This window comes from Erythrolamprus reginae, chromosome 1 (genome assembly GCF_031021105.1).
Source record: "Erythrolamprus reginae isolate rEryReg1 chromosome 1, rEryReg1.hap1, whole genome shotgun sequence".
Classification (NCBI taxonomy): Eukaryota; Metazoa; Chordata; class Lepidosauria; order Squamata; family Dipsadidae; genus Erythrolamprus; species Erythrolamprus reginae.
This window is the reverse complement of record NC_091950.1, coordinates 1,118,086-1,190,174: the sequence shown is the minus strand read 5'-3', so window position 1 is coordinate 1,190,174 and position 72,089 is coordinate 1,118,086. Positions and strand designations below refer to the sequence as shown.

Here is a 72,089-nt window from a genome sequence, read left to right as displayed (position 1 = left end):
TAAAGACTTTTGTGCAGGTACCAGACATCCCCTTCTCGGTCCTGGAACCCGGGTGCACTCTTGACATAGATCTCTTCATTTACATCAGCGTTCAGGTGTGCAGTCTCAACATCGAACTGAAAAACCTCTAAGTTCAAATCAATAGCGGTAGTTAGGGCAATTTTGACACTTTCATTTCTGACAGTGGGTGAAAAAGTATCAGTGTAGTCATCCAGATAAATCTGTGAAAATCCTTGAGCTACGAGTCTTGCTTTGTATAGCTTTCCATTATTTGGTTTTTGTTTGACTCTATACACCCAATGTATGCCAATAACTTTCTCGTCTGCTGGAGGCTCTACTTGTTGGAACACCTTAAGTTTCTTTAAACAGTCCCATTCATGTTCCATAGCCTCATACCACTTTTCTTGTTCAGATCCAGGTAAGTCTTATTTGATGAAAATTTTCAGGAGGAAGTGTAAGATTGTTACATAAGAAAGAAAAAGGAGTGTGAGATACTTGCTGTGCATATCTCTTTGGAGGAGTTCCTTTGGTGGTTCTCTTTGAACGCCTTGGAACCTTGGTCCATTCTTCATCATCATCATCTCCGTCTCCAAGTTCATCGTCAGGGATATCATCTGCAACTGTTGAAGACTGTTCATCATCTGGAACATCAGGATCATCTGGAACAGCTGCCTGAGAGTCAGGTTTCGCCACACCTTCAACATCACCCTTAGGAAAATAAACTGAAGTATCATTACTATGTATACTGGACCAATTAGTATTGGCTGAATTAGAAATAACAGCTCTATGGTAAGTGTCAGCAAATTTGTAGTACTTAGAGCTTTCATCAAAGCCGATGAATCTCATTCTTTGTGACACTGGACCTCCTTTTCTTCTTTGGTCAAGTGGAATGTTAACAGTGGCATAACAGCCAAAAATGTGGATGTTTTGAACATCAGGCTTCTTTGCATGAAGCAAGTAATAAGGAGTCTCTTGTATAATGCTACTCCAAGTTCTGTTAACAATATAATTAGCATACCTTAATGCTTCACCCCAGTAAGAAAAGTCCATGTCAGCATCCTCTAGGAGACAATGAAACATAGTCTGTAAAACTCCATTCCTTCTCTCTGAAATACCGTTAAGGGCAAGAGATGAAGGTGCTGATGTTTGTTGATGGATTCCATTTCTTTTCATCCATCCTTGGAACTGCTGGGACATGAATTCTCCACCACGATCACTTTGAATTCGTTTGATCCAGACATCGTATTGCATAAGTACCTCTGCAGCAAAGTCTTTAAAGACCTGAAAAGCCTCCGATTTTTGTTTCATTAGAAACACAAAACCATATCTTGAGTAACTATCAACAATAGTCAAGAAATACTTACTGTTACCTTTAGTAGGCCAAAATGGACCAACAATGTCGGTGTGGACCAATTCAAAAATGCGTGTGGACAATCTTAGGGCATGCTTTGCAACCGGAGTTGCCTTTGATTTCGCTGCATTGCAAACCTTACAATCAAGATGAACTTTGCAATCACCATCAATTTTAAAACCATTCACAAACTCAGGCATCTGTGCTAAAACTGGATAAGATGCATGGCCCAAGCGACGGTTCCATCTATGAATACACCTGGAATGAAAAGATTTGTTTGTTAATATAGGTTTAACATTAGAAATAGCATTAGGAACCTCTTGGACTTCATTGGCTTTATGAGCCTTTGGAGCTATAGTGGCACTAGGTTTTCTCTCTGGACCTGTGCCTTCGCCCTTTGGAACTTTTATACTTACATCACCTTTTGGGGGAGGTTTAGGTTTTAAGTAATAAACACCTCTGATAGGGATACCAGTAGCAAGGATTTTGCCATCCCTCATGATGTAAGCTTCTGACAGTTCTTGGGTCACTGTAGTCCCTAAGTCTTCATTCAGGCAGTACACACTGAGTATGTTGTTCTGGGCACTTGGAACGTAGAAAACATGTGAGATGTGTCTGTCCAGTTCTTTCACGTAGACAGTTCCTTCTCCTTCCACTTTGCAGAGATATGCTGCTACTCCAATCACCTCTTTGACGTCAGTCTTGTGGAGCTCGGTGAAAAATTCCTTCTGGTATGCGATGTGCACGGCTGCTCCGCTGTCCAATGTCCATAAGTGACGAATGTCATACTGTGGACTCTTGTCAGGAACAGTGTTGAGGAGGAGAGTGTTAACATAAACACGTTTCTCACCTTTTGAGTCTTGTGGAGTTGACTTGGAACCCCCGGAGCCTCGTCCTCTGGATCCTTTTCCACGCACTCCTTTGGGTTGAGTGGGGTATGAAGGAGATTCAGACTCGCCAGATTGAACACTTTGTAAATCACTGGATTGAGATTTTTGAGTGTCATTTTTCTTGGATTGTTTCTGGCATGTGTATCTCGAAGTGTAACCTTTTTGTTGATGGCTCTTGGCCAAGGTAGGTTTGTATGCAGCTGACATTGGTCTGAGTCTAGTGTGCAGAAAACCTTCTTCTTCAACTAACATGTTACAGAGTCTCTGTGTAGTTCTTTGGGCCAATGGCAAGCTGTTGAATTTAAAAACAGCCTCCTTCCATTCAGGGCCAAGGGAATTTATGATGGCTGCATTGACTTGCAAAAAGTCCAGATTATAGCCACGCTCAGTTAAGTCTTTGTGCATTGCTAACAGCTTAGACAAGTGTGGAGCAATTTCATCCCCAGACTTTAATTTGGCACCATGGAATTGAGATATCAGAAGGAAATTGCCTTCTTCTGAAATAGGCCTGAACAATCCATTAAGGGACTCTAAAAGTTCTCCTGCAGTAATGTCAGGTGAGTACCTCACTGATAAGTCAGAATCCAATGACATAAGAATGAGGAGAGTTGCTCTTATGTCTGCCTCTCTTTCTTCTTCAGTCCACTGCCTTACTGGTGGATCAAATGCCATATGGTCTATTTGATGAGTATGTAAAAGCAGCCTCATCTGATGAAGCCAAACCTTATAGTTATGCCCGTTGCTTTTCAACTTTGACTCACCTTTCAGAGTTCCTGAGGTGATAGCTTGCCTTGTAGATGCAGCTGGCAGTGCTGCTGATTGCTGTACTTGCGGTACAATAACCGGTGGCAAGTATGGAGGTTGAGCGGGTTGGGCAGGTTGTGGCTGATGAGGTGTCAGGACGGGTAGTCTCTGTTGCTGTACAGAGCTTGCTGGAACTTGTGGAGGTCTGTTCCGTTGCATCTGGGCAGCCTGGGATGCCTGTGAGATTTTGGGCTTAACAGCAGATTGATTAAGAACATGTTCAGTTAATCTCTCTCTTTCTCTTTTAAAAGGCTGTTCAAAATCTTTAATTTCAGGTGTTGGCTTAGGTTTGTAGCCATGCCATCCACTAGAGGCCGCTGCTGCTGCACTGTAAGTTTCTGCAGCTGCGTGGGCAACAGTAGCCCCCCTTTGCATTCCTTGAGAGGAGTAATCTGATTGAGATGCAGTGGGGGAAAATGGTGGATCTCTTGGGCATGCGTGGATTGCACTACAGGAGACAAAGGAATTCCAATGCCAGTGTACGTGGCAATGTTATCAGACTGTGCATGCTCGGACTTAGTAATGGAAACAAGCCCTATTTGATCCATTAAAAGCTTATATTGCAATTGTCTCAATCCCCGCAATTCCTTTCTAGAAGCAGTTAGATCTTCTAAATAACATTCATATGAAGCTTTTTGCTGCAAAGTTTTTGTTTCGTCTAAACTATCAATATGAACACAGAAAGACTGCAAATCTTGAATTTCATTCTCCAGCTTAGATATTGTGCTCTCAACTCTATCTAGATCTGAGAGGGATTGTCTGCTTTTGTTAGAAGCTTGTGACACATTATCATCAATATGCTTTGTTTTAGCAGTTGCCTTTAAAGGAAGGTTTGATGATTGAACGCTCGGAGATTGGGAACGGACAAGGGTGTCTTCTTCCTCTAATTCCTCAGTTAATTGCCCAGAAAAACTTTCAATGGGGTGTCCCATGATAGTTTTATCCCCCTTCTCAACCATGTAAGAAAGCGAACTTACGGTTTGTTGAGAGGCAGCCGGTTCAAGAGCCTGAAGCAGTTGATGCTCAGTCATGATGAGATTTTTTTTTCTCTTCTGAAGCTTGGATGAGGGATTTTAGACCATCTAATTGATCTTGAGAAATTTCATATATGAAGCTCTGGGAAAAAAGTTTCTTCTTCCTTTTAGCTGGCATTAGGATGGGCACAGCAGCTCAGGTTAGTAGATAACCACCCTCTGCTACCATGTCGCAGAATAGACTCAATTAGGATCAGCCCGCGTGAACTGAAATAAGACTAACCACGGAGGCGATGGAAATAAGCTGCGAGGAGGTCTTCTAAACGAAGTTATTTTTATTTAGAAAAGTATAAAAAGTAAAAATGCCTGGAGCAGGCATAAAGCATGTCTTCACATTGTAAAGACTTCTAAAGGAAGATGGAGTCTGCCTTCTCTTCCTGTACAGAAAAGGAAGTGAGGAAAGGAGGTATACATCATAGAAAGGGAGGAGCTACATTAACAAACAAGAGTTAACTATTTAACTACTGAATGTTTCTAGATGTCTTTGAAGGCTGTCAATACACAGCATGACAAACCAACCCTATGAATTTCATTCAGAGACCAATGGGTAGCCAATGCAGCATGCAGAGTGTTGACGGGTCATGGACATATAAGAGTTTTAGATTTAGGTGGGAAATATAAATCTGAAGAAGGTATTTTTTAGCATCTTGGAAATACTGTAAGAGCAGAGGAGCAAAAGAGATTGTAGACCCAGAGAAAGACCTGAGCATGCCAGCCAGGGGCAGTAGCTGGCACCAAAGACCCTGAAGAACAATATGCTAGGACTTCTCCCTGAACATTGAACCTTTTCCCCATAACTCACCTTTTAGAACTGGTGCTGACTTAATGGACAATTGATTTTAATTAGTTCCTATATTTTAGCACTTTATAATTTTTTTAGCACTTTATAATTTTACCAATTTTTAATAATTAATATGTTATTCTATTAATGTCTTAAGATAGTGTAATTTGGTATTTTAATATTAGAGTAATTGATGTTTATATTAATTACTAATAGGATTTTATATGGAGTTTTTAGTTATTAACATTTTAGCTAATTTATTGGAGGGGGGATTTAAATTTGATGGATTATTGGGGTGGTTGTGATAACATGTATGAAATGAGTGATTGTTATGGGTGAGCTGGGTTGGATTTTGGTATGGATGAAACAAATGAAAATGGTATGAATGAGTTAATTAGCCTGCCTGACACTGAAGAGGCAGGCGGGGAGGGGACACTGATGTCTGGGGTGGTGGAGGATCGGAATATCCCAGTCTTGCTGGGGAGAGGCAGATATGGCAGGGACCACAGAGCTAGCCATTCCAGGGGAACGAGGGATTGCTGCTTAATAACGATCCCTTGTTCCGCCTCTGTGAACCCAAACCTGGGCTCAAGCTGCTGCTACTCAATGCCAGGTCGGTGGTAAATAAAGCTCTCCTCATTCAGGATCTGATCCTGGATGAGGAGGCCGACCGGGCATGTGTAACTGAAACCTGGCTGGGCCCAGAGGGAGGAGTTCCTCTCTCTGAAATTTGCCCAGCCGGGTTTCAGATATGGCATCAGCCTCGACCCCAGGGAAGGGGGAGTGGCTATTATAGCCAGGGAGAGCCTTGGCTTACGTAGACTCGTTGCTCCAGAGATTGCGGGTTGCGAGTCCCTCCTGGTGAAGTTGGACTTAGGTGTTCAGGTGGGCTTGTTTCTCATTACCTGCCTCCCAGCTGCATGTCACAAGCCCTGCCTGTGTTACTCGAGGAGGTAGCCAGCTTGGCGGTAGGGTTCCCCAGACCTATTGTCTTGGAGGACTTTAACCTGCCGTCACTCGGTGAAACCTCTGGACTGGCACATGAGTTCATGGCCACCATGACAGCCATGGACCTGACCCAAGTAGTACAGGGTCTGACTCATGAAGGGGGGGCACGCACCCGACATGGTATTCCTCTCTGAGCAACTGAGTAATGGTCTGAGACTAAGGGGCTTAGAAGTGTTGTCTTTGTCATGGTCGGACCATTTTCTACTGCAGCTTGACTTCCTGGCTCCAATCCTTCCCTGCAGGGAGGTGGAACCGATTAACCTGTTCCGCCCCAGACGCCTGATGGATCCAGAGGGCTTTCAGAAGACGCTTGGGGTTATTCCAGATACACTCGTACACAGTTCGGCAGAGTCTCTGGCTGAGGCCTGGAACAAGGGTGCAGCAGAGGCTCTTGACTGGATTGCGCCGTTGCGACCTCTCTGTGGCACTAGACCCAGTAGAGTTCCATGATTCAATGAGGAGCTCCGGCAGTTGAAACACCAGAAGAGATGTCTAGAGAAGCAATGGAAGAAGAGTACGTCCAAATCCGATTGAAGACTTGTAAGAGCTCACATTAAGACTTACAAAGTGGCGCTCAAGGTGGCAAGATGCGCGTATCATGCCGCCTTGATTGCATCAGTGGTATCCTGCCTGGCCACCCTGTTTAGGGTGAACCACTCCCTTGTTAACCAGGGGGGAATTGGGGAGCACTTGCAGGGTAGTGCCGCGGATTTTAACATGTTTTTCACTGATAAAATCGCTCGGATCCCAGTGGACCTCGACTCCAATTAGAAAACAGAGTCGACTGACAATGAGTCAGTCGAGGTGACTGGGGCCCGTCCTTGTCCATTTGTCTGGGAAGAATTTGATCTGGTGACACCTGATGAAGTGGACAAGGCCATTGGAGCTGTGAGTTCCGCCACCTGTTTGCTGGATCTGTGTCCCTCCTGGCTGGTCTTGGGCAGCAGCGAGGTGACACACAGCTGGGTCCAGGAGATTGTCAATGATTCTCTGGGGAGGTGGTCCTTCCCGGATCCCTACAAGCTAGCACTTTTGTGCCCTCTCCTCAAAAAGCCTTCCCTGGACCCAGCCATTCTCAACAACTATTGCCCAGTCTCCAACCTTCCCTTTATAGGGAAGGTTGTTGAGAAGGTGGTTGTGCTCCAGTGGTCCTTGGAAGAAGCCGATTATCTATGTCCTCAACAGTCAGGATTCAGGCCCGGCTACAGCATGGAAATTGCTTTGGTCTCGCTGATGGATTATCTCTGGCGGGCAAGGGTCAGGGGTTTATCCTCTGTCCTGGTGTTTCTTGATCTCTCAGCAGCTTTCGATACCATCGACCATGATATCCTTCTGCGCCGGCTGGAGGGGTTGGGAGTGGAAGGCACTGTTCTTCAGTGGTTGTCCACCTACCTCTCTGGTCAGTTGCAGTTGGTGTTAGTGGGGGGGGTCAGAGGTCGACCTCTAGGTTGCTTCCTTGTGGGGTTCGTCGGGGTCGGTCCTCTCCCCCCTGCTATTTAATATCTACATGAAACCACTGGGTGAGATCATCCAAGGGCATGGGGTGAGGTATCATCAGTATGCAGATGATACCCAGTTTTACATCTGCACCCCATGGCCAGTCAGTGAAGTAGTGGAAGTGATGTGCCGGTGCCTGGAGGCTGTAGGGGTCTGGATGGGTGTCAACAGACTCAAACTCAAGCCGGATAAGATGGAGTGGCTGTGGGTTTTCCCTCCCAAGGACAATCCCAGCTGTCCGTCCATTACCCTGGGGGGAATCACTAACCCCCTTAGAGAGGGTCCGCAACTTGGGTGTCCTCCTTGATCCACAGCTCACATTAGAGAAACATCTTTCAGCTGTGGCAAGGGAGGCGTTTGCCCAGGTTCGCCTGGTGCACCAGTTGCGGCCCTATTTGGATCGGGAATCACTGCTCACAGTCACTCATGCCCTCATCACCTCGAGGCTCGACTACTGTAATGCTCTCTACATGGGGCTACCTTTGAAAAGTGTTCGGAAACTTCAGATCGTGAAGAATGCAGCTGTGAGAGCTATCATGGGCTTTCCTAAATACACCCATGTCACACCAACACTCCGCAGTCTGCATTGGTTGCCGATCAGTTTCCGGTCACAATTCAAAGTGTTGGTTATGACCTATAAAGTCCTTCATGGCACCGGGCCAGAATATCTCCGGGACCACCTTCTGCCGCACTAATCCATGCGATCAGTTAGGTCCCACAAAGTTGGCCTTCTCTGGGTCCCGTCAATTAAACAATGTTGTTTGGCGGGACCCAGGGGAAGAGCCTTCTCTGTGGCGGCCCTGACCCTTTGGAACCAACTCCCCCCAGATATCAGAGTTGCCCCCACCCTCCTTGCCTTTTGTAAGCTCCTTAAAACCCACCTCTGGTCGTCAGGCATGGGGAAATTGAGAGTTTCCCTCCCGCTAGCGTTATAAAATTTATGTATGGTATGTTAGTATGTATGATTGGTTTCTAAATTGGGGTTTTAAATTAACTTAAATATTCGATTTGTTTACATTGTATTACTGTTGCTGTGAGCTGCCCCGAGTCTGCAGAGAGGGGCGGCATACAAATCTGATAAATAAATAAATAAATAAATAAATAAATAAATAAATAAATAAATAAATAAATACATACATACATACATACATACATACATACATACATACATGTATGCATGCATACAATATAAATATATATCAAACACCAAGATAATCATATTTGACAGAGAAATGTAGCTCCTGGTTAATATTAGGGGTACTTGGAGCTCTCAGAGTTTGGATGATTCAATGGAGGCAATTCTTTATCCAAAATTGGTCTTCTCATTAATGCTAGAGCTGATGACCTAGCACTGATGATGTTATCTGGTTCAGTTAATGAAATGTCTGCAAGAAAATGACAAAGTTCTGTTCTGCCGGGCTCCATGGCACAAGCCCCCAATTAAATGAAAAGGTATGAATTCAGACACACACACTTGAAAAGTCAAGAACAGAGTTTTTATTGAAAATAAAGTAGAAATAAAACATCCTTTTTGCAGTCAAAGGGCACACTTTCAAAACAACAGACTTGAATGCAGTGAAAAGCAATAAACAAACACAAAGCAATTAGCAAGCAGCTGTAAAAACGTCACAGCTACCCTTCTTCAAACATTGGCAACTCACACACTTGACTATGGCTTAGTTTCAAAGTCCTGGAATCGATGCAAAGAGTCCTTGAGATGAAAGTCACTTCCTCTTTCTCCGAACAGATAATCTTCCACACTCAGAGGCCAGCACACTGCCCATTTAACAGCAGCCCTAATTAGTTGAACCACACCCAACCACAGGTGAACTCTCTTATCTCTTGTAATACCTACGTAGCTGGTCTTTTCTAGTCATTGCCCTGTGCCTGCGTACATCAATAAATGTTTCTTCATCCGAACTCAGTGAGGATAATGATGATGAACTACTCCCTAATAGGCCTTCTGCCAAGCCCCCCTCTGAGGATCCCAGTTCACATTCCCTACCTGTTTATTTTTATGTGAAAGGACCGCCCTTTGCTTGCAGTGCCACTGCGGTGTCCTTTTTCGTAAAAATAACAATGTTTATTTTTATGTGAAGACCTCCCTTTGAAGGAGCTGGGGAATCCCTCCCATGAAGATATTCCAGGGGCAGAGCTTTGACGTCACCGGCAGGTTGCTAAGGACGCCAAAGTGATCACTTCCTGGATTCCATAGAATCCAGGAAGTGATCTCCTTGGCGTCCTTAGCAACCTGCCGGTGACATCAAAGCTCCAAACGCCAAACATGACCCTGAACTTTGCCCAAACTTTGGAAAAATTTCGGGTTCGTGTTTGGCATACCGAACACCGCAAAATTCGGTACGGACCCAAATTGTGCAAGTTCAGTTCGCCCATCACTACCTAGGACCCCTTCAATGGAATGAGGCATTTAAAAGTTTCCTTTGTCAGAGAGAGCTGCAGAAGAGCCATTCCCAAAGTCTGCCTATAAAAATTCAGTCTAAGAGTAGGTGGAGGAATTTGTGTATCATGACAGTGGCATAAAGATTGAAAAATGGCTGAAAGAGTTATCATTTATTTTTATGTATTTGTTTTGTCAAATATGTATTAGTGGTACACTAAGGCAGTGTTTCCCAACCGTTTTTGAGCCGCGGCACATTATTCACATTTTCAAAATCCTGGGGAACATTGAGGGGGGGGGGGCGCAAAAAAGTTTGGACAAAAAAAATCTCTCTTTCTCCCTTTCGCTCTATTTCTCTCTCCCTCCCTCTTTCTCTCCCTCCCTCTTTCTCTCTCTCTCCATCCCTTTCTTTCTCCCTTCCTTCCTCTCTCTTTTGCTCTTTCTCTCTCCCTCCTTCCCCCCTCTTGCTGTCTTTCTTTCTTTCTTTCCTTTCTTTCTCTCTCTCATTCTGTCTCTCTTGCTATCTCTTTCTTTCTCTCTTCCTTCCTCTCTTTTTTGCTCTTTCTCTCTCCCTCCTTCCCCCCTCTTGCTGTCTCTTTCTTTCTTTCTTTCTTTCTCTTTCTCTCTCTCTCTCATTCTGTCTCTCTTGCTATCTCTTTCTTTCTCTCTTCCTTCCTCTCTCTTTGGCTCTCTTTCTCTCTCCCTCCTTCCCCCCTCTTGCTGTCTCTTTCTTTCTCTTTCTCTCTCTCTCTCTCATTCTGTCTCTCTTGCTATCTCTTTCTCTCTCTTCCTTTCTTTCTCTCTCTTGTTCTCTCTCTTCCTTCTCTGCAGAGGCCGGCAAAGCTTTTCCGGGTAGGCTGGCTGGGGGATAGGGCGCGCGTGCACACGCACCCCCGACGTTCCAAAGAACCTTCTCCGACCTCCGCTGTGAGAAGGTTTTCTCTGAGCGCTCGCCAGAGAAGCTGGAGAAAGGGGCAGATCGAGCGGGAGGGCGGGCGGGCAGGCGTCAGCGGCAAGAAGCCAGGGGCGCGAGGGGAACAGAGGCACTGGGGGGTGGGGGCAGCCGCGGCGCCGGCCTCCGCACTTTCATCGCTCCCCACCCCAAACTCCAACGCCAAGCTCCTTGCGCGGCACTGGAAAAGGGTGCTGCATTGCCGGCTTCAACCTGGTGCTGCCAGGGAATCTCCAGCTGGGCAGGGCTCTCCTTAAGCTCTCCTTTTTCCCTAGGAGCTTGGCGGCACACCTGGCTGTGTCTCGCGGCACACTAGTGTGCCGCGGCACACCGGTTGGGAAATGCTGCACTAAGGTATAATATTTATATACATGATTTTAGTAAAAGAGAAACATTAGGACATTAGCCCCTTACTGACCTCTTAGGAATCAGGAGAGATCAAAATTGTATAGTCTAAGGGTAATGTTTTTGGGCTTAGTTGATGATACTATAGAGTCTGGTAGTGAGTTACTAAAGTTGTATTTCCTGCAGTTGAATTTAGAGCGATTTACTTTAATTTTGTATCTGTTGAGTGCTTCCATGTTGTTTTGGTTGAAGCTGAACTTCATTGACAGGAAGGACATCATAGCAGGTCTTAAAAACTAATCTCTGCTGGCAGGCTTGGGGCAATTGAGTGTTAGCTCTGGCCAATGCATATGGAATGAATGTGGATAACTGCTTTTAAAGTATTGGGTTTTAGAATTGTTTTAAATTAGATTTCCTCCATATTGTATTTTTGCATTCATTTGCTCGGAGCTGCCCTGAGTCTGCGGAGAAGGGCAGCATAGAAATAGAAGGAGAAGGAGAAAGAGAAAGGGAAAGGGAAAGAGAAATAAGAGAAATAAGAGAAATAAGAGAAATAAGAGAAATAAGAGAAATAAGAGAAATAAGAGAAATAAGAGAAATAAGAGAAATAAGAGAAATAAGAGAAATAAGAGAAATAAGAGAAATAAGAGAAATAAGAGAAATAAGAGAAATAAGAGAAATAAGAGAAATAAGAGAAATAAGAGAAATAAGAGAAATAAGAGAAATAAGAGAAATAAGAGAAATAAGAGAAATAAGAGAAATAAGAGAAATAAGAGAAATAAGAGAAATAAGAGAAATAAGAGAAATAAGAGAAATAAGAGAAATAAGAGAAATAAGAGAAATAAGAGAAATAAGAGAAAGATAAAGATACATAGACATAGAAATAAAGTTGAAGGTCATTTCATTTTAAACATGATGTTTTCACCAAAATTTCATAATATTGAGCAGTCAAATTTTTAAGCAACATTTTTTTTGTTTATTTATTTGAAAACTCTCTAAGTCCCAATACTGGAAAGGCCAAGCATCCATAGTTCATTTGGTTTTTGCTAGGTTTACATATCCATAGTTCATTTGGTTTTTGCTAGGTTTACATATCCATAGTTCATTTGGTTTTTGCTAGGTTTATATATGAGAGTTTCTTTATATGCAAACCCCTTCATGCAGTAGGACAAAACTGTGGGATCATTGCTTGATCAACAAAATATAGCAGAACACTGGGTCCAAACATTGGGTCCAAACAACAACAAGAGAGACAAACTTGTTTTTCTCATTCTGGTGTGTGTTGTGGTTCAGCCTGGGACCCCTCCGGGAATGGCTGACTTGCTGTCGGCTTCCAGCTCAGAGGGAGAGGCTGAGGACCAGGAGGTGCAGACTGACGAGGAAGCGGAATCCCAGGCTGAAGAAGAAGGACAGCCAGAGTTCCACCAGGGGGAGCTCTCCCCAGCAAGCAGCCTGGATTCCCTGGGGGAAGATGCTCACGACATCATAGATATGCGACAAAGGAGAGCTAATCAGAGACGAACTCAATTGGCTAGGTATTTCCAGCATTAGAGGTCACAGCTGGGTTTGGGTGTGGTGCTCTTGGGAAAGGATAAAAGGCGGCCCCACCCTTCCTGGCTTGTGGAGTTTTATCTTGGAGATTCGTGAGACCTGTCTGTGAACTTTGGTGGCTACAATCCTGGTTTGTGCCTTGGACTATTGAAACCTTGGGGGGGGGGGTGCCAGCAAGAAGCTTGTGGAATTGACTGGACATCAGGACCCTGTTGTAACGTATTGTAACCTGTCTGCTGTGAAGACAGGTTTTCCTTTGTGCTTATTTTTTCCTGCTATAAAATACTTTTGGATTTTACCAGAGTGTCTGGCTGTTTTTTCAGTGGGTGTGGAGGTCTGGGAAAACCCAGACAGAACAGTGTGTAAATAAAATATATTGCTGAGTGTATAGGAGGATTCTTTTCCTTTGCAATTATCAGAAGTGTAATTCTTAATAAATCCCTCTGGATTTCTGTTCCCCAAATTATTCCAGGATAAAACCTACTTTGAAAACATGTTCCAACGTCATCCATTAGGGGCAGAATCTGTCAAATTACCTTGACTTGTGTTGAAAAGAATGTTTCCTGTTGTCCTTACTATTTGCTTTGTTCATGCATGTAATTCAGCTTCTGCATGAACCTTGGTTTATAATTTAGAAGGGATAAGAATGACTGGGCTGCCTCTCCTGCTGCTGCTCTTCTGCCTTTTTTCTCCAACTACTGCTAAGAGGAGGCGAGCAGTATGTGTGTGGAGGACTGTGTTCAAGCCTCAAGGATCAATGCACTATTACAGACCCGGTGATCTCATTATTGGTGGGAATTTACCACTGCAAACTCGTATGTTCTCCAGAGTCCCTGGTTTTCAGAAGGAGCCATTCAGGCCTCGTTATAATGCTTTGTAAGTTTCACCTGGCAGGGAAAAAAATTCATTAATTATTTTCTTTGTTCAGGATTCCGGGTCTCCTTTCAGAAATCTTTGGTCTACTGTTCTAATGTCCTGGTTTAGTTCTTGCCTTTGATCTTAAAGCAGGCTCAAATTCTCAATCATTCCAGAATTCTATATCAGGAAGATGAGAGCCCCCATAAAAAGTGAGGAACAACAAAACGAAAATTGTGCTGGCTTAAACATAGAAACATAGAAGACTGACGGCAGAAAAAGACCTCATGATCCATCTAGCTTGCCCTTATACTATTTTCTGTATTTTATCTTAGGATGGATCTATGTTTATTCCAGGCATGTTTCAATTCAGTTACTGTGGATTTATCAACCACGTCTGCTGGAAGTTTGTTCCAAGGATCTACTACTCTTTCAGTAAAACAATATTTTCTCATGTTGCTTTTGATCTTTCCCCCTACTAACTTCAGATTGTGTCCCCTTGTTCTTGTGTTCACTTTCCTATTAAAAACACTTCCCTCCTGGACCGTATTTGACCCTTTAACATATTTAAATGTTTCAATCATGTCCCCCCTTTTCCTTCCATTCTCCAGACTATACAGATTGAGTTCATGAAGTCTTTCCTGATACGTTTTATGCTTAAGACCTTCCACCATTCTTGTAGCCCGTCTTTGATCCTGTTCAATTTTGTCAATATTTTTTTGTAGGTGAGGTCTCCAGAACTGAACACAGTCTTCCAAATGTGGTCTCACCAGCACTCTATATAGCGGGATCATAATCTCCCTCTTCCTGCTTGTTATACCTCTAGCTATGCAGCCAAGCATCCTACTTGCTTTCCCTACCACCTGACTGCACTGCTCACCCATTTTGAGACTGTCAGAAATCACTACCCCTAAATCCTTTTCTTCTGAAGTTCTTGCTAACACAGAACTGCCAATACAATAGGTGTACAGTGATCCCTCGAGTTTCGCGTCCTCGAGCATCGCGAAAGGGCTATTTAGCGAGTTTTCAACCCGGAAGTAAACTCCACCATCTGCGCATGCGTGCCTTTTTTTCCTATGGCCACGCATGCGTAGATGGTGGAGTTTCCCGCCGGGCAGATAAGCTGCTGGGCGGCTTCCCTGGGTCTTCCCCCTCTTGCCCCGGTAAGACCCCAGCGGCGGCGCGAGCAACGGCGTGGGTGGGCGGGCGGCACACGCGGGGACACCCCAGCTCCGCTCCCCAGCTGGGAAGCGGCCCCAGCAACAGCGTGGGCGGGTGGTGCGCGCGCGCTTGGGGAAACCCCAGCTCCGCTCCCCAGCTGGGAAGCGGCCCCAGCAACGGCGTGGGCGGGCGGGCGGTGCGCGCGCGCTTGGGGAAACCCCAGCTCCGCTCCCCAGCTGGGAAGCGGCCCCAGCAACAGCGTGGGCGGGCGGGCGGTGCGCGCGCGCTTGGGGAAACCCCAGCTCCGCTCCCCAGCTGGGAAGTGGCCCCAGCAATGTGCGCGCGCTTGGGGAAACCCCAGCTCTGCTCCCCAGCTGGGAAGCGGCCCCAGCAACGGCGTGGGCGGGCGGGCGGCACGCTCGCGGGGAAACCCCAGGCGCGAGCAATGGGGTGGGCGGGCGAAGGGCGCGTGGCGGTGGAAGTAAAAACACCATCTGCGCATGCGCAGATGGTGTTTTTACTTCCGCACCGCTACTTCGCGAAAAATCGATCATCGCTTGGGGTCCTGGAACGGAACCCTCGCGATGATCGAGGGACCACTGTATATACAATAAAAAATAGGTGACAATGTTCATTTTGGTAGAAAGTCATAGTAGAAAATTCATAGAAAAGTTTAATTATTTTCCATTGTCTGTCATTGTAATAAGACCAGTTTTGTATTGTAGTGGCCAGTTCTGGTTATCACAATACAACAACAAAAAGTGATACTCTGTAAAGTATGCAGATAAGAAGATGATTAGGTGGCTGGAGGCTAAAACTTACAAGAGCCATTACAGGAATTGGATTATGTCTAGTCTAAAGAAAAGAAAGAGTGTGGTTAGGGTTCAGGGATCCTGCAAAGACAAGGGAATCAAACTATTTCCCAAAGCACCAAGATAAGAAACAATGGAAACCAACAAAGACAGAAGAAGTTTAGAACTGAGAAGAAATTTCCTAATGGTGGGAGCAATAAACCAAAAAAGCCAATACTGTTCTAGTCTGCATAAACCGAGGGATAGAATGAAGTGTTAATAGTAATAGCACTTAGACTTATATACCACTTCAAAGAGCTTTTACAGCCCTCTCTAAGTGGTTTACAAAGTCAGCATATTGTCCCCAACAATCCGGGTAATCATTTTACCCACTTCAGAAGGATTTAACGCTGAGTCAACTTTGAGCTGGTGAGATTTAAACTGCTGAACTGCAGCTAGCATTTTAACCACTGGACCACCTTGGCTCTCTAATACCACTTTATAATGCCTTGGTACTGCATCCAGGTTTGGTTGCCACTACATTAAAAATATGTCAAGACTCTAGAAAGAGTTTAGAGAAGAGCAACAAGAGTAGTAGATTCTTGGAACAAACTTCCAGCAGACGTGGTTGGTAAATCCGCAGTAACTGACTTTAAACATGCCTGGGATAAACATATATCAATTCTAAGATAAAACACAGAAAATAGTATAAGGGCAGACTAGATGGATCATGAGGTCTTTTTCTGCTGTCAATCTTCTATGTTTCTATGTTACTAAAAAAGATGATTAGGAGCTGGAGGCTAAAACATGTGAAGAATGGTTGCAGGAATTGGGGAAGTTTGGTTTAATGAAAAGAAGGTCTAGGGGAGACATGATATCAGTGTTCCAGAGGGCTTCCGGTCTGGAGGAGACTGCATCGGGATCTCTTCGGCAGCGCTCTGCCTTGAGATCCTTTCTACCCCCTCCGAAGGTCGCAATTATGATCGGATCGGGCTCGGATGGCCCGATCCCAGAACAGGGGGCTCCCCTCTGCCCGAGGAGCCGTCGCCGAGACTCCGGAGGCAGCGGTTCGCCCCGCAGCTTCGGAGACGGGAGAACCGATCCTCTTTGCATAGGAGGATCGGCCAGCGCTTTCTCCCCTCACCCAGTGGGAAGCAAGAAAAAGCTTGATAAGTGAAAGTACTGAAACCAACTTGACTGAAAGAGAATACATCAGAGAAAGGACCTAAGGTAAAAAAAACCTCTTCTTGTTTCGTGTTTAAAAGCAGAAGACTTGATCGTGAAAGTTCTAAGTGAAAGTTTTTTTCTTTTTCAATAAGGCGAAGGTGAAAGTTTTTTCCTTTTTTGGATTCATCAGCAAATAACAGCCAGATCTAATCTTTTCACTTTCATTTTTTCCATCTTGAGCTTGAACTTTGGAACTTAAAAAATATCTTTTTCTACTTTATGGATTAATAAAATAATTCAAACTTGATATGACTATTTAGAAAATTTAAATTACTAAAGAAATTTGTAATGATGATTAGAATTCGCTTCTGACAGATTGCTAAAAATATAGTGTTCCGGGCTTAAATTCTGACAGCGGAGGAACACAGTCTTGCTGCCTTTTTTCACAACAATGAAATAACTCAATAATTACAAAACAAATGGAAAATAGAAGGAATTGAAACCTTTCCTTTGGATTATTTACTCCTGGATTAACCTATTTGGATTACTTGCTGAGCGTTTTTGGATTATTTGCTGACTGCCTTTGGATTATTTGCTGAGAACTTTTTAACATCTGCCTTGCTGTACGAATTTTAACCTGACTCCATCTTGGGATTTGTTTCTCTGCATTTATCCTGAACTTGGAAAACAAACTGACTTCATTTTAAACACAAGAAAACTACTAATTTGACTTTCCCTTTGAACTTGAAATTGGAACTAAACATAACTTTATCCTTTGAGACTTGGATTTACATCCCTTATTCTCCAGCACAACTACTGGACCTATAAGAAGAACATAAGTATACAATATTGATATTGAAATTGTGTTTTTTGAATAATTATTCCTTTTTTTTCCCCTGATCTCTCCTTGATTCTTTTCTTTCTCCTTTTTTTTGTGCACTGCTAGTTCTAAAAGAAACCTGATTTGAAACATATGCATTGTTAACAAACCTTGGTCCCCTGCTCTATTTTAATTAGCTGAATTAAAATATTACCTCCTTTTTATTTTCTCTTTCCCCTAAAACAACTTTCTCCACTCCTTTTATTAATTTTCTCTTCTTTTTTCTCTCCCTCTCCTTTTCTTTTTCTATAATTTTTCTTTTCCATGCTCTCCTTTATTTCTTATGAATAGTTAATATCTTTCCTTTTTTTTATTTACCTTGCCCTCCCACCAGACTACTTATTTTTAACTCTTACTTTTCACTTATTTTTTTTTTAAGTTTTACACCTGTTCCTTCTGGTATTGCATATTTAAAGTTTTAAAACAAGAATAATAATTTTGTTGGTAATTGTTGGTAATTGAATTGGTATATATAGTAATATTTTAAGGGAAATTGTTAACAAAATAGATTGACAGATTTGGAATTTATAGGAATTCTTTTCCTTTTACTACATATAAATTGAAATTAATTTAAATTAATTTAAATTTTAAAGAGCGGATTCAAATTTGACAATGTCAAATACTTCAACCTTTGTTAAAACGGTTAAAAAACAAACTACAGCAACAATTCCCTCCCCACAAGGGTCACCGTATCCTTCTCCGTCGCACCAGGTGTTAACCATGTCTACCAAGGACAAAGACAAAGACAAAACAATGCAGTCTAATTTTGCAACACTACAAGAAACTTTAAACACTTTGAAGGACTTTATTTTTAAATCTCAAGAAGAAGCCACCCAACAAAGAGAGGCCATAAAAGAGGATGCAACACAACAAAGAGAAGCTATAAAAGCAGACTTGGCAGAATTCAAAATGGAGATGGCTCAATTGAAAGTTGATATGGGTGAGATGAAAGACCAGATAAAGGAGATTCAACAAACACTACAAGAAAGTGATGACCGAGTTAAAAAAGTTGAAGAGAAATCTGACAAAAATGAAAAAAGAATGGACTACCTTGAAGGGAGAGCTGATGCAAGATACAGAAGATATGATGAATCAATCACTCAGTTGGAGATGCAACGAGCTTCTTATGGACTTCGATTTCAGAATATAAAAGAGGAAAAAGATGAAGACTTAAAAATGACTATGGCCGAAACTATTGGAGGAATACTCCAAGAGGATCCCACGGCACTACTGAAAGAAATCGATGAAGTCTACAGAATCTCGAATAGCTACATTCGTCGTCACAACCTCCCAAGAGAGATACACATCAAATTTACAAGAAAAGCTCTGCGAGATGACATACTTCATTGGTCAAGAAATGCCAAACTCCAACATCAAGGAGCTGAAATAAAAATATTAAAACAAGTTCCAAGAAGTGTCAGAGAAAGCAGAAGAGATTACCACTTCCTAACCAGAATTTTGATCAAAGAAAACATAACCTACCGTTGGCTTATTCCACAAGGCCTTTCTCTGACATGGCGCTCTACAAGATACAAATTGGAAAATGTAGAACAAGCTATGTACTTTTTTGAAAATAGTGGCATCAACTGCCTGGACTATGCAAATAAGCAACAAGTGGTTGAACAACAACCAGTTCAACAACAACCAGGGGAAAAATTAACAACTCAGCAAGAAGAAGATTTGGGGGCTACTGCTCAGGTAATAGAGCAGGACCAAGGTGCTAGAAGAGTTCAACCTCAGCGAGAAACCAAAAAACCTATCAAATGACAATAAGTAAAGATTTAAAAATCTTTTCTGTAAACGTTAATGGACTTAATGAACCAAGGAAAGGGAAACAAATTTTTTCTAAAATTAGAAATCAAAATGCTCAAATTACAATACTACAAGAAGTGCATATTAAAAAAGATAACCAAAAATTACTGTTGAATCCAAAAATTGGAAAAATGTATGCTGCATTAGCAGATAAAAAAAAAAGAGGTGTAGTGATGTATGTTAAGAATTCTATAAATTCCAAACAAATATTTAAAGATAATGAGGGTAGAATATTGATTGTACAAGTTGATATTGAACCTAGACCTTTAGCTGTTGTTTCTATCTATGCTCCTAATGAAGATCAAATGACATTTTATAAAAATTTACATCAAACAATAACAGACCTAGCTATTGAAAATGTATTAATAATAGGTGATTTTAATGCTATTGCGAACAGACAATTAGACCATTCAGAGGGGGGAGGCAACAATAAAAGGAAAAGAAGCAAAAAAACAAGAAGGAATTTGCTACCTAGTACCTTTCAAAAAATGAAAGTGGAATTATTGTTAAATGATATTTGGAGGGAAAGATACCCCCATAAGAGACAATATACTTTTTACTCTAACCCCCACAAAATATGGACAAGAATAGACATGGTATGGGCACCTAAAACGGTTGCAGAACAAATAAGAGAAGTAGAGTTAGACGTTAATACATGGGCCGATCACAATCCAATAGTAGTCTCTATGAGAATGAATAACAAACAGAATAATTGGCGGATGAATAGAAATATATTGAATGATAAGAAATATAAGGATTGGATCGAAAAGGAATTAAAAATATTTTTTGAAATCAACAAAACCTCAGAAACTACACCACAGAACTTATGGGATACAGCTAAAGCTTATATAAGAGGATTAACAATATCTTTCATTGCAAAACATAACAAGGAAAATAAATTAAACTATGCACAATTAATAAATGAATTGAAACAATTAGAATTTTTATCGCAGCAACACATTAAGAACAGAGACTTAAAAACAGAAATAAATGTAATTAAACATAAAATCAGAATGATGGAACAAAACCAAATAACTGAAAAAAATTAAAAGAGCAAAGCAACACTACTTTGAACATGCAAATAAACCAGGTAGATGGTTAGCATATAAACTTAGAAAACAGCGCCAATCAAAATTAATTAAAAAACTAGAAGACAAAGATGGTACAATAAAATATGATACAGAAGGAAAGGCTGATATTGTGTATAATTTTTATAAAGATCTATATGCCAAAGATAATGTTAGTGAAGATGAAGTCGTTAACTATTTACAAGCTTCAAAATTACCACAAATAACAGAAGACCAACAGGCCACCATGGAAGGACCGATAACAATGGAAGAACTCCTAACAACAATTAAAAAACAGAAAAGCAACAAGGCCACAGGCCCAGACGCCATACCGGCAGAATGGTACAAGATAGAAAATAAAACAATAAGAAACCACATGTTAGAAACCTTCAATCTATGTAGACTTCAGGGTAAAATTCCTAAATCTTGGTCAGAATCACTGACAACTTTAATACACCAACAGGGCACAGACCCAGAAAAAATTAAAAACTATAGGCCCATATCATTATTAAATGTAGATTATAAGATATTTATTGCCATTTATGCAGACAGACTCAAAAGAGTTATAAATGGAATAATACACCAAGACCAAAATGGGTTTCTACCAGGGAGACAAATTAAAAATAATCTTAGAACAGTAATAAATACATTAGAGTATTATGAACAATATCCAGGCAAGACAGCATCTTTAATGTTTTTAGATGCTCAAAAGGCCTTTGATAACGTCAATTGGATATTTATAAAAATGCAATTAAATAAAATGAGATTTGGCCCAAAATTTGTTAACTTAATAGATACTATATATTCAAAACAAACAACTAACATAATATTGAACAATAATCAATTACCAACACTTGATATAAATAAGGGAGTTCGTCAAGGTTGTCCTATATCACCATTGTTATTTATCATGATTCTTGAAACTCTATTAATTAAAATAAGAGCTGATCCTAAAATAAAAGGTCTAACCGTAGGAGATGAAACTTATAAAGTCCAAGCCTTTGCAGATGACTTAACGTTCATAATTGAAGAACCGATAACAGTTCCTACTTTACTGCAAGCTATTGAACAATATGGAAAGGTAGCAGGTTTAAAGATAAATAAAAGCAAAACACATTTTTTGACTAAAAATATGAACAAAACACAAGAAACTAAATTAGAAAGCATCTCTGGAATAAAGACTGTAAAAAAAGTAAAATACTTAGGAATAAATTTAACAGCGAAAACAATAACATTAAAAAATGATAATTATATAAAATTACTAACAGAAATTAAAAAAGATTTAGCAATGTGGAATAATCTGAAAATATCATTTTTAGGAAGAATTGCAACAATTAAGATGAATATTTTACCCAAGGTTTTATTTCTCTTCCAGGTAATTCCAATAAACCCAGGGGGAATTTTTAAAAAAACTTTAACAAACCTAGTTAAAAAATTCATATGGCAAGGGAAAAAAGCAAGGATAAAAATGAATTGCTTAGAAGATATCAAAGAAAGAGGAGGATTTGGCCTTCCAAATTGGAAATTATACTATCAGGCTGCCGCATTAACATGGCTTAGAGAATGGATAACTCTAGAGAACAAAAGAATACTAAAGTTAGAAGGACATGATCTCATGCTCGGATGGCACGCATTTGTATGGTACGATAAGGGAAAAAATCATTCATATTTTAAAAGGCATACATTAAGGAAGTATCTACTAGAAGTCTGGAAAGACATAAAGAAAAATCACTTTTTAAATATCCCAGAATGGCTAGCTCCCCTAGAAGCAATAACACATCCAAAGTCCATAAAAGACAAGAAAATAACTTATAGATATAAAGAATTACTAAATGACCAGATGAAGTTAAAATCTAGGATTAAATTACAAGAAGAAGGGATAATAATAGACTGGTGGCATTATGCTCAGATTTGATCTAGATACCAGAAGGATAAAACTCTTTATATTTTTAATAAAAGTAAGAATCTTTTAAGCAATCTAATTACTACCAATCCAATAAAAATGATAGGGAAAATATATAAATTTCTCATTGCTCATAAAAATATAGAGTTGACTTTAAAGGATACTATGATAAGATGGTGTAGAAATATTGGCAAGGAAATAGACATAGATACATGGGAGAAAGTTTGGATTAATAACTGGAAAATGACCAAATCAGTTTCATTAAAAGGAAATCAAATTAAAATGTTCTACAGATGGCATCTCCCACCAAATAGGATAGCAAAAATGTTTCCCAAAACATCCCCATTATGCTGGAAATGTAAGAAGGATATAGGAACCTATTACCATCAATGGTGGACATGTGGTAAAGCTAAAATATACTGGAAGATGATCGAGAAAATATTAAAAGAAATAATAAAGCAAGATATAGATAATACCCCGGAATTTTACTTATTAGGACTTACCAAACAGACTTACAAGAAAGAAATTCTTTATTTAATTATACACATATTAACTGCGGCTAGAATAATATATGCGCAAAACTGGAAAGGGGAGGAAATCCCCAAGGAATAAGAAGTTATAGCTAAAATACTAGATTGCGCTGAAATGGATATGATGACAAGAAGATTAAATGATCAAGAAGATACTAAATTTTATGAAACATGGAACAATGTTTATAAATGGATAGATAAGAAAAAATAAGATATATACATTTATTTCTAGTTAATTTTTTGTATTTGTTTTTACCTAGGTGATAACAATATTAATACTAGTTTAAATGCATTTTTTGATGATTATGACATAGTAGTTTATGTATAAGTATAAGTATAAGTAACATATTAAGAATTTTGATGTATAATAGTTGAAATTAGTTTAAATGTTTTGTTTGATGAATATGGCATTTTACTATAGTAATTAAGATTACATTAAAGGTATTTTTTGATGATTATGTTATACTAACTTTACCTAATATTTACATTGTATTCAAGATTTGTAAAACCTTAACTCAAATTTACTAAACCTTTTAACATTCAACATATATTCAATTATGTATTCTTTTTCTGTATTTGAATGTATACTTTCAAAAGAAGCGGGGGAAATACACCCCCACTTTATGTTTAGTGTTTGTATGTGTGTCTGTTTATTTTATGAAAATTAATAAAAAAAATTGAAAAAAAAGAAAAGATATCAGTGTTCCAATATCTCAGGGGATGCCAAAAAGAATTGGGCGTCAAGCTATTGCGGCGCAGGCGGAGTAACAGTGGGACACAAGGTATGGGTATAAATAGGGTCACTTTTATTAAATCAACTTGAATTAACTATTTAACCAAATAAGCCCACGTGACCTGCAGTGGTGCATAAATCAAATGGGGGCGGAGTTAACTTTCCAACAAAACTCAACTGAGCAACTTCTAGGGCGAAAGCTCTTTGCCTGGGTGCAGGGTCATGGTAAAATTACACCTGCCCCCTGCCACGCCCCCACGGCGTGTGGGATGGCTCGCCACTGGTCTCTGATAATCTCCATGCAGCGAGCCACAGGAGGGACCCCCCTCACCGAACCCAGGCCGGTCGAGCCCTGTAATCCGAGAAGGAGATCCCCCCACACCTCAGTAGAGGTGCCCCTAAAGGAGATCACACCGTTGCTGCTTACGCCCATTTCCTCCCCCTATCGGCCACAGCAGGGGGTGAAATTATAATTTATTCCCCCTGCTCCCCCCCCTGCACATGAATGTGCAGGCATCTCTGCAGGTCCGCTATAAATTTGTCATTCCCTTTATCTGTTAAATGTACCCCGTCCTGTCCATATAAGTCCACCTGGGATGCCCTGACATCGGGGTGGTCTATCACTCCCCCCCCCGCCTGTAGTACCCACTTCTTAACTGCTCTGTTGACCCTCTTCCTGGCCCCATCAACCGCCCTGGGGTTCCTAGCATGCCTCCAGCACCTACGTGGCAAGATGTTGGACCACAATACGCAGGTGTCCGGCCACCGCTTCCAGATTACCTGTAAGCCATCCCAAATGTGCCACAACAAGTCAACGCCAGTCAGTGCTCCCAGGTCGTTGCCTCCCACATGTAAGACCAACCATCCCGGCACCCCCTGAACCTTCCTGCTGTTGAACAACAGGGGAAGCAAATCAAACCACCGTAGGCCTCTACGGCCCAACCATTGAACAATCACATGCCGGTCCAGCTCCAACTGCGTGCCTGGCATTGTCACCTGGGCCCTCCTCTCAGCCCAGTATATCATGCTGTGGCCACAGATCAGGACTCTCTGCGCACCCTGTGTGTTCACTAAAAGGAAGGGAGGAAACAAAGCAGCGTCAGAAGTGGCCACGCAGGCCTCACCCAGTCCCGCCCTACTCACCTAAGGGCGGATGTAGGTCCGGAAGGCCGCAGATCGCCACCGGCCCACCGCACGTATGTCCGGCGCGCTGAAACCCTCTGCCGCTGCAAAAGAAGCTGCCCCAATCCTGAAAGAGTGAGTCCCAAAACGCTTGGGGTCCAGGCCCATCCGGGCCAGGGCCTTGGTCGTCACCGCCCAAAACTGGTACCTAGTGAGAGGTTCCCCAGAGGAATGGCAGAAAAGCGGGCCGGGATCTCCGTCCCTAAGGGCCCAATACGCTGAGATTGCTCCCACCGGGCACACCCTCCTGTGGCTAGTCCGGGAAAGCTTAACTGTCACGCCCCGTCCCTTCTGATCCGTTTTGGATCGTCGCAACCGCAGGAAGACTGAGCCCCGCCTGAATCGGATATCCCTAGCCGTAAAGGCCCGGCCGGAGCTGTCAAACCTGGATGCCGCCAAAACCTTGCTTATACGAAAAGCTCCAAAAAACAACGTCACCGCAGCCGCGTGGTAAAGTGCAGCCTCGTACTGAGAGCGGCAAAGCCCGTCCCACAAGTCACCCAAACCCCTCAGGTGAACTAACTTAAGGGGGCGCCTGCTGTCACCCCGGGTCGGGCCCCTCTCCCTGATCCACCCCTCCAGTGTTTTCCTAACCCTAAAGTCCCCCGTGGTGTCTGAAAAGCCCCGTGACTTGGCTATAAAAGCCAATCCAGCCAGCTTGCCCCGGATTGTGCGGGCTGACAACCCCCGGTGTTTACTAAGTGTACAAAATTCCAGTAAGTGCTCGACCAGGGCCGGCCATAGCTGATCGTATCTCCTTATTTGACAAAAAGCCCAAAATTCCCTACCTGCCCGCTGGTATGACCTCATGGTGCTGGCGGCTATGGACATGTCCATTTCCCTTTTTACGTCGGCCCTCCAATCAGCCACAGGTGCTGGGGGGCTGCCTCCGGGTGCTCCTCAGCCTGTGGGGCAAGCAGCCGGAACCTAGCCAACTGCCCCCTTGATAATGCGTCGGATACCCCGTTCCTAATCCCTGGGACATGGTGTGCGCGAAAGAGCATGTTATGGGCCAGGCACCTCATTACCATGTGACGAACCAACCCCATCACCCATTCGTTCTTGGAGGAAAGCGTGTTGACCACATGTACAACCGCCATGTTGTCACACCAGAAATGTACTGTCTTTCCGGTGAAGCTAGGGGACCAAAGCTCAATGGCCATGACAATTGGGAACAGTTCCAAAAATGTCAAATCCCTGCAAACTGCGGTGCCCAGCCACCCCTGCGGCCAGTCCGCCCTAAACCATCTATCCTTCCAGACCACACCAAAACCAGCCGTCCCGGCTGCGTCCGACTTCACCTGGAAGTCGCCTTTCAACAGCATGTCTTGTCTCCAAAAGGAAACCCCGTTGTACGTGTCCAAAAATTGTTGCCACACCCCCAGGTCCTTCCTAACGCTAGCCGTCAAGCGAATCCTGTGGTGCGGCTTGCTCAAACCAACCGTTGCCTGGTAAAGCCTAAACATGAATGCCCTACCCGGCGCTATCACTCTACAAGCGAAGTTCAACAGTCCAGCTAGCTCCTGAACCTGCCTAAGGGTCACTCTTCTAGCGGCCCGAACAACCCTCACCGTGTTCCGCAGCCTCGTTAGCTTGTCCTCGGGTAGCCTACACGTCTGCGCTACCGAATCCACCTCAATGCCTAGAAATGTAAGCCTAGTGGTGGGCCCCTCGGTCTTTTCGTGTGCCAGAGGCACGCCGAGGTCCACGCATAAATCCTGAAACCCTGCCATCCCCCGCTGGCATTCGTCAGAGCCCGCCGGCCCTGCGAAAAGAAAGTCATCTAAATAATGGACAACTGACCGAATCACGGTACTCTTCACGTGGGCCCACTCTAGGAAAGAACTGGTATGACCTCATGGTGCTGGCGGCTATGGACAATGAACATGAAATTGAACAACCCATCGGCAGGGCCCTGTCAACAAAGAACCCCCCCTCAAACTGAAAACCTAAAAGGTCAAAATCCTCGGGGTGAATCGGCAAAAGTCGAAAGGCTGACTTAATATCGCATTTGCCCATCAGGGCCCCTGGCCCGCACCCCCGTACCATCGAGACAGCCGTCTCGAAGGGCGTGTAGCACACCGAGCACAGCTCTTCAGGGATGCGATCGTTTACCGAGTCACCCGGAGGGAAAGACAGGTGATGAATGAGCCTGAACTCCCCGGCAGTTCTTTTGGGGACCACTCCCAGGGGGGATACCTGCAAATAGGGCAGGGGCGGCTCCGTAAAGGGGCCCAGCACCCGGCCCTCCCGCACCTCCTTCATAATTTTTTCCCGTACCACATACCCCATGCCGGCTACTGACCTCAGGTTGTCCGCAAGGCAAGTGATCCTAGGCCCCTCGTACGGAATCCTTTTTTTTTTTTTTCAATATTTTTATTAATTTTCTTTAAAATGACACACAGACTTACAAACATTTAACATACAGTGTAGGGATGTATCATCCCTGCTTTTCTCAAAAGTATAAATGCAGATACAGAAAAAGGAATACATGATTAAATACATAATTCAATGCTACTAATACAAAAAATATCTAATAGAAAGAAATTGATATCATAAGGAAATTCTAACTAGTTTGAAGTCAAACAGTCTTAAAAATTCTATTCTATATATATAAACAAAATCTAATATAAATCTCAATGAAAAAAAAGGAGTAATTTGAACCAAAATATCTATACTTATTATTAATCTTCTATCTTTCTTTTTTTTTCTTATCTATCCATTCATAAACATTGTTCCATGTTTCATAAAATTTGGTTTCTTCTTGGTCATTCAAGCGTCTTGTCATCATGTCCATTTCCGCGCAGTCTAATATTTTTGCAATAACTCCCTCTTCTTTGGGGATATCTTCCCCTTTCCAATTTTGCGCGTAGATAATCCTTGCCGCTGTAAAAATATGTATAATTAAATACAAGATTTCTTTTTTGTAATTTTGGTTAGTAATTCCTAATAAACAAAACTCCGGGGTAAAATCTATTTTCTGCTTTGTAATCTCTTTTGTCATTTTCTCTATCATTTTCCAGTACATTTTAGCTTTATTACATGTCCACCATTGGTGGTAGTAGGATCCTATTTCTTTCTTGCATTTCCAACATAGAGGTGATGTCTTTGGGAACATTTTTGCTATTCTGCTTGGTGGGAGATGCCATCTATAAAACATTTTGATTTGGTTCTCTTTCAGAGAAACTGACTTTGTCATCCTCCAATTACACATCCAAACTTTCTCCCATGTGTCTAAATCTATTTCTTTGCCTATATTTCTACACCAGTGTATCATACTATCTTTTAATGTTAACTCAATATTCTTGTGGGTAATCAAATATTTATATATTTTTCCAATTACCCTATTTTGATTTTTGGTAATTAAGTCGCTTAACAAATTTTTACTTTTATTAAATATGTAAAGTATACTGTCTTTCTGATATCTAGATCTAATCTGTGCATAGTGCCACCAATCAATTTGTATCCCTTCATCTTGTAATTTCATTCTAGTTTTTAATTTCATTTGATTGTCTAACAAGTCTTTATATCTTATTTTTCTTGTGTCCTTAATAGAATTTGGGTGTATTATTGCATCCAAAGGGGTAACCCAATCCGGAATTGTTAAAAAGTTGTTTTTCTTTATATCTTTCCATACGTTGAATAAGTATTTTCTCAATGTATGTCTTTTAAAATAAGAATGGTTTTTATCTTTATCATACCAAACAAATGCATGCCAGACAAGCATAAGATCATGTCCTTCTAATTTTAATGTTCTCATGTCCTCTAAAGTTATCCAATTTTTAATCCATGTTAAGGCGGCTGCCTGGTAATATAATTTCCAGTTTGGGAGGGCAAACCCCCCCCCCTCTCTTTTATATCTTCTAACATATTTATCTTAATTCTTGCCTTTTTCCCTTGCCATAAGAATTTTTTAACCACATTTGTTAGGTTTTTAAAAAAGTTTGCCCCTGGATTTATTGGGATCACTTGAAATAAAAATAATACCTTAGGTAAGATATTCATCTTAATTGTGGCAATTCTTCCCAGAAAGGATATTTTTAAATTATTCCATATTTCTAAATCCTTTTTAATTTCATTAATTAATTTTATGTAATTATCATTCTTTAATGTTATTGTTTTGGCTGTTAGCCATATTCCCAAATACTTTACTTTTTTAACTATTTGTATTCCAGTAATACATTCTAAATTACTTTCTTGTATTTTGTTCATGTTTTTGGTTATAAATTTTGTTTTATTTTTATTTATTTTCAGACCTGCTACCTTACCATATTGTTCTATTGTTTGGATTAATCTCGGTGCTGTAACTATCGGATCTTCCATTATAAAGGTCAGATCATCTGCAAAAGCCTGGACTTTATATGTCTCTTTTCCAACTGTTAAGCCTTTTATCTTTGAATCTGCTCTTATTTTTATTAATAGTGTTTCTAAAGTCATAATGAAGAGAAGGGGTGAAATAGGGCATCCTTGCCGAACTCCTTTATTTATTTTAAACACTTCCAACTGCTCATTATTTAATATGATTTTTGTTGTTTGTTCTGAATAGATAGCATCTATTAAATTAACAAATTTGGGGCCAAATCTCATTCTATTTAATTGCATCTTTATAAATGTCCAATTCACGTTGTCAAAAGCTTTTTGGGCATCTAGGAACATTAAAGATAATGTTTTATCTGAATATTGCTCATAATACTCTAATACATTGATAATTGTTCTAAGATTATTTTTAATTTGTCTACCTGGGAGAAAGCCATTTTGATCTGAGTGAATTTTACTATTTATTACGGTTTTCAACCTATCTGCATATATTGCTATAAATATTTTATAATCTACATTCAATAAGGATATTGGTCTATAGTTTTTAATTTTTTCTTTTGCTGTATCTGGTTTATGAATTAAAGTTATCAAAGATTCCGACCACGATTTAGGAATTTTACCATCTACTCTACATTCGTTGAAAATTTGCAGCATATTATTTCTTAATGTTTCATTTTCTATTTTATACCACTCTGCTGGAATAGCATCTGGCCCCGTGGCTTTGTTATTTTTCTGCTTCTTAATAATTGTAAGGAGTTCTTCCATTGTTATTAGGCTCTCCATCTTCTCTTGTGGTTCTTCTGTTATTTGTGGTAACTCTGAACTCTCTAAATATTTAAATACTACGTCTTCCTCAATATTATCATCTTTATACAATTCTTTAAAAAAAATTTGAACTATGTTTGCTTTTCCCTCTGAGTCATATTTTATTGTTCCATCTTTATCTTCTAAATGTCTAATTAATTTAGATTGTCTCTGTTTTCTCAGTTTATATGCTAACCATCTACCTGGTTTATTAGCATGTTCAAAATATTGTTGCTTAGCTCTTTTTATTTTTTCCAATATCTGATTTTGTTCTTGCAGTCTAATTTTATGTTTAATTAAATTTATTTTTTTTCCCAAATCTTTATTTTTCATATTTTGTTGTGATAAAAATTCTAATTGTTTTAATTCGTTCATTAATTGTTCATATTTTCTTTTTCTTTTCTTTATTATATTTTGCTGTATAAGATATTGTTAATCCTCTTATGTATGCTTTAGTCGCATCCCATAAGTTTTGTGGAGTGGTATCTGTATTTTTATTAATTTCAAAAAATATTTTTAATTCCTTTTCGATCCATTCTTTATATTCTTTCTCTTTCAAAATATTTCTATTCATTTGCCAATTGTAGTGTTTTTTAATATTTCTCATATAAACTATAACTGGGTTGTGGTCCGCCCAAGTGTTAACATCTATTTCTACCTCTTGTATATACTCTGCTGTTATTTTGGGAGCCCACACCATATCTATTCTAGTCCAAATTTTGTGGGGGTTTGAGTAGAAAGTATATTGCCTTCTATGAGGATGTCTTTCCCTCCAAATATCATTCAATAACAATTCTGCTTTCATTTTTTGAAAAGTGGAGGGTAATAAGTTCTCTTTTTCTTTTTTGCAACTTTTCTTCTCCCCCCAAATGATCTAATTGCCTATTTGTTATAGCATTAAAATCTCCAATAATTAACATATTTTCCAAGTTTAACTCTATAATTTTTTGATGTAACTGTTCATAAAATGTAATTTGATCATCATTTGGGGCATATATAGAAACAATAGCAAGAGGTTTGGGTTCAATATCAACCTGGACAATCAAAATTCTACCTTCATTATCACTAAATAATTGTTTGGAATTTATAGACCTCTCAACATACATTGCCACTCCTCTTTTCCTTTGATCTGCTAATGCAGCATACATATTTCCAATTTTATTATTTAACAGTAAATTCCGATTACTTTTTTTTATATGTACTTCTTGAAGAATCACAATTTGAGCCTTTTGGTTCTTGATTTTGGAAAACATTTGTTTTCTTTTCTTTGGTTCATTAAGTCCATTGACATTTACCAAAAAAATTTTTAAATCTCTCGATGCAGTCATTTATTGTATTTCTTGGTTTCCCGCTGAGGTTGCTTTCTTCTGGCCCCTTGGTCCTGCTCCTCCGCTTGTGTGAGTGCCCCCGTGGCTTCCGCCTGCATTGCTTCCAATTCTTTTGTTAACTGTTCCATTTCGCTTATTCCACTATTTTCAAAAAAATCTCTTGCTTGATCCAAGCTCTCCAACTTATATCTTGTTGATTTCAATGTCAATGATAGTCCTTGTGGAATAAGCCAGTGAAACGTTATTTTTTCTTTAATCAGAAGTTTGGTCAAGAAATGGTAGTCTCTTCTGGTCTCTCGAACACGTCTTGGAACTTGTTTTAATATTTTTATGTCTTTGCCTTTGTGTTGTAATTGACCAGCTCTTGACCAATGCAATATGTCATCTCTCAAGCTTTTTCTTACAAATTTGATGTGAATCTCTCGTGGAAGATTAAAACGGCGTATGTAGCTGTTTGAAATTCTAAAGACTTCATCGATTTCTCTTATTATTTCAAGTGGGTCCATCTGGAGGATTTTCCCAATAATGTCAGCCATGATGGCCTTTAAATCTTCATCTTTTTCTTCTATTATATTTTGAAATCGTAGTCCATATGACGCACGTTGCATTTCCAGATGTGTAATTGATTCATCATATCCTCTGTAGCGTGAAGCAGCTCTGTCCTCTGTGGTCAATTCTTTTCTCCATTTTCTCCGCCTTTTCCTCAGCTGCTTTCATTCGTTCTTCATTGTCTTGCAAGGCTTGCTTAATCTCCTTCATCTGGTCTTTCATCTCGCCTGTGTCTACTTTCATTTCAGCCATCTCAGCTTTTATTTCATCTCTCTGGTGAGTTGCATCTCGTTGAGATTGGAGCATAAAGTCATTTAATGCGGTTAGTGTCTCTTGGATTGAGGCCAGCGAAGGTTGTTGTGATTTCTCTCTGTTCTTTTCCTTGGTAAACATAGTTGCTGATAAGACCGGCTGTGCGGGGGATGGATGAGGTGAACTTTGAGGGGAGGACGCAACAGATGTCTGCTTCTTAATTGTTTTGGTGTAGGTAGAAGTACTTGACATTTTAAAATTTAAAGTTAATATTATTTTATGTTGGCAGTATGTAGACAATTACTATAAATTCCAAACCTACACAATTAATTGTACTAAATTAATAACAATAAAAATTCAAATTCAAATAGAAACTAAATTTCTATTAAAATATAATTCAAATACGATTAAAATTCAAGATGCAGAGTATAACTTATTAATTCTTATTACTCTAAAACCAAAATTTGTATCAAGGAGAGAGAAAAAAAAATTAATTTGGCACAGCAGGAAAAAGAAAGGAAGGGAGAGAGATAAAACCAGCGGAGAAAAAAGGAGAAAGGGGATGAAAGGGAGGAAAAGAAAGAAAGAAGAGGATGAAAAAGGAAGGGCAATCTAAAAAAAAAGGATTATTATTCAATTAAGGAGGAGCAGGGGACCAAGGATTTAGCAATGCATAGACAAAACCAAGATTAATTATAATATAATATAAATTTGGAATTCAAAGGTTGAAGTTATGAGAAGGAAAACGCAGAAAAACAATTGTTAATATTCCAGTTGTAATAGGATGGTTTGTTGATTGAAGATCTAGTTTGTTTTCAGAAACACTTTAATGAATGCTACAAGGAAGTTCCGTTGATTAAAAAAATAAGAATAATAAAGTATAGTCTTCTAAAAATTTATAAAGTTTGTAAAAGCTTAGTTTTCCAGACAAGTGCAGTTTAATTTCACAATATTAAAATGAAGTCGATCCGTCTCTCGCAGCTTGAGGAAAATGTCAAGCCTCTCCGCTGCAAATCTGACAAAACCGCTGTTAATCCAAAACCGCTGTTAATCCAAACGAAATGATCCAACGAAGTAGTCCAAATAGAATCAATCAAATAATCCAAATATTGAAAATCCCGAGTAGAGGAAAAGAATTTTTCTTTATATATATTTATTCAAATTTTGTAAGTGGATAGTGAGCAGTCTTGATCCTTCCGCTAAAAAAATCCCAGCCCGGACTTCATTTTCTGATATTTCATAACCAATTACTTCAAAAGGGGGGGGGGGAAACAATTTTTTTTTCAACCAAATAATATCATTTTGTATATGATAAATCTTTTAATGTCTCATTTTTAAAAATCCTCTAAATTCCCCTTGTTTGCAAAAATTTGACAATTCCGATCGAAGTTCAAAGTACTGAATGAAAGTAGTGAAAGTAAGTTCCGGCTGTTAATTTGCGCCTGGATACAATGTTTTTTTAACAACTTTCTCTTTCTACCTTTGATTGTAGCTTCTTTGGAGTATTCCTTTTTCAATTAGGGTTGCTTTATTCTCTGCTTTTTACTTTCTGATGTTTCTTGCTTCCCGCTGGTTTAGTGGGATCGCAATGGCCATGTCCTCTTGAGGGAGGACCGGTGCTCCCTGCTCCAGAGCTGCAGGACAGACCCCCTGCCCCCGGAGCCTCGGCGATGGCTCCTCGGACAGAGGGAAATCCCCTGTTCTAGGATCGAGCCATCCGGACTCGATCCGATCGTCTTGGAGCGACCTCTGGGAGGGTGGAAGGGGTCTCAAGGCAGAGCCCTGCCAAGAGACTCCGCTGCGGTCCTCAGCGAAACCAGAAGTCCCCCTCGTACGGAATCCTAAAGCCCTCCGAGAAACCTGCAACTAAAAACTCGGCACCCTTCCTAGGTCGATAGCCGGTAAGCCTGTCTCTCAACCTGTCCAACCTAACGGGGGTTGGTCCCCTTACCCTGAGCTCCTCCTGCCTGGGGCTTGGAAGGGCCCCCTGCCACCTTATTGCCGCCTCCCCCCCTGCCCCTGTAGCAGGCTGATGTTGGGTGCCTGCCATTGCACAAAGCGCAGGCGTGGCGAAAGTGGCAAACTGGCCTGGAACAGGCTCCCCTGGCGCCGTACTCGTAACAGTACGGCGGGATCCGAAAGGGCGAACCCGCCCCAGTACGCTGTGCAGAGGCCTGGGTCCCCGAACCCACCCCGGGGCGGGGGAGGGTGGCTTCCTTTCCTTGGGTCAGCAGCAGGTGGCCGGTAGGCATACGCCCGCTAGCCGGGGTAGCTGCTTGCTGCGTGGTTTGAAGCCACAGGTCGTTGTGCCTCATGTCCCAAGGCCAGTGCCTATTGTGTGCGGCAAATCTCCAAAACGTTTCATCGTACTGCTTCCAAGCCTCTCCCCCAAACTCCTGATACGCCATTAAGATCATATTCATATATAGGATAAGCTCGTGGGTCTTGTGCACATCATCCTCAACAACCACTGAATGATATGCCAGGAAGGCGTAGGCCCACGCCAATATCCCCTTATCCATTTTGGTGTCCTTTGCCTCATCAGACCCCTTCTTACCGTCCTTGTCCTTATCCTTCTTAGATTTCGCGGGTAACAAAATGTTGAATATATCCACATAGGCCCCGCGCCAAATTTTTCGCTTAAGGGCCTGCGACATATGCATGCTCAGCGGCATGTCAGGGAGGCCGGGTGCAAAGGGGTTGTCACTGTCGCCCTCGTAGGGGTCAGTGGACTCCGTTGTTGTGGACTCCGCGCTATCCCTCGAAGTGTCCCTTCTCTTTCTGCCCCGCTTTGTCACCCCACGATTGCGGCCCCTCCCCCACACCTGGGCTGCCGTGCGCGAACGCCATGTTTTGTGTGACTTATGTGTATTGCGTTTAACCGCCCGTAGCCTGCCTCGTGGCCCCCGTGGCCGGGACCACCGATGCTTAGGCACAGGGCACTCACCCCAATGTGAAGAGTCATCATCAGCCTCCTCTGAGCAGGAAGCAGCCCTGCTTCCCCGCCTCCTCTTGCGCTTTTTCTTAGTGCGCCGGTCGGATCTCACCCTCTGGGACCTTTCCGCCTGCCCCTCTTCCTCGGCCCCTCATCCAGTTTCTCGAGCAAGGCAGAAAGAAGGTGTGAGGAGACAGACACTGACTCATCCCCCGCACCCTCATTCCTAATTGCCCTTGTCGTGGGGGACCCCTCATCTGACCCACTCATTTCTACTGGGCTGGGGTCCCCCTCCCCAGGATCAGAGGCCTCTGTCCTTCTACCACGTGGCCCCCGAGATGGGGCCCTCCCCTGGCGGCGGCCTGCTGCCCTCGGGGTCAGCCCCCGGCACCTCGTGGCCCGCCCCCTGCTGCTTTCCTCCCCCCTGGAGCTTCCCTCTCCGCCCGGCCTACTGGCCTGTCCAGCCCCAGGGGCCTCCCCCCATATCCTTTTGGGGGCCCTCTTCCTTCCCGTACGGCGGGGCTCGATGGGGGGGTGCCCTGATCGCCAGCCTGCCCCTCCGCTGCCCGCCGCCAGGTCTCTGACCTAGCTCTGCTGCCCCGCGCCATTAATAACCCCCGAATCAAACCAGAGAAGCCCGTCAGACAGCTGATATTCCTGTCGCTGCCGGCCCGAGCCACACAAATGCCGCCCACGCGTCCTCTTCGGCCGTCGGGCCTAGCCGCGCTCTCCTGCTGCGTCTGGGTGCTTGCAGGGCTGTCCTCACAATGTCTCACAATGCCGGGCGAGAGAAACTGCGCCACGAGGCAGCCCCTTTTATAGGGCTGCCTCTCCCCCGCCCGGCCAATGGGTGCCCAGCGCACACCAGCCACGTCACTGCGGCCCCCGGGGATGACGTGGGGCCACAGGCTCCGCCTACAAAATGGCGGCCTCCTTCCCCGGCCCACGCCGCAACCCCGCGCCGGCTGGTAAGTCGCCGGCGGCATTCTCCAAAGCACTTGAAGGTAGAGCAAGAAATGAATGGAAACTACTCAAGGACAGGAGCAACCTAGAAATAAGGAGACATTTCCTGACAGAACAATTAACTAGTGGAACAACATGCCTAGGGACCTTTTAAACGCTCCAACACTGGAAGGTTTAGGAAGATGGTGATGGATAACCTGCCTAAACAGGGTGTTGGACTAGATGACCTACAAGGTCCCTTCCAACTGTAATAATAATCTAATCCAATCTGAACCTCCAAAGTCCCTTCCAATTCTGTTATTCTATTCTAAATCACATATATATATATATTTCCCTCTAATGCTCCCAGTGTTTTCTTTACCACAGACCCATATACAAGAAATACCAAGAGTTCCTAGCCTTAGAGTTTGCAGTCACAGAGATCAACAAAGATTTGGTTCTCCTCCCCAACCTCACACTTGGCTTCCACATTTGTGACAATGTTCGGATTGAAAGGATCATTTCTTTAATCAGCCTCTCCTTGCTCTCCACCTGGGGCCAAATGATTCCAGGTTATAAATGTGACAGGAAGGACATTCTGCTCTCTATCATTGGAGGTGACCACCCCAAATCCTCAAGGCAGATGTCTTCCATCTTCAGCATCTACAAGGTTCCACAGCTAAGGGGGATTCATTGGATTCAGTATGGAAGCTCACACAGAAGTCGAGGATGAAAATAATGTTATTGAGGGGGATATCCTAGAGTTGAATCCACTTTTATATTTTACGTGTCAAGATATATAACCCCAACAGACCGATAATGAAATGATAATGAAATTCTGAAAGGATTTACTTGCCAAGAAGAATTAATTTCTGACTTTCATAAAAGTTTAGCCAGCATTTCACTGCAATTTATTACCTCTATCAAGTTAACTATTTCTTTTCTTCTGACATGTCACAACCAGACAAAATATATAGCAGCTCTTCCTAGGAAGAGAAGAGGATTAAGCTTGTTAATTGAAGTACCATATCTTTCGGAGTACAAGACGCACTCTTTTCGTCCCTAAAAGTGGCTGATAATTTTGATACGTCTTATACTCTGAATGTAGCTTTTACCTTGCAAGCTCTTTCATTGTTTCTCTCTGTTGAGAAATGGCTGATATTCCTGGAGGGGTCTGTAATATGGTAAATGATTTAGCTTTACTAGATAAATGGTCAAAGCAATGGAAGCTGCAGTTTAATGTTTCCAAATGTAAAATAATGCACTTGGGGAAAAGGAATCCTCAATCTGAGTATTGCACTGGCAGTTCTGTGTTAGCAAAAAACTTCAGAAGAGAAGGATTTAGGGATAGTGATTTCTGACAGTCTCAAAATGGGTGAGCAGTGTGGTCGGGCAGTAGGAAAAGCAAGTAGGATGCTTGGCTGCATATCTAGAGGTATAACAAGCAGAAAGAGGGAGATTGCGATCCCCTTATATAGAGTGCTGGTGAGACCACATTTGGAATACTGTGTTCAGTTCTGGAGACCTCACCTACAAAAAGATATTGACAAAATTGAACGGGTCCAAAGACCGGCTACAAGAATGGTGGAAGGTCTTAAACCCTGCTGTTCTGTTTTAAAAAAGATACAAATCTTCTGTTCCCGGGTCACCCTGACCCGGACCGAAAACTCTTCATTTGCAGTGCTTATGTTTGGTCAATTTGAATACTTTTTTCACTTGGAAAGTAGTCTGAACATTTCTGCACACAATGATATGAAAATTGAACTGAAGAAATTAATCCTTATTGGTTTATTTTGCACATAAATATGCCTCCCCCCCCCGTTTTTGTTAAATCAAATTAATTAAACAGTTTTATTAAAAAATCAGTCATACCCATTCAAGCAATAATCACACATAACATTCACCAGCCGGGGACTAAACTCTAATTGCCCCAAGCCTGGTGGCATAAATAAGTCTTCAGACTCATATGGAAGGGGAGGGGGGGCAGTATGAATCTCTGGGGGGAGCTGATTCCAGAGGCTGGGCCCCCCACAGAGAAGGCTTTTCCCCTGGGCCCTGCCAAGCAACATTGTCTAGTTGACAGGACCTGGAGAAGGCTGACTCTGTGAGACCTGACCGGTCACTGGGACTCATAGGGCAGAAAGCGGTCCCCCAAGTAATCTGGCCTGATACCATGCACCTTTTCCTTTGTATCTCTGTGTGTACATTAACTGTTGTCTGTGTGCACGTTAACACTTGATATATGCAGGAAAGATCACAAAATGAGAACATTAATATTAACATTATGAGCCGAAATGGCGCACTGGGTAGAGTGCAGTACTGCAGACCACTAAAGCTGACTGATAGATCTGCAGGTCAGTGGTTCAAATCTCATCAATGACTCAAGGTTGACTCAGCCATCCATCTTTCCAAGGTGGGTCAAATGAGGACGTGGATACTGGGGGTAATAGGCTGGCTCTGTTAAAAAGTGCTATTGCTAACATGTTGTAAGCCACCCTGAGTCTCTAAGGAGTAGGACGGCATAAACAATTGAATAGATAGATAGATAGATAGGTAGGTAGGTAGGTAGGTAGGTAGGTAAACATACTCTAGTATATGTTAACAGGATAAAATCTCTTTTACTGATTAGAAGTGATTTTTCAGAGAAACTGATTACAGGTCAGAGAAAAGGAAAAAAAAAGATTTAGAGGTATTAATGCCTGAGAGATCTTTCACTCAACTTCTCTGTATTTTACCTGCGACGATTCAGAATTTTTGAGGGATAAGTATCTCCACTTTGTTTAAAAGGTCTAACAATTTCCTGGGAGTTTGTAAGTGCTGACAAAAGAAGCAAACCCTAAATAATTAAAAAAATGAAGGTTGAACATCACGTTCCTCTCCTTCAGGAAATGATTGGTAGTTTATTTATTTATTTTATTTATTTATTCAATTTTTATGCCGCCCTTCTCCTTAGACTCAGGGCAACTTACAACAAGTAAGCAAGAGCACAATTTTAACAGAGCCAGCCTCTTGCCCCCACAATCTGGGTCCTCATTTGACCCACCTCGGAAGGTGTTGTGTTTGGGCCTGGGCCAGCCGTTGCTCCCACAGATGGGAGAGACGCAGCACAAAGTGAATGTGAATGCCTGGCTGACAGCCAGGAAGACGTGGCAGCCAGCCAGGAGGACGAGGCTACTGGTACGCAAAATTCAGCAGACAGCCCAGGGGATTTGGCATGCAGTCCCTCAGACAGTCTTTCGTCCCTGGATTCTTCTGCAGATCAATATATTGATCTGCGTAACCGAAGAGCTATGCAGAGAAGGGATCGACTGAAGGAGTATTACAAGTCATCATAGTAGCACCTGGGCTGTGTGTGGTTCTTATACTGAGGGCTGGGTGTGGTTCCCTTAATGAGGGCTAAAGGGATAAAAGGGAACAAAGGCCAAGGCAAACTGTGGCTGTTTATCTGTGTTATTTTGTGGTTCCTGCTCTGAAGTTTCTGTTCCGTGCCTTTGGAGTTTTCAGCCCAGCTTTTTCAGACAAGTGGGAGGTGAAAACTCTGGGACTTGCTGTTTGCTTCAAAGATTCAAAAGGACTCCTGAAATGTCTTTGCTCATTCCAGGTTGTCTGTTTGTTTTTCCCTGTATTTTTGTATGCGGCTGAAGTAAGCCTTGAACTATCATTGTTTTCGGACACTAAGAACTGTTTTGAGGAACCCTTTTTTGTTTATTCAATACAAGTTTGCTGATTAGCAGAGCATGTGTGTGTTTGATTTATTTTCCTTGGATTATTACGCATTGTCTGAGTCCAGTCAGGCAGAACAGAGGGATGGACGGCTGAGTCAATCTTGAGCTGGTGATGAGATTTGAACTGCTGACCTAGAGATCTATAGTCGGTTTCAGTGTCCTGCAGTGCGCCACTCTGGCTCTTGTTTTGTTTTCCAGTTTGTTTTCTCTCAACATTGAGAATGGGAGGTAAGCACTACTAAACTATGCCCTGAATTCGACTGCTAAGGACTGGAAAACGAGGCCTGTGAGGGCAAGAGAGTTGAGATCCATAAGGTAACATTTCTACTGAGAAGTTCTATTGAAAACTGAATGCTTAGATTCATATCAACTTAACCCCAAAATAACAGACTAAAATATGAATGGTGTCCTTGATCCTGTAAGATGTTTATTAGACAATTTGTTCTACCTGTCTGATTAGAAATGGTCCCTTCTGGACAAGGGTCACATTGGTAGCAGCAAACCGGCTCTCCCTCTGGAACTCTTCTCCTCTCCCCTGCCTGGCACCTCTTCAGGCCACACCTGGCAAAGGGCACCTTCTAGAAGAGAAAAGAGAAATGCTTTCATGGACCTGAAACCAATCACAGCTTAAATAGGTTACATGCTAAGCGTTTTATTTTCCACTATAGCTTGTTAGTGCTCTGCACATAACAGTTGGGTTTGGCAATATAAACTGCTCCAAAAAAATAAAGGGAACACTTAAACAATGCAATATAACTCCAAGTAAATCAAACTTCTATGAATGCAAACTGTCCACTTAGGAAGCAACACTGATTGATAATCAATTTCACATGCTGTCAGCACATTCAACTTTGTACAGAACAAGATTCAATGAGAATACTTCATTCATTCAGATCTAGGATGGGTTCTCTGAATGATCCATTTATTTTGTTTTTGAGCATTGTATAAACAAGCCGACAATGAATGCTTGTATTTTTTGAAGCACTTTAGCTTTAAGATGTAGTGTTGCAGGTTACCATAAGAGGGAGCAAAAAGCGTCGTTCCTTCTGTCTGCTAATTCTCTGATTCTCTGCATTTCTCTCTGATTCTCTGTATTACTCTGTTAGTGCTGATTCATTGTGACTGCTGTAGTAAGAACTGTGTGTTTGCTGATAGTTTATGTATTTGTAAAGCAGTACGAGTAAGGGTTGTTATACTATCTTGTTATTGAGAGATATTGACTGATTTGACTGTGCATGTCTGGACTGTTCTACTTGATTAAGATATTTGCTAAAGTCAACACTATTTATACACTTTAATGTATCTGGTTTGTGTGACTGATCCATTGCTCATATCTTCTAGCTATCTGCTGGATATCTGCTGGACTTCCAGGTTTCCTTTCCGCATGTGCGTCTTTGAAAACTGAGGGGTCACTCTGGTCACTCCTTAATATAGCTGCCATTTTTCTGACTCCATAGACCTGTTTTCTAATTAGAAGGATTGTCTCCATCTCCTTCTTCCTTGAATGGACAAGGTTTACTCCCTGCTCACCTTGGTGGCCCAGACAATTGCATTGGGGTTAATGGTGAAATCCTGGCCTTGGGGAGCCCCAGGATCTATCTGTCCAACTTGGATGGGGACAAAAGAGAAGTTGGGGAGGTGAATCCAGTTGAGAAGGTCATAACGAGGAGACCCCAGTCCATTTTCTGAGAAGGAGATTTCATCTCCAGCATTGTTGTTGAAGTGGACATTTCTCAAATAGGGAAGAAGCTGAAAGAAAAAAACCCCTTCAGATGGTTGATTCCAGAAGGAATAATGTTGAATTGGCAAGAATTGAGATATAGACTAGATACGCTGGAATAGGCAGAGCAATTCTATGAACAAAATTTTGGAATGGAAGAGATAGAGAAAATGAAAGAGGAAGGGCAGGTTAGAAGCCAAGAGGAGAAGGAAAAGCAATCAAAAGAGATGAACAAAGAAAAAGAGGGGAAAAAATTGAGAGAAAGAGCTCGAGGCAAAGAGATAAAAGAATAAAGAGAGATAAGAGTGAATAGAGCAACTAAAACTTTAAACAAGTGAAGTTTTGGAAGAAGAAATAAAAGTAATTTTGATAAATATAAATGGACTAAATTTGGCGATAATACTTCATAGACTGGAAAACTAAAATTTGAGATTATTTTTTACAGGAAGCACATATTAAAAAAACCATATGTTTTTAGATCAGGTAAAATTGGGGAAACTCTATACATCATTGACAGACAAAAGAGGAGTTGTGCTCTCTGTAAAGAAAAAGATACAGTCAGAACAGATATACAGTGATCCCTCGATTTTCGTGGGTTCAATCTTCGCGAAACGGCTTTACCACAGTTTTTCAAAAAATATTAATTAAAAAATAGTCCGCGGTTTTTTTTTCTATACCACGGTTTTTCCCGCCCGATGACATCATACGTCATCACCAAACTTAGGTCTGCCATTGCTGATTGGCCGAAATCTCGGCCAATCAGCTTTCCCATCGCAAAAAGTTTGCCCAACAACGCTGATGCACTGAAATCTCAGCCAATCAGCGTTGTCATCGCAAAAATTTTGCCCGACAATGCTGATGGACAGAAATCTCGGCCAATCAGTGGTGTTATCCCAGCGTGCTTTGGAACTTTTGCAACTTGTTAAAACTTGTTGGAAGATGGCTCCTAAACGTTGCACGCGGAGCGGAGGCAGCGACGCTAAAAAGAGCAGGAAGATGCTGACAATTAAGGAGAAAATTGAACTTTTGGACATGCTAAAAGAGGGATGCTCTTATGCAGATGTTGGTCGGCATTATGGGATCAACGAATCGAGTGTGCGATACATTCAGAAAGATGAAAAGAAGATAAGGCAAACTTCTCTGATAACATTCAACAAGGCTGCAAAAAGAATGGTGACGCCTAGAAACAAACGCCTTATGAAAATGGAAGCTGCTTTATTTATTTATTTATTTATTACTTAGATTTGTATGCCGCCCCTCTCCGAAGACTCGGGGCGGGTCTTTGCTTTGTCCGTGTGGGTACAAGACTGCCATAAAAAGAGCATTGCTTTGGATACCAACACCATACGGACAAAGGCACAGCAACTCTACACCCGTCTTGCAAACACAGAAGGAGGCGATGCAGATGAGGGAAAAGAACCATTGTCAAACACAGGTGAGGGCTGGGTTTTTTTATTCTGTCATTATTTAAGTGCTTTTACCATACTGTATGCTTTCAATCAAGAGTCACTTCTCTCTCCCTTTCCTGTCATTCTCTGCAGATGAGGGGAAAGAAGGTGCTGGTGAAGGTGCTGATGACTCTGAAGACCCCCAGCCATCAACATCTACTGCTTCTTCGGCCCCATCCACATTCACAGCAAGCAAAGGGTGGTTCGATAAATTTCAACGGCGCTATGGCATGAGGAGTGTATCATTGCATGGAGAAGCTGCCTCAGCAGATACAGGTGCAGCCAAGCAGTAGGTCCATGGCACGTTTAAAGACCTAATTGAAGAAGGGGCCTACCTTCCAGAACAGATGTTCAACATGGACGAAACAGGCCTGTTCTGGAAGAGGATGCCTTCACGGACTTTCTTGATTCAAGATGAAGCCAAACCCCCTGGTTTTAAGGCCCAAAAAGATCGGGTAACTTTGATCATGTGTGGGAATGCAGCAGGCTTTTTGATGAAGCCAGGGCTAATTTATAAGTCACGAAATCCAAGAGCCCTCAAGAACAGAAATAAGAATGCATTGCCAGTGTACTGGATGCATAATCCTAAAGCATGGATTACAAAAGCCCTCACGCGGGACTGGTTTCATCAGTGCTTCATCCCACAGGTGAAGGATTATTTCGCTGGCAAAGGACTCAATTTCAAAGTGCTTCTCCTAATGGACAATGCTGGAGGCCATGATGACCTGGCACATGAACATGCTGGGGTACAAGTCGAATTCTTGCCACCAAACACCACATTGCTTATCCAGCCGATGGATCAAGGTATTATCCGTGCATTTAAGGCACTGTACACACGCAATTCCCTTGGAAGCCTCGTGGAAGCAATGGACGCTGATGAAAACTTCACATTGAAGGGCTACTGGCATCAGTACACGATCGCATCGTGTCTGAAGAACATTCAGAATGCCTTAATGGATATGAAGTCACAGACAATGAATGCCTGCTGGAAGAAATTGTGGCCAGAAGTGGTACATGATTACAAGGGATTTGCTCCCGAAGAAATTCAACATGCTGCAGTCCAGAAATCTGTGAAGCTGGCACAGGCACTGAGTGGAGAAGGCTTCGTTGACATGACACCAGATGAAGTCAATGGTTTGCTTGATGAGCATGGCCTACCGCTGACAGACAAAGATCTGGAGGAGCTGACCAGGTCAGCGAGTGAAGAAGAGGAAGAAGAGGAAGCTGAACAAGCTGAGGAAGAAGAAGATGTTGGCCTAACGCTTGAGCGGCTTGCAGAACTGCACAGAGCTGCTGCACATCTCCAACGCATGGTGGAACTTTGGGATCCCAACATGACTCGCTCTATACACTTTAAGGCCTCCTTTGACAACACCATTGCACCATACAGAGCCATGTTAGCCCAGAAAAAGAAACTGCGCCAACAACTGCCCATAACTATGTTTGTCACGAAAACCAAGAGGTCTGTCACACCATCACCTTCAGCGTCCATTGTAGAAGTGCCCGATGAAATGGTGATAGAAGAAGATCCCGAGTTATCCTAGTTATGCTAATATTTTTTGCAAATAACCCCCCCCCCCAAAAAATGTAAATAAATAATTATCATTTATAACTTAGGATGACTAAGTGTCTTATTCAATGTACAGGTAGAGGTACAGTAATGGGAAGGGGAAATGGTAATTAAGGGGATGGGAGATGGTAATTTATGGGTTAAAAGTGTTGGGACTGAGTGACATAGAAGAATGAATGAATGAGTCAAGAGTCACTTCTCTCTCTCTTTCCTGTCATTCTCTGCTTCAATCATTTTCTCATTTCTCTTTTTTCCTCCCCTTTTTTCTATCATTTCTCTCTCTCTCTCTCTCTACCTTCCACTCTCCCCCCTCTTGCTCTTTCTCTCTTTCTCCCTCTCTCCTTTCCATCTCGCTCTGTCTGTTGCTCTCTGTGAGAACGCCTGTCCCGCCTCCTGCAGCCCCCTCGCTGACAGCTGGGACGAAAGTGCTCTCAGCCAAGGGACTACAAGAGGGGTGGGGCGGGCATTCTCAAAGCACTCAGAGCAGCTAGCGGCCAAATGAGGAGGCCGAGAAGCCGTAGCCTCCAGCACTGCTGCAGGAGGACTCGTGCCCCAAGAAAGCCGGTGAGAGGGGCGAATCGGGCGGGCGGGGGGTAGCAGCGAGGAGGCCGGAGGCGCTGGGTGGGTGGCTGACATTAAAAACAATCTTTGCCAGCCTCCAACTTCAAGCCCTTGTGCAGCCATGGAAAACGGGTGCGCATGCGCATATGGTGTTTTTACTTCCGCAACGCTACTTTGCGGAAAATCAATTTTCGCGGGAGGTCTTGGAACGTAACCCCCACAAAAATCGAGGGAACACTGTATGAAGAAAATATTATTAGTAGCAATCTATGCACCAAATGACAACCAAGAAGAATTCTATGGGAAATTGGGAAATTAATAATAGAATATTAATATGAGGATATATGAGTACTGGGAGATTTTAATGCAATAGTAGACAAGGAATTGGACTATAAATCTATAAAATCTTTACCCTTTAACTTTACCCTCCACTGTTGACCTCACCCGATTCCTAAGAGGTCAGTAAGGGGTGTGCATAATTGCACCAGTGTGCCTACTGTCCCTGTCCTAATGTTTCTCTATTACTAGTACCAATATCATATATATATAAACATTGTTATATCTTTGTATACTACCATTATGTACTCGATGAAACAAACAAACAAATAAATAAAAATAAAATCGAACACGACATTGACAAGAACTCTTCCAAAAGTATTTTCTATGATGACAGAGGAGTTGAGTCTGCAAGGTGCATGGAGAAGATAACTGAAAGAAAAACAATATCCTTTCTATTCACATAGGCCCAGAATAGATAGGATGTGGGTGACAGCAGAATTGTTAACTAAGATGCAGACAATAGATACTGCAACGAAGATTTGGGCAGACCACAATCTGATAACAATGACATGGAAAGGACAGAGAGAAAGAACAAGGTGGACATTAAATCCGAGAATGTTGAAAGAATGTTCAATTATACATGGGAAAGGAATTGATTATTTTCAATAAATATGATTGTATTAATGAAATATAATATATATATATAGCATATTGTATTATTATCGGTGATCGGCTCCCACAGGTACAGTCAGGTATGCAGAACCAGTAGAAAAATTTTGATTTTATTTTTATTTTTTTCCCTTCTGGGCTCTGGGTATGTTTTTCTTATCCCAGTAAATGAGGTTAAATGTGTATAATTTTAGAAGAGCTGTGCTTCTGTGTGTGTACATACACTTTATATAGTAGATAATCAGGAGTAGGCTACTGCCCGGATGGGGGGAAGGACGCAGTGGGGTAGCGAAAATGGAGCTCCACCCCAGAGCACCCAATTTGCACTGAAAGATGTTGGAACAAAATGCATAAGCCACGCCCACAATGTGGTAGTACAAATTTTGGTAGCCCATCACTGATTATTATTGAGAAAATGAAATGGCATCTTTGTGATAAATATATGTAAAAAAAAGGAAAAAAAATGAAAAAACTAGACATTCAGTTATCTGAAATGGTGCAGGTTCTCTTGCATCAGCAGGGGGCTGGACTAGAGGATCTCCAAGGTCCCCTCCAGCTAATTCTATTCTAGGAGTTATGAAATAACTTCTACCCACAACGGTGTAAATTTGCACTGACTTTCTCTAGCTAATGGTCAAAGAGAGCAGAATGCAGGAACCAGATCTGGTCAATTGAGATCAAGTGGAAGGAAGTGCCACTATTGACACTTCACTGTCCAGACAACTGGAACATTTAGTCTTTGATGTCTATTTTATTTTATGCGCTGAGACTGTCTGAGGTTGCTTTCACACAAGATGAACAGTATAAGAGGTAGCAAATTCTGCAAATGAAGTGGGGTCAGAGAGGATGCCAAGACATGGAAACATAAACCAAGGGAGGGGCGGCATACAAATCTAATAAATAATAATCTCTTTACAGTTTGGATTCTGAGTAGCTACCAAGGAAACTTCAGTTATTTTAAAAATATGCCAAATTAACAAATTATTAATCTGTTGAAAGGGACTTTGTAGCTAATCTAGTCCAACCCCACCCACCCCTGGCCAAGCAGGAGATCCTTCACCATTTCTGACAGATAACAGTCCAATGTCTTCTTGATTAAGAGATCCAATGATGAAGCTCCCACAACTTCTGGAGGCAACTTCTGTTCCGCTGATCTCACTGTCAGAAAATGTCTCCTTATTTCTAGGTTGAATCTTTCCTTCTTCAGTTTCTATTCATTGTTTCTTGTTTGGCCTTCAGGTGCTTTGGAAATTAACTTGACCCCCTCCTCTCTGTGGCAGCCCCTCAAATATTGGAACACGGCCATCATGTCTCCCCTGGTCCTTCTCTTTGCTATTCTGGCCATGCCCAGTTCCTGTAACTGCTCTTCTTATGTTTCAGTGTCCAGTCCCCTGATCACCCTGGTTGCTCTTCTCTGCCCTCTTTCTGGAGTCTCAACATCTTTTGTATAGTGTGGTGACCAAAACTGAATGCAATACTCCAGGTGTGGTCTTACTAAGGCTTTACAGAGTGATGGTAATTCCTCACTTGATCTTGGTTGTATCCCTGTTGTTAATGCAATTTTATTTATTTATTCATTTATTATTATTATTATTATTATTATTATTATTATTATTATTAATTAGATTTGTATGAGGACTTGGAGTGGCTCACAAGAAGAAAAACCCCCAGTACAAATCCAATATTTAAAAAACAGTTTAAAACCCTTAACATAAAAACAATCTTACATCTCATGCAGACCATATATAAAGTGGAAAGGGCCCAGGGGAATCAATTTCCCCATGCCTGATGGCAGAGGTGGGTTTTGGTTTTGAAGATACGGCAGAGGTGGGTTTTGAGGAGTTTGCGAAAGGCAAGGAGGGTGGGGGCAGTCCTAATCTCTGGGGGAAGTTGATTCTAGAGGGTCGGGGCCACCACAGAGAAGACTCTTCCCCTGGAAGATTTTAGGATTGCATTGGCTTTTTTATTATTTATTTATTATTTATTATTTGGATTTGTATGCCGCCCCTCTCTGAAGACTTTTTTGGCTGCCTCTGCACACTCTTCACTCATATTTAATTTGTTGTCCACTAAGACTCCAAGTCCCTCTCACAGTTAATGCCCACTTTGGCTTCATGCATTGTCAACTTGTACTGGGCTGATATGTCCTGCTTGGAATGGTCACCTCCTGAAACTCGGCCAATTCTGGAAGACCTATCAGGACTTTCTCTTGTCTTCTTCCTCTGCCCATTTTCAAAAAATGTTATCCTTGATTTGCATTATTTCTTTTAATAATTAATGCTTTGATTTGTTCTCAGATACCATACAATGATAAGATAGCATAGAGATATTTAATCAGAAATGTGTATTGGAAGCTTCCTCTCTAGGAATCTCTGCACTGGGTAAAAAGTAACAGAGATTACCTGCCATAACTGGACATTTGAGATCTTCTTTCCAAGCCTCTTCATGGCTGAATGTGTGTCTGATTCATACATTACATGTAATGCATGCGCCACAGCATATACAGCATTGTAGATATTGTAACTTTTGCCTGTCATGCTCCTTTCAAAAATGAAATCTTGCACCATCTGTAAATTCTCTTTTCCTGTACATGTTCTTGCAGAAATTTTATCTCCTTTTGGGATCCAGCATTGAAAAACCACTTGCCACCATTGTGTGAGAAATAGGTGCTTTTGTGGGCTCGAAGGGTCTAAAGACAGGATAAAATGACCAAATTCTTTGATATCACCAGTACGGTCCATAAAATGCAAAGCCCCATGCAAGAACTTAAGAGTTTTTGATAACCTTAGTCTTCCAATCACAGTAATTTTGCAGTGGGAAGTTAGGACCCAAACCTTCTGAAGCGATGTCTTTTCATATTGTCTGTAAACACGGAGAACTGCCAGTAAACTTGAAATACTGGGGCAGTCTCCAAAGTGAACAATCACTTCCGCTTTGGGCCATCCTTTGGAAATGAATTTCTCCACTGTTAAGTCAAGATTTTTCAGTGACAACATTTCAGTGAAGTCCAGGCAGATCTCCTTCTCTTTGAGTATTGGCACCAGAGATGAGATGAAATGTTCTCCGCTCTCATCTTCAGAGGCCATGAGCCCAACCCAGTTCCACTGGAAATACAGAAGCAGCTGGACCAGACCCACATACTGAGGGAATTTCTTGGGATTAATCTGGAAGAAGGAAGGATAAAGTCTTCTGTCCCATTCAGTGAACTCAAAGGCAAGGCCCAGCTGGAGAAAATGAGAGTCATTTTAATGCAAAGTATTGTGGTGACTTTAGGGGTCCCCATTGTGTGGTTTCTATCCCCCAAAATCAGGCTGACTCAATTCTGTGTGGCCTCCTTAGAAGAGTGGAAGCAACTACGGAGAGGGGCGGCATACAAATCTTATAAATAATAATAATAATAATAATAATAATAATAATAATAATAACAACAACAACAACAACAACAACAACAACAACAACAACAACTTAGGAAAGTAGAAACTTAGGAAGATAGAAACTTAGAAGGAATGTCTAGCAACCTTGAAGTGTTTTGTCCTCAGTCCCTTTATCATAATTTCTACAGCAACCTTACTGATAAAGTTTCTCTTAAGACAAAAGTTGTTGACAACAGTAACATAGAAGGACAGGGAAGTAACTTGAGGTTTGCTAATGTTCTGAATATCCCTATTTGTATCGTCTGTTACCTATATGTACATATGACAGTATCATTTTATCACTTGTTTCCCAAAATCTATAAATATGACTGCATTTTTAGGGGTCCTTCCCATTCTTTTCTGGAGAGAACTCCTTCAGTGCACAATGTTAAGTAAATGAATACTGCACTGAGCCTTGATTATTCATTTCTGGGTCCTACATTTAATTCCAGGTCAGAAAACAAGAAAATAAATTAGCAGCCCATCAGCAGGTTCAACATTTCAGCATTATTACATTACCTTTCTCCCTGGAATAATCTATCTATCTATCTATCTATCTATCTATCATCTATCTATCTATCTATCTATCTATCTATCTATCTATCTATCTACCTATCTATCTATCTGGAAAATGTATATGGGTGCTGCTCACCCATGGTGAATCAAGGTGATTTACAAACATAACATAAGAACATAAGAGGCCAAAGCCCATCAAGTCCTGCATTCTGTGTCCCACAGTGCCCCCCCCCAATTATATATGGGGATCTTGAGCAGAAAGAGAAGGCAAAGCCCTCCCTTTCCCTAGACCCCCAACAAATGGTACTCAAGGGAATCCTGCCTGCCTCAACCAACATAGAAGCGTCAGATGGACATCCCTTTCAATAACCAATAAATATATCTTATGTATATCATTCTTGGCTTCTGCCTGAACTTCTCTTGTCTGTCTGTTCCATAACTGTATCTAAAGGAGGCGTCTTACCTGTGGGACCTTGTAGATGCTGAAGATGGAGGCCATCAGCTTTGAGGACATGGAGTTGAGTCCTCCGATGACAGAGAGCAGAGGGCCCTGCCTGTCACATTTGTAACCTGGAACCATCTGGTGTCGTGAGGAGAGCACAGAGAGGCTATTGAAGGAAATCTTCCTCTCAGTCTGGTAATTGTGATATATGTGTAAGCCCAGGGTGACATTGGAGAGGAGAACAAAGTCTTTGTTGACCTCGATGACCGCAAAAGCCAAGGCCAGGAACTGCTGGTAGTACTTGGGCAGGATGCTACAGTAAGCCAAAAAATTTAAAAAACCCATTACCAGAAAGTCTACCTGTGTTGGTATATTGTTTGTCTTCTCCCACCTTCCTCCTCGGATTTCAGTGCTGGCAACTTGGTTCCATTGGTTGATTGTTCTCACTATCAAAAAAATTCTCCTTATTTCTAGGTTGGATCTCACCTTGATCAGTTTCCATCCCGTATTCCTTTTCTGGCCTTCAGGTGCTTTGGAGAATAGGTTGACAGCCTCCTTTCTTCTATAGTATTGGAACACTGCTATCATGTCTCCCCTTGTCTTCTCTTCACTAGACTAGTCATTACAAAGTACAGAGCATTATATACTCCTCTATCTTCCATCCTTCTTCCTTTGACCCACTAGTTCTAATCCTTCCAAATTGTTCCTCTAGCACCTTAATCATTAATCATTTTTGTTCTCTCTTGGAGCAGCTTCTTCAGGACACACATCCATTGCTGAGCACAAGACTCCAGTGGGAGTCACAGAATAGATTTCCTGAAGGTCCTTCTTCATGAGCCCTACTGGTTTCAACACAGAGTTTGGGTTATTTACAGTATCCCTCTCTGGAAAAGGGTTCTCTTTGAGTTTTCTACTCTGTCTTCCTGTCCAAATTTATATTAGGTCAACTTTTTCATTAGGGCAGCTCTCTTTCTAAGATGTTGTCCCTCCTGACTCTTGATGTGATGTATCATCTTCCTGATGAAGAGTTCTGGAAAGATTGAGAATTGTAGCCTATTTTATGACCTCTATTTATTGAGAATAGCACAAAAATCTGAATTACACTGGGATAGTGCAAACATCACCAGATGTTTGTGAAAAGAGTCACTCAGCAAAGAATAATCTACATCTTATCTAAGCAGGTGGAACTTACAACTGTTCATCAGAAAGCAGGAATGGGTCTTCTTGAAAGTCTGGGATGCTGGAAGAGGCAACGTTTCCCAGGGGCAAATTCCCACCAATAATGAGATCCCCAGGCCTATAGTAGTTCCATTTTAGTGAAGGCTGGAATAAATTCCTCATCACACAAACAGTTTGTCTCCTCTTAGCAGAAATTGGAGCCAGGCACCAGAAGAGCAGCATCAGCATCAACACAGCCATTCTTCTCTCCTTCCTCAAGGTTTGTGCAGAAGCTGAAGCACTAGAAATGTCACCAGAGCATCAGCACACTAGAGAGCATCTGGACGCCCCCAGGGCAAATTTATACCCACCATGCTTCTTCGTAGCTTTCTTTTGACTGTGACCACAGGGAAAACCAAGGGCAACTGCTAGGAGAACTCAGAGCATATTTTAAAAGCTGGTTTTACCTTGGAAGGTTTTTGTGGGTTGAAATCCCCAGAGGACACCTTAAGCATTACTGCTCTTCTGATAATTGCAGGGGAAAACAATGGTTCTCTTAGTAACAGATTTTGTTTGCATGCCAGATTGGGGAAAACAGTGGTGCAGTGGTTAGAGTGCAGGACTGCACACTACTCTTGCTGATCTCCAGTTGCCAGCAATTTGGCAGATCGAATCTCAGTAGTCTCATGGTTGATTCAGCCTTCCATCCTTCCAGGGTTGGCAAAAGGAACACAGAGATTGCTGGGGACATGTGCTGACTCTCTAAACCGCTTATAGAGGGCTGTAAAGCCCTGTGAAGCGGTATATAAGTCTAAATGCTATTGCTATTGGTATGTTTGTGTCTGTTATTTCCAGTCCACAAAGCAGATGGACTTGAGAGTCAAAGTGAGCTTGAATTTTTGACTCCATGAAAATGAACATCTGCACACAAGTTGGAGTTTGGCTTGTAGCATAGCATGTTAAAATAGAATGGTGCTAAAGGGGCATTGATTTTATTTTATTTTATTTATTAGATTTGTATGCCGCCCCTCTTCGAAGACTCGGGGCAGCTCACAACAATAATAAAAACAATATTCTAGCGAAAACAAATCTAATATTAAAAAAGCATATAGAAACCCTGTCATGTTTAAAAAGCAAACAACACATACATACCCAAACATAAATATTTTTTAAAAAGCCTGGGGGAAAGGTGTCTCAACTCCCCCATGCCTGGCGGTATAGATGGGTCTTGAGTAATTTACAAAAGACAAGGAGGGTGGGGGCAGTTCTAATCTCCGGGGGGAGTTGATTCCAGAGGGCCGGGGTCGCCACAGAGAAGGCTCTTCCCCTGGGGCCCGCCAAACAACATTGTTTAGTCGACGGGACCCAGATAAGGCCAACTTGTAGAAGGCATACAAATCTAATAAATAAATAAATAAACTCTGTGGGACCTTATCGGTCACTGGGATTCGTGCGGTAGCAGGTGGTTCCGGCATGGTAGCACTTCACAACCAGTTGTACCCTACTAGGTCTGCGCAATCACATTAATTGTTAGATTTATTTATTTATTTATTTATTTATTTATTTATTAATTTATTTATTTATTTATTTATTCATTCATTCATTCATTCATTCATTCATTCATTCATTCATTCATTCATTCATTTATGTTTAAAATGGACCCTGGGCAGCTTACACAATAAAACCATATATATAAAACAATAAAATCCCTATCATTAAAAACATTCACCATTTCTAGGCCAGAGCAGAGTGTTATAGCTCAATGGCTCCAGGCCTGCTAGCAAGGCCACAGTTTTAAGGCCAGGAGGGTGTGGGGCAATGTGGATCTCCAACGGCAGTTGGTTCCAGAGAGCAAGGGCTGCCACAGAGAAGCCCCCCCCCTGGTCCTGCTAGTCAACATTGTCTGGCGAAAGGGGAGGGGGTCCTTTCTGGCTCCCTACAAGGAGGCACTTGTGCGCCCCCTCCTACAAGAAGCCTTCCCTGGACCCAGACGTACTTAATAACTATCATCCAGTCTACAACCTTCCCTTTATGGGGAAGGTTGCTGAGATGGTGGTGGCACTCCAGCTCCAATGGTCCTTGGAAGAAGCCGATTATCTAGGTCCTCAACAGTTTCAGGCCCGGTTACAGCACGGAAACTGCTTTGGTCACATTGATGGATGATCTCTGGCGGGCCCGGGACAGAGGTTTATCCTCTGTCCTGCTGCTTCTTGACCTCTCAGTGGCTTTCGATACCATCGACCATGGTATTCTTCTACGCCTACTGGAGGGGTTGGGAGTGGGAGGAACTGTTCTTCAGTGGTTCTCCTCCTACCACTCTGGTCGGTCACAGTCAGTGTTAGTGGGGGGTCAGAGGTCGACTCCGAGGTCTCTCCCTTGTGGGGTGCCTCAGGGGTCAGTCCTTTCCCCCCTGCTATTTAATATCTACATGAAACCACTGGGTAAGATCATCCAAGGGCATGGGGTGAGGTATCATCAGTACGCTGATGATACCCAGCTTTACATCTCTACCCCATGTCCAGTCAACGAAGCAGTGGAAGTGATGTGCCAGTGTCTGGAGGCTGTTGGGGCCTGGATGGGTGTCAACAGACTCAAGCTCAACCCTGATAAGATGGAGTGGCTATGGGTTTTGCCTCCCAAGGACAATTCCATCTGTCCGTCCATTACCCTGGGGGGGGGGGAAATTATTGACCCCCTCAAAGAGGGTTTGCAACTTGGGCGTCCTCCTCAATCCACAGCTCACATTAGAGAACATCTTTCATCTGTGGTGAGGGGGGCATTTGCCCAGCTTCACCTGGTGCACCAGTTGTGGCCCTATTTGGACCGGGAGTCACTGCTCACAGTCACTCATGCCCTCATCACCTCGAGGTTCGACTACTGTAACGCTCTCTACATGGGGCTACCTTTGAAGAGTGTTTGGAAACTTCAGATTGTGCAGAATGCAGCTGCGAGAGCAATCATGGGATTTCCCAAATATGCCCATGTTACTCCAACACTCCGCAGTCTGCATTGGTTGCCGATCAGTTTCCGGTCATAATTCAAAGTGTTGGTCATCACCTATAAAGCCCTTCATGGCACCAGACCAGGATATCTTTGAGACCGCCTTCTGCCAGACAAATCCCAGCGGCCGGTTAGGTCCCACAGACCTGGTCTTCTCTGGGTCCCATCAACTAAACAATGTTGTCTGGTGGGACCCAGGGGAAGAGCCTTCTCTGTGGCGGCTCTGACCCTCTGGAATCAGCTCCCTCCAGAGATTAGAATTGCACCCACCCTCCTTGCCTTTCGTAAACTCCTTAAAACCCACATCTGTTGTCAAGCGTGGGGGAATTGAGACATCTCCCCCGGCCTATGTAGTTTTTGTGCATGATATGACTGTATGTATGTTTTTTATACTGGGGTTCCTTGCTTTTTAGACTTTTTAAATGTACTATTGTTATTTTAGATTCTAATTATTAGATTTGTCATTATGTATTGTTTTTATCACTGTTGTGAGCTGCCCCGAGTCTACGGAGAGGGGCGGCATACAAATCTACTAAATAATAATAATAATTATTATTATTATTATTATTATTTTAAGCATTAATTCTGTGGTTTTTATTGCTCATGTTGTTTTATTGTATGTTGAAAGAAAAACAAAGAAAAATTTTATACCCTAATACAAAGAATGTGTTAAATAGCTCTGCTTTGTCTCTGTTGTCTGTTACTTGTATGCCATCGTCTCTTTTTAGTGTGCCAACTGTTTCCTTGAACTTTTTTTGTTGTTGATGTGTTGGAAGAAACTTTTTTCATTGTCTTGGACTTTTGCTGCAAGTCTTTGCTTCTGGGCCTTTGCTGCTGCTGGGCCTTTGCTGTCCTGATTTTTTTCTTTGCAGGTTCTGGCTGTCTGCTGCTATTCTGCCTTCCTTATGTATCCATCTTTCCATTTTTTTTATATTTGTCCCCCCCCCCCCCCTTCAGTCTGTTAGTGAGGTCTTTGTGTAGCCATGCTAGCTTCCTTCTGGATTTCATGTTTTTCTTTCTCATCAGGATTCTGCTGTCCTGGGCAGGCATCTTGTGTAGGATTTTCATCCAAGGGATCTTTCCAAGGTTTTCTCTCAGTTTATTGAAATCAGCTTTTCTAAAATCTGGGACTTTGGTGTTGTTGTGTTCACTTGTCTGTGTTTGGGATATGATGAATTTTAGTATGACGTGGTCACTCTCAACCAGCATTCCTACAGTTTTGACTTCTTCAATCACTTCTCTGTTTGTGAGTATGGCTGATCCTCTATTTCCCTCCTCCACTTTTTGGACAACAAGGTTGTCAGCAAGGTTGTCCTTGTCAGACCTTGCCTGGAGTATTGCAATTCTGTTCTGGTCATCACACTTCAAAAAAGACATAGAAACTCTGGAAAAGAGCAACCAAAATGATAAGGGGACTAGAAACATATGAAGAGAGGTTGCAGGAGCTGGGCATGGATAGTCTAGTGAAAAGAAAGGCTGGGGGGGCATGATAGCAGTATACAGGTACTTAAGGGGTTGCCACAGAGAGGAGGTGGGGGTCACACTATTTTCCAGTGCACCAGCTGGCCAGACGAGGAACAACAGATGAAAGCTGACTAAAGAGAGATTCAACCTGGAAATAAGTGAGAGGAGATGTGTGATAGGAACAATGAGAAGACTAATAGTAATAATAATGCAGCCTTACTGAATAGTTTGACAGTGGTGAGGGAATTATTTGCTTAGCAGAGTGATGGCATTCAGGAACAAACTGTTCTTGTATCTAGTTGCCTTGGTGTGCACTGCTATATAGCGACGTTTTGAGGGTAGGAGTTAAAATAATTTATGTCCAGGATGTGAGGGGGTCAGTATATATTTTCAAAGCCCTCTTTTTGACTTCTGTAGTACACAGGTCCTCAATAGAAGGCCTGTTGGCAGTAATAATTTTGTTTGCAATTCTTATTACTCTCTGATGTCTGTGTCTGTCTTGTTGTGTTGCACAACCAAATCAGATAGTTATAGAGGTGCAGATGACAGAAACAATGATTCCTCTGTAGAACTGTGTCAGCAGCTCCTTGGGCAGTTTGAACTTCCTAAGTTGGCTCAGAAAGAACAGCTTTGGTGAAAGCAGCTTTATTTAGTTAGTTATTCCTTTACTTATTCATTCAATTTCTATAGCTGTCCGTCTCAATCAGGTGATTCTTATGGTGACCAGTTAGAGCATTTGAAAAGGTGTTGTTTAATGGACATGCTCCTCTTTAACTCTCAGCATATTTTAGAAATGTCTTAAGATATTAAATGGGCCACAAAGAAAAATTAAAATGTTTACCAGATTTGCAGCAGTTACATATTTTTGTTCCTGATCATATTTTCCCTACAGTTAAGATGGGGCCTTAGTAGGATAATGTAGCACTTGGGGAAAAAAATGCAAACCAATAGACCAGCCCCAGAGGTCAAGATGGAGAAGATCTCCACGGCCACCATGGACTTCCCTTTGGTGCTCAGGTAGGTGGGGAGGAAAGTGATCCAAACACTGCAAAAGACCAGCATGCTGAAAGTAATGAACTTAGCTTCATTGAAGCTGTCAGGCAATTTCCTAGCCAGAAAGGCCACTATGAAACTGACAAGGGCCAAGAAACCCAGGTAGCCAAGAACAGTGTAAAACATTGAAGCTGAGCCTTCATTACATTCCGAGATGGCCTCTCCTACCAAGGAGTAGAAATCAAAGTTGGGAAATGGGGGAGAGATTACCAGCCAAGTGGCACAAAGAACTGCTTGAACCAGGGGACAGGCTATGACAATGGAGTTGGTCAGTGGTTTTCCTAAGAGTTTCCTTGTGCTGTTCCCTGGCTTGGTGGCTATGAAGGCCAGAACCACCATGACAGTTTTGGCCAAGACAGAGGAAACTGCAAGGGAAAATACGATGGCAAAGGCAGATTGTCGGAAAAGACAAGTGAACTTCCTGGGTCGACCAATGAAGAGAAAGGAGCAGAGGAAGCAGAGCAGGAGGGAGACCAGGAGGATGTAGGTGAGATTTCGGTTGTTGGCCTTGACAATTGGTGTGTCACGATACTTAAAGAAAATTGCTAGAACTGCCAATGTGTTCACAGAGAGAGAAAGAGTCAGAAGAGCTAAAGTGTATCCCAGGGTCTCTTGATAGGAAAGAAAGTGGATCTTCTTGGCAAGGCAGTGGTCCTTGTCCTTGTTGGGATGTTGGTCTTCCAGGCAGGGTTCACAGTGAGCTGCATCTAAAATCAAGATCTTTGTCTTAGGACTTCAAGGTCATCCACAATGAGTTTTATTCCCCCTTCCCTCCCAGGATCCCAGTGTGACTCCTTTCTGGTGTATGCAATTAAAATATGTGATGAAATATTGATGATGCAAACAAGTCTTGGGTTGGCCTAAAAAGTGGAAATCCTTGTAGAGTCAAAATGAGCCTCAATTGCTCCATTCATTGAAAATTTGCATGATTTTGTATTTTCCTTTCACAGGGAGAATTTGGGATCTGATTTTTCCTCCCCAGAGCAAACTGGAAGCCCAAGAAGATTTATACACTTGTCTATTAAGGATCCTGCTATTTGCTGATTAGGTACGTTGTCTGTTGCTGTGTCTGATGATCATAAGATGACACAGACATGCATAAAGGACACCTATATGGAATGGGAGGTCCCTGAGCTGGGAGAATAAATCTCCCCTATGTCAAATCACTTTCTCTCATCATGGAATCAGAGATCTATTGCAGAAAGGGGGCATCAAACACAGGTTGGTTAATCTATTTCTCCAATATGCCTGAAAGTCTCCAGGAAGATTAATATTCCAGAGAGAAGAGACATGCTAAAAGTAAAACAAATGAACACAATGCTCTCTGAATTCATCAGAAGGATCATTAGCTGATATTCCCATTCATATGTGACAGGAGCAGAAAGGACACCAGGAAATCTACAAATTGCTGCCTCGACTGCACCATGTAAGAAATTGGGCAGAAGAGCCTTGGCCCTCTGGAATCAACTCTCCCGGAGATTAGAACCGCCCCCACCCTCCTTGCCTTTTGTAAGTTACTAAAGACCCACTTATGTCCCCAGGCATGGGGAAACTGAGATACCCTCCAGGCTTATACATTTTACGCATGGTATGATTGTGTTGTATGGTTCCAATGTTGGGTTTTAGAATGTTTTTAATATTAGATTTGTTAAACTGTCACTATTTTGTTGTGAGCCGCCCCGAATCTATGGAGAGGGGTGACATACAAATCTAATAAACTATTATTATTATTAACATTTGTACTATGTCCTACCTGTCTGATTAGAAATGGTCCCTTCTGGACAAGGGACACACTGGTAGCAGCAGACCTGCTTGCCCTCTGGAACTCTCCTTCTCTCTCCTGTCTGGCACCTCTTCAGGCCACACCTGGCAAAGGGAGCCTTCTAGAAGAGGAAAGAGAAATGTTTGAGATGCTCTTTATCAGTGATGGTGAACCTTTTATTACTTGGGTGCCGAAAGAGCATGCACATATGCTATCGTGCATGCATGAGTGCCCACACCCATAATTCAATACCTGGGGAGGGCGAAAATAAACTTCTCCCACACCCCAGAGGCCCTCTGGAGGCTGGAAATGGCCTGTTTTCCAACTTCTGGTGGACCCAGTAGGCTTGTGTTTTGCCTTCCCCAGGCTCCAAAGGCTTTCCTGCAGCCCTCCCTCCCCCAGGAGGCTCTCTGGAAGCCAAAAACACCTCCCAGAGCCTCTGTGCAAGCCGAAAATCAGCTGGCTGGCACACACATGCATATTGAAGCTGAGCTAAGGCAACAGCTCACATACCAGCACATATGGCTCTGCATGCCACCTGTAGCACCCATGCTATAGGTTCACCATCCCTGCTCTATACATTCATCATGCATCATAAAGTGATTTTCACATTGACATCTCCATCTTCAGAAGGTCTTTAGAAGAAATGGATCACCACAGTGTAACATCAAACATGAAGAGTTCCTGAGGATTTCAGACCAGTCTCATTGTCACCAAACCAATTGATGCTGGGAATTGTATCTTGAGGAGAGATATAGGAAGTCCTTTCTTTAGCTCCCTAATGGCAGCTCTGTTGCTAAGCCAATGATAGTTAATAGAAACATGATAGCGCCACTCAATGATGAACAGTTTCAGAAGTCCCTACTGCTGTTCTTCAATGGTTTTTGTGTCATTAGCTGAGGACACACCCTGATCCAAGATGATAGTCCTGGCATGGTCGCTTCCAACCCATAGACTCAGTTCTTCCCTCCTAATATATCCATCCTAAGATAACATAGAGGAAATAGTATAAGGGCAGACTAGATGGACCATGAGATCTTTTTCTGCCATCAATCTTCTATGTTTCTATGTTTCTAAGGAAAGGGACGTCCTCCTCTGAGCGGGAATGATTCAGAGTTCACTTTCGTTTTCTGTAATTGGACCCTGCACCTTGACAAGAATTATGTTCCCAAAATCTAACTCTTATTGGCCAGGGCATAAATCAGATTTGTTTGGCATGAAAAGCACAATTTTCAAGCCACAGCTGTTCGATTTTCTGATGCAATACATTTTTTTCAGTGAGGAAGACACCCTAAATTCCCCAAAGAGAAAGAGTCTTTTTCTGAACCTTTCTCTCTACTCCACCTTTGTGGCCCAGATGATCATATCAGAGTTGATAGTAAAATCCTGGCCTGGGGAAGCTCCGGGATCGATTCGCCCAATTTTCACAGGGATAAAAGATTGATTAGGGAAGAAAAGCCAGTTGAGAATCTCATAACGAGCAGACCCCAATCCATTTTCCGAGAAGGAGACTTCCTCTCCAGCACTGTTGTTGAACTGGACGTTCTTCAAATAGGGAAGAAGCTGAAAGAAAAGAGACACCCAGGAATTGGAGGAATTGCCTGAAAGGCAGAAAGAGCTTGTCACCTCTGGAAGCCTTCTTTACCTTTGGAGCTTCAGGACGGCCACATTGAGTGCCTGGTAAAATGGGAGGGGGATGGCACAGAGGGGAGGAGGATTAGCCATAAGAACATTCCTATCTCTGGGAGTCAAGGGCATTTGGCCTGCACCTAGATGGGAGTAACTGGGAGATGTCTCCAGTTGAGAAGGTGAATTGATTGGGCCACGGGATGGACTTGTGGGTGCAGGGGATAGAACTTTGACTTTCTTTTGGGTGAGGAAAACCTGGAAGCTTTCGGATTTGGGGTTTCCCAGATGTGCCAATAGGACATGTCTAATAAAATGGAACTTTGAGGAACTTGAAGCCTCGGAGGTGTTACTTGGAACCCTGATAGAGAAAAGGCTGAACTCAAATTTTGCATTTCGGAAAGGAGGATAAAATGATATTTTCATGCATATGCTAAAGTAATAAATTAGGTAAGTATAAATATTCATGACCAAACTTCAAGATACTTCACTAAACTTCTACTATTACTATTACTCTCTTAATAAAGGAGACGTATCAGTTACGTTGCAATACACATGTTGATAAAACACTTCAAGGTTGCCCTTGAATGTGACAATTGGAAAACATTCCTTTTATGTTTCTATTTTGCTAATAATCTCCCACTTCTCTAAGAATCTGTTTTCCTCCTAGTGCTGGCCCTGGTCTCACTGCCCAGAGAGATCCATTCTTTATCCTTTGAGGTGGAAAGAAAAATCTGATAAATTTCAAACTAGGTTGAGTTCCTGTGGTGTGTGGTACAGTTGACAGAGGTCACTTTCACACAGCATGCAAATCATTGCAAAGTTAGAACATGGGATGAGTCACACAGTGTGGCAAGACATAGAAACATAAACCAAGGTTAAAATTAACTGAGTTGACTATGTTTTTTAAAAGCAGTATTCGGGCTACATCCTGGGGGAATTGAGATGGTTCTGCAAATATGACCACTAGGACTGTTGAAGCCCTTGGCAGAATTGCCAACTTGTTTGATATTCTCTTTTGCTCTGGAATGATGCTTTCTCCCTGGAATGACCATTTTATGAAACTCAGACCAAGTCTGAAGATCTTTGAAGGTCTTTCCTGCATGAATCTCATGGACAATTGGTTTGGTTTATTTCACTTCCCCAACTCTCCCCCTTTTCAACAAAATATTACACTTCATTTGGTATGTGTTTTTTTAAAATTAGATTCTGTTTCAATCTGATATGATGCAAATTTGATGCATTGATAGATGTGATAGAGATATTTAATTCAAGAAATACACATGGGGATCTTCCTGTGGATTGGATCCAAAAGAAACTCCGGGGATTACCTGCCAGGATTGGACATCTGAAATCCTCATTGTGGCTAGTCGTGTTCCTGATCCACGCAGTGCATGCAATGCCTGGGCCACAGCATAAATGGCATTGTAGATATTGTAACTTTCTCCTGTCATGCTTGTTTCAAACACATACAGTGGAACTTTCTGCAAATTCTCCTTTCCAGTGCATGGTTTGGCCCCCGTTTCAGAGATCTCTCCTGGGGTCTGGAATTCACAGTCAAAGACCTGTTCCCACCAGAGGGGGAGAAAGGAATCTCCTTTTGGGTTCAAAGGGTCTAAAGACATGAGAAAATGGCTGAATTCGGAGACATCCCCAGTGTGGTCCTGAAAATGCAGAGCTCCATGGAAGGGCTTTAGAACTTGTGATAGGTATTCAGAGTTCAGTGAAGTCACTTTCCAATTGGATGTAAAGATCCAAACTCTCAGAAATAATGCATTTCTCCTCTCTTTATAAGCAAACATAACCACCATTACATTTGTAAAAAGACTGGAATCATCAAACAAGATAATTATTTCAGCTTTAGACCAAAGGTTGAAAATATAATCAAACCTTGGAGAAGCACGAAAATGGAATTTCATCATTTGAGTGAAGACCAGGCAGATCTCCTTCTCCTTGAGCATTGGCATCAGGGCTGAGATGAAATGTTCTCCATTGTCACTTTCGGAGACCACCAGCCCAACCCAGTTCCAATGGAAATACAGGAGCTGCTGGACTAAACCTAGACACTCAGGAAATTCACTGGGATTAATCCGGAAGAAGGAAGGATAAACTCTTCGGTCTTCCGGAGAGAAATGAAAGCCAACACCGAGCTGGAAAAAGTGAGAATCCTTTTTAAGAGACAAAGTAAAGTGGATTGGTGACTTTAAGGGTCCCCACTGTGGGGTTTGTGAGTGGCAGGCTTCCTCTTCCTCCCTTCCTAGGAAGAGCCACCAGTTCCCTATTTTATCTGGTTGTGATAAATCAGAAATCAAAGGAAGAAACCATCAACCTGATTCAGAGAATAAACTACACTGTGTATTCTCTGTATTGGTACCGAAATATCACCAACTTCTATGAAAGGCAGGAAATAATTCCTCCTTCAGAATTATATCAGTATCTATTTGTAGTTACACCCCCCCCGCCCTATTTGTGCTTCCTCCCAATGCCTTTGTTTCCATCCTTGGCTTCTCTGTGTGCTTCTATTCTTTGTGCATTCCATGCTGTATGGAAAACAATATCCACAAACAATTGCCCCTGATGACATCTTAGAGGTCACTAGAAACGGCCCTGCACTTAGGTACAGTGATGGATCAATGCCGCCCTGTTTCTGTAGAGTGGTCTGTAAAAATGAAACTACCAAACAACAGTTCATCAAGACCATGAACTCCATTGCCAGAAATAACGCCAACTGCAACAAACTTAGATCCAGACCAGATCTATCTCTACTTCAACACATCCACTCTCGTGAACTATGGGCTGAACTTAAGAGACGTCTTTATACTGTCATTGATAATACTTTATACTGTTATATTACCATCACTACTAGAGATCTATTGAATCTATGAATTAATTGGATTACTGAGCTAGATTTACTTACGGATTTATATCTAAACTAATAATTTATTTATTGACCTATATACATATATGCTGATGTGTTAACCTATCTACTTATTATATACTTATTTACCTATCTATCAATATAAACATTACAATTTGTCAAACAACTGTATTTAACTATTATAATTATTAATTATTATATATTAATTGAAAGTTATTTTTCACTACCTATTACCTATTACTTACTCAATTCTTCTAACTTACTCTAACCTTCTTGAATACCCATATCTAGAACATTAATAATACTTATTAGATATTGATATAGAACTGTATATTGACATTTTTGAGTCTTAAGAATTGGATTATAGAGCCTATTATAATATTATTATAAGTTATCCTACTATAAGTTTACTATAAGTTATTCTATTAAGATTAATATAAATCAATAGTATCGAACATTTTGAGTATAAGCTAAACTCATATTTCTGTATCTTTTACTATACTCTGTCTGACTTTCCCATAAATATTCAAAATGTCATCTACTAATACAAATACAAGTACTAAAGCTTGGAAGAAGGCAGCACCTCAATCTTCAACCCCGACCATCCAGCGTAACTTAGAAAACACTTCTACTGACAAAACATCAGCTGTACAATCAGGCCAAGCTGCACCCATTACCCTAGCTTCCCTACAAGAGATAATGATTAATATGCAGAAATCAATGGATCGGAAGTATGAATTCATGATGGAAAATATGGGTGCAATGAAGGAAGATATCAAGGATGAGATCAAGAAAATTGACGATTGTGTTGGACAGCTTGATGAGAAGATAGCGATGATGCATGGAACCCTCACACAGAATGATGAAAAAATTCAAAAAATTGAGGAACAAAATGATAGAATGGAAACCAGGTTGCAATACGCAGAAAGTAGAACAGAATATATCAATAAAAATCTGGAAGAGGCCATTTTAAATCTTGATCATGAAAAATCAGCATTCTTCTTGAGGTTCCAGAATATTAGCGAATCAAGTGAAAAGAACCTGCCTCAGATTATGTCAGAAATTCTTGCACCCATCACAAATAAAACCCCACAGGAAATGTATCAACAAATGGATGAAATTTACAGATTATCTACAAGTTACGCAAAAAGAAATCGCCTACCCAGGGAAGTACATATTAGATTCACTAAGCGTACTATAAGAGATGAAATCTACAATATATCAAAGGAAAATCCTCCATCATATAAAGGAAAAGAGATCATAGTCCTTCGTCAAGTTCCCAGACGAGTGCGTGAAATGCGGAAACCCTATCAAACCCTAGCTCAACAGAAACAAGATACCATTTAGATGGCTGACACGTGAGGGCATGCTTATCTCCTTAATTGACAAAAAATACAAAATAACTTCGATAGAAGATGCAAGGGACTTTTACAATCAAGTCATCAAAAAGGTAGATGAGGAATGTATTAGGGAGCAAGAATCAAAAGATAAATCTAGCCTGAATGAAATCAGCTCTGAAGACACTCTCGCAGATAAGGAAACTGGACTTAAATTAACGGAAGAATATGGCAGAGACGGCCCAACAACAAGATCTCAAGCAGAGGCAAGAAAGGAGAAAAGAAGAGAACCAGAAAACTAACTTACATCACAAAAATCCCTTACTGAATAATGAAATAAGACTATTCTCTATCAATATCAACGGCCTCAACTCTCCTAGTAAAAGGAAAAAAACATTCTACAAAATTGAACAACAAAAAGCAGATACAGTGATCCCTCGAGTTTCGCGATCTCGATTATTGCGAAACGCTATATCGCGATTTTTCAGCAAATGATACCATCTCGATCTTCGCGAAATGCTATATCGCGATTTAAAAAAATATATTAATTAAAAAAAACACCACTTCCGCGTTTGGCTTCAGGACTCATCTGGGAAGCGGCGCGGCTGTTTTAAAAGGTCGCAGCCGGCCTGGGGGGGTTCCCAGAACCCCCCCGACCCCCCGGGCGGGTGGGTGAATGGGCAAGCAAGCAGCCGGGCGGGCAGGTGAACGGGCAAGCAGAGCGGCCAGGCGGGCGGGTGAACGGGCAAGCGAGCAGCCGGGCGGGCGGGTGAACGGGCAAGCGGAGCGGCCGGGCGAGCGGGTGAACGGGCAAGCGGAGCAGCCGGGCGGGTGACAGGCAAGCGGCAAGCGATCTTGGGGTTTCCTCTTTGCCTGGGCAATGGGGAAACACCATCTTCGGCTCCTCGCTGCTGCCGCGCTACGGAGCAGATCAGCTGTTGGGCGGCCGAAGGAACCTTCCCTGGGTCTTCCCCCCGCCCACACGCAAACTCCACCATCTGCGCATGTGCGGTCATGAAAAAAAGGGCGCGCATGCGCAGATGGTGTTTTTACTTCCGCACCGCTATATCGTGAAAAATCAAGTTTCGCGAGGATCTTGGAACGGAACCCTCGCGAAACCCGAGGGATCACTGTTTAATCTGTCTCCAAGAAACACATGTAAAAAAACAAGACCAATTAATCTTAAACCATCCCAAGCTTGGAGAAATTTTCTCATCCCTTGCTGAAGTCAAGAAAAGAGGAGTAGTACTATACATTAAACCTAAACTTAACCCCAAACTAATTTACACAGACAACAACGGACAGATATTAATAGTACAAATTACATCAGGAACAAAAAAAAAATACATATAATCGCAATCTATGCTACCACAATAAATCAATCCACTTTTTATGCAAAGCTACATCAAAAAGTCACGGAATTAAACTTAACAAATATAATAATAACAGGCGACTTCAATGCAATATTAGACAGGAAAAAGGATCATAAAAGCACTAAGCAAATGAAAAAGAGAAAACAACTACCGACAACTTTTGAACAACTTACAACTGAATTAGCGCTAAAAGACATATGGTGTCACTTTAATCCAAACAATAGACAATACACTTTTTTCTCTTTTCCTCACAAGTCATGGTCCTGCATTGATATGGCCTGGGCTGATTTAGAATTTATCAATGAAGTAACAGACATACAAATACTTCCAAACTCCTGGGCAGATCATAACCCCATATTGTTGAAATGGAGAGATTCAACTAATAACCATTCAAGACGATGGACTATGAACCAAACAATATTTAAAGAAGAAAACTTTCAAAAAATGTTAAAACAACAATTGGGTGAGTTTCTCCAAATTAACAATGATGGTAACACTTCCACACAAAACCTATGAGACACAATGAAAGCCTATGTGTGAGGAACCTATATTGCATACCAAAATAAAAAGAAAAAACAGAAACAAAACAGCCTATCCACACTAAAAATAAAACTTCAGAACCTCGAAAAAACCCTACAAATGAAACCAGACAACGCCGAAATTTTAGGAGAATTGAATATTACAAAACATTACATAAACCTGCAAGCTCAAGAAGAACTCTCACATAAATTAAGGATTGCCAAACGAAAGCACTTTGACTTTGCAAACAAACCTGGGCGATGGTTAGCTTCAAAACTCGCTCACCAAAAAGCAGATAAAATTATAGAGGCATTATATGATCATACAGATGCTTTAAAAACAACACTCAGTGATAAAAAACAAATAATTAAATCTTTCTTTGAGGAATTATATAAAAAAGATGACGTAAATGAACAACTAATAAATAATCTATTCAAGAACTTAGAAAATACAGAAAAAATAAATAAGGAAGATCAGGATATGCTAAATGACAAAATAACATCAATGGAACTAACTAATGCAATTACAAAACAAAAAAATAATAAAACCCCGGGCACAGACGGTATACCTGCCGAATTCTACAAACAATTTCAATAAATTCTGGAGCCTATAATGTTACCCCTTGTTAATGAAATTCTTGAGGGTTCAAAGCTTTCTTCCTCCTGGAACGAGGCCTACATAACTTTAATACCTAAAGATACACAAAATAGAGCTTACATTCAAAATTATCGCCCAATATCCCTGCTTAACTCAGACTATAAAATCTTTGCATCCATCATAGCCGAAAGATTTAAACGAATATTAACTGTTAGAATACATACAGATCAGAATGGCTTCCTTCCGGCAAGAAACATAACAACAAACACAAGGATTATTTTGGACTCTTTAGAATACTACGATAAAAACATAGATAAATCAGTAGCATTCATATTCGTAGATCTACAGAAAGCTTTTGATAGTTTATATTGGCAATTCTTTACAACACAAATAGCGTCAATGCAATTTGGTAATAAATTTACAGAACTTTACTCATTAAATTTACTCATTAAAACTATATACTCAATACAAACAGCCAAAATACTGATAAACAATGATATGACAGAAACGATAAATATAAAAAAAGGAGTGAGGCAGGACTGTCCCTTAGCCCCCCTGATCTTTATCTTTGCACTAGAAGTTCTACTAAATAAAATAAGACACAACAAGGAAATCCAAGGATTAAAAATTAAAAATGAACACTATAAACTTCAAGCTTTTGCTGATGACATGGTGTTCATTGTACAAGACCCCTTAAAATCTGCACCTATCCTAATTAATGAAATAAATAAATTTGGAGAGATTGCTGGATTAACCCTGCTGTTCTGTTCACAAAGAGTTTACACTTTTTCTGATCCCGGGTCTATTTGACCCGTACTAAAAAAGGTTGATTTTAGCTACTTAATTTTTTTGAAGACTTTTTTTGCATTTTACTAATTTTCACATTCCTGATCACAACCAAATGAAAAATGAAATTAAAAAAATAGTTTTTATTTGTTTATTTTGCTTAGAAATGCCTCCCCCCCGTCTGTGTGCAATTTTGTTCATTTATGTATAGATTAGACTGCAAGTTCCAAATTGCTCAGCTTATACTCGAATATAAGCCTAGTTTTGCTCCTGGTACTGCATACTTGTTTGTTCCACCAGCAGCCCACCACTGGATGAAGTACACAGAATAGTAAGTAAATGATACCCTGACAACTAATTTTATGCAAGAAATCCATTGTACCAAAAACAAGGATGTAACTTGGAACTTGCATCCTGGTCTGTATATAAAGCAAACATAATTGCATACAGAAGGGGGGGGGGGTTTCCTGAGAAAAATAAACAACTTGTCCTTGGCAATGTTCTCTCTATTTTTTTTTTTTTTTTGCTGTGGGTGGAAAAGTATAATGTCTGAGCCCCAGTCTCCTTGGGACTGGGCGGCATAGAAGTATTTGTGTGTGTGTGTGTAAATCAATCAATAAAGTAAATAAGTAAGTAAGTAAGTAAGTAAGTAAGTAAGTAAGTAAGTAAGTAAGTAAATAAATAAGGAAAAAAATCCCTTCATTTTTATTAAAAGAAATTAATAATTTTAAAAAACCAAAATCCATTACTATTAAAACTAAAACATCCAGCAAAACCAAAAACATAACTATTAATAAAAACGCAGCTTAGGGGGTACAGTGGTCCTCGGAGAGGGGCGGTATACATATCCAATTAACTGATAAACTAAACAATATTTTTTTTAATATCATTTTTCATTTGTTTATGATCAGGAATGTTCAAATTAGTAAACCAATGCAAAAGGTATTCAGAAAGTTTGGAACTTCAAGCCTAATCTATCTATAAATGAAAATAATTGCACACTGATGTGTGTCCATTACTGAGCAAAATAAACAAGTAAAAATTAATTTTTTCATTTCATTTTTCATTTGTTTTTGGTCATGTATGCTCAAATTAGTAAACCAATGCAAAAGGTATTCAAAAATTTTGGAACTTGCAGCCTAATAAATATATAAATTAACATAATTTATATATTTATAAATTAGGAGGGGGGCACCAATCTCTGGGGTGCAGAGGGTCAGAATATCCAGTCGCTGCTGGAGAGAGGCAGATATAGTGGGAGCCAAGGAGTTAGCTCTTCCAGGGGAAGGAGCGATTGCTGCTTAATAGCCGTCCCTTGTTCCGGCTCCGTGAACTCAACCCAGGGTATTGGTGACGAGTGTAATCCTAGCTCTGGGCTCAGACTACTGCTACTCAATGCCAAATCAGTGGTAAATAAAGCTCTTCACATCCGGGATTTGATCCTGGTGGAGGAGGCCAACCTGGCATGTATGACTGAAACCTGGCTGGGCCCAGAGGAAGGAGTTCCTCTCTCTGAAATTTGTCCAGCTGGGTTTCAGGTATGGCATCAGCCTCAAGGAGTAGGGGAGGGGAGGAGTGGCTATTATAGCCAAGGAGAGCCTTTGCCTGCATAGACTCGTTGCTCCAGAGATTGCAGGTTGTGAGTCTCTCCGGGTGAAGTTGGACTTAGTGGTTCAGGTGGGCTTGTTGCTCACGTACCTGCTGCTCGAGGAGGTAGCCGGGCTGGAGGTGGGGTTCCCCAGACATATTGTCTTGGGGGACTTTAACCTACCATCACTCGGTGAAACCTCTGGGCTAGCACAGGAGTTCATGGCCACCATGACAGCAATGGACCTGACTCAAATAGTACAGTGTCCGACTCACAAGGGAGGACACGCACCCAACATGGTATTCCTCTCTGAGCAATTGAGTAATGGTATGAGACTAAGGGCTTAGAAGTGTTGCCTTTGTCATGGTCAGACCATTTTCTACTGCAGCTTGACTTCCTGGCTCCAATCCTCCCCCACACGGAGGCGGAACGAACTAGGTGGTTCTACCCCAGACACCTGATGGACCCAGAGTGCTTTCAAAGGGCGCTTGGGGTTATACCAGATGCAATCGTCCACAGTTCAGCAGAATCTCTTGCCGTGCCCTGGAATAAGACTGTGACGGAGGCTCTTGACTGGATTGTGCTGTTGCGACCTCTCTGTGGCACTAGACCCCGGAGAGCCCCTTGGTTTACCGAGGAGCTCCAGGAGTGGAAATGCCAGAAGAGATATTCGCTGATAAAGTTGCTCGGATGTGGGTGGACCTCGACTCTGATTGGATAATTTAGAAGGGATAGAAGTCAGTCAAGGTGACTGGGGCCTGTCCTTGTCCATTTATCTGGGAAGAGTTTGATCTGGTAACACCTGATGAAGTGGATAAGGCCATTGGAGCTATGAGTTCTGCCACCTGTTTGCTGGATCCGTGTCCCTCCTGGCTGGTTTCAGCCAGCGGGGAGGTGACACGGAGCTGGGTCCAGGAGATTGTCAATGCTTCCTTGGGGAGGGGGTCCTTTCTGGCTCCTTATAAGGAGGTACTAGTTTGCCCCCTCCTCAAGAAGCCTTCCCTGAGCCCAGCCATTCTCAACAGCTAACGTCCAGTCTCCAATCTTCCCTTTATGGGGCAGTTTGTTGAGAAGGTGGTGGCACTCCAGCTCCAGCAGTCCTTGGAGGAAGCCGATTATATAGGCCCCCAACAGTCGAGTTTCAGCACGGAAACAGCTTTGGTCACGTTGATGGATTATCTCTGGTGGGGCAGGGGCTTTTCTGAGCAATATAAACAAATAAACAATAATTTTTTCATTTCATTTTTCATTTGGTTGTGATCAGAAAAGTTCAAATTAATAAACCAAAGCAAAAATATTTTTTTAAAAAGTAGCTAAAATCAACCTTTTTTAGGCTGGGTGAAAAAGACCTGGGAACAGAACAAGTGTAAGTTTTTTCGCCTAGTAAAAACTAAGCAACCAAAAAGAAACGTTCATGGAAAGAACCCCTCAAATGATTCAATGTCACAAAATTTCAGATATGCAAAAAAAGTTTTTACAGGGTCTCAAACTTTGTTTCAGGTAACATACGAACTGTTGTGGTTCAGTCTGGGACCCCTCCGGGAATGGCTGACCTTCTGTCGGTTTCCAGCTCAGAGGGAGAGGCTGAGGAACAGGAGGTGCAGACTGACGAGGAATCCCGGGCTGAAGAAGAAGGACAGCCAGAGTCCCACCAGGGGGAGCTCTCCCCAGCAAGCAGCCTGGATTCCTTAGGGGAAAATGCTCAAGACATCATAGATATGCGACAAAGGAGAGCTAATCAGAGACGGACTCAATTGGCTAAGTATTTCCAGCATTAGAGGTCACAGCTGGGTTTGGGTGTGGTGCTCTTGGGAAAGGATAAAAGGTGGACCCACCCTTCCTGGCTTGTGGAGTTTTATCTTGGAGATTCGTGAGACCTGTCTGTGAACTTTGGTGGCTTACAATCCTGGTTTGTGCCTTGGACTATTGAAACCTTGGGGGGGGGGTGCCAGCAAGAAGCTTGTGGTATTGACTGGACATCAGGACCCTGCTGTAACGTATTATAGCCTGTCTGTTGTGAAGACAGGTTTTCCTTTGTGCTTATTTTTTCCAGCTATAAAATACTTTTGGCTTTTACCAGAGTGTCTGGCTGTTTTTTCAGTTGGTGTTGAGGTTTGGGAAAACCCAGACAGAACACGAACCGACCAGAATAGCAGGGTGAAATAAAGCGAGCTAAAGCTTGACTCTCATATGTCACTCTTTCAGAGATGTGACAGAGGATTTTTCTGTTGTGACAATAGGTAAGGATAGTTGTTTGTTTGTTTTTTTGTTTTTTGTTTGTTTGTTTGTTTGTTTGTTTCTTTGTTTCTTTCTTTGTTTAGTATGCCGCCCCTCTCTAAAGACTTAAATTATTGAGGAGCAGAAAAATGGTTTGTTGGGCAGATCAGCACAGATTCATAAACTGACAGTTTATAAAGTATAAATAATCTGATATTGTGTATTCTCAACAAAAATGACAAAATTAATTATTTATTCCATGACTTCCTTGACCAGGGGTCAGCAACCCATAGCTTCAGAGCCACTTGCTGCTCTTTGGCCCCTCTGTGGTTTCTCCCTGTCCTGGCTGGCTGGCCTCACTCACTCCTCCCTCACCTGGCCTGAGAAAGTAATGGCAACAGTGTGAATGGAGAAATGGTCATGGTTATGGCACTGGATGATGAACATTGTCATCCCCAGGAAAGGCTTCCCTTTGGTGACCCTCCTCTCCCCTTAGTGACTCCCTGGCTGGCAGTGGTGGGGCCAAGATTCGGCACATCCATGGGGTGACCCTCAAGTGAGCACCAACT

At 41.8% G+C, this 72,089-nt stretch overlaps 1 protein-coding gene across 1 annotated transcript; it reads right to left on the bottom strand.

Moving 5' to 3' along the window:
- Nucleotides 1–39,787: 39,787 nt before the first annotated feature.
- Nucleotides 39,788–62,192, bottom strand: LOC139158156 (vomeronasal type-2 receptor 26-like). The gene is made up of 9 exons (XM_070735575.1): nucleotides 61,557–62,192; nucleotides 59,944–60,162; nucleotides 58,591–58,720; nucleotides 56,644–57,544; nucleotides 50,184–50,475; nucleotides 48,626–49,015; nucleotides 41,075–41,293; nucleotides 39,993–40,122; nucleotides 39,788–39,828 (listed from the first exon to the last, which is right to left on the bottom strand). Exons 1-9 carry the CDS (start codon nucleotides 62,190–62,192, stop codon nucleotides 39,788–39,790), a joined length of 2,958 nt encoding a protein of 985 aa, XP_070591676.1.
- Between the last annotated feature and the right edge of the window lie 9,897 nt (nucleotides 62,193–72,089).

What these genes read in the sequence shown, in the direction of transcription:
- LOC139158156 (XM_070735575.1), bottom strand. Translation starts at nt 62,192, where the DNA reads ATGCCAATGCTCAAGGAGAAGGAGATCTGCCTGGTCTTCACTCAAATG. An exon ending in TGATCATCTGGGCCACAAAG is followed by an intron (nt 58,721 to 59,943) that starts GTGGAGTAGAGA and finishes TTCCTCTTCTAG; the next exon opens with AAGGCTCCCTTTGCCAGGTG. An exon ending in GACCATTTCTAATCAGACAG is followed by an intron (nt 57,545 to 58,590) that starts GTAGGACATAGT and finishes TCTTGATTTTAG; the next exon opens with ATGCAGCTCACTGTGAACCC.